Source organism: Dermochelys coriacea, chromosome 20, assembly GCF_009764565.3.
Source record: "Dermochelys coriacea isolate rDerCor1 chromosome 20, rDerCor1.pri.v4, whole genome shotgun sequence".
Classification (NCBI taxonomy): domain Eukaryota; kingdom Metazoa; phylum Chordata; order Testudines; family Dermochelyidae; genus Dermochelys; species Dermochelys coriacea.
In genome coordinates this window covers 1,115,883-1,170,539 of record NC_050087.2, presented here as the reverse complement: position 1 = coordinate 1,170,539, position 54,657 = coordinate 1,115,883, and the positions used below count along the sequence as shown (strand labels likewise).

The 54,657-nt window shown below is 56.5% G+C and overlaps 1 protein-coding gene across 4 annotated transcripts; it reads right to left on the bottom strand.

Moving 5' to 3' along the window:
• Positions 1-25,082: 25,082 nt before the first annotated feature.
• Positions 25,083-52,765, bottom strand: NR4A1 (nuclear receptor subfamily 4 group A member 1). Of its 4 annotated transcripts, none has more exons than XM_043506429.1 (8): positions 52,761-52,765; positions 40,540-40,622; positions 31,984-32,765; positions 30,530-30,659; positions 29,463-29,614; positions 27,908-28,110; positions 27,270-27,448; positions 25,083-26,329 (listed from the first exon to the last, which is right to left on the bottom strand). In XM_043506429.1, the coding sequence occupies exons 3-8, from the start codon at positions 32,761-32,763 to the stop codon at positions 26,073-26,075; spliced, it is 1,701 nt and encodes a 566-aa protein (XP_043362364.1). In that variant the 5' UTR covers positions 32,764-32,765; positions 40,540-40,622; positions 52,761-52,765; the 3' UTR covers positions 25,083-26,072. The 4 variants fall into 4 exon arrangements, with proteins under 4 accessions (XP_043362364.1, XP_038235117.1, XP_043362363.1 ...); XM_038379189.2 differs by lacking the exon at positions 52,761-52,765 and adding an exon at positions 50,159-50,172 and having other exon boundaries at positions 40,490-40,622; XM_043506428.1 differs by lacking the exon at positions 52,761-52,765 and adding an exon at positions 50,159-50,166.
• Positions 52,766-54,657: the final 1,892 nt, after the last annotated feature.

Genomic DNA, 54,657 nt, shown 5'->3' with positions numbered 1-54,657 from the left:
GTCCAGGACCTGGGGCTGTAGGAAGTACACCAAATATTGCCAGCATTAGCAACCCTGAACATTATTTATACAGGGCCTCAGGCAACCACCCACTCCAAGGAAATAAAGCACAAACTGTTTGAAAAAATACAGGGTAGCTTAATTTTTAGAGGGAGATGTTCTGTCTTTTGCTCTTTAAACAACGCCGTGAAGAAAGCCCACTGCCACAGTCAATCCCAAGCAACCAGGCTCACTAAACCTATCACACACAACCCACACACGCTGCTGCTCTTGGGCTTCAACAACACAGAGAGCACCCCTAGCAGACTTACACATAATTTAAAGGGGCACTATCCTATTCCTAAACACTACAGAAAAGGTTCTTACTTGCGGTGCAAACTCCTACATTTGCATCCAAACCAGGCTTTTACAAAGCTGCCCTTAGGAGGAGGAGGGACTCAAGTTTCTTTCTACCTGGGGCTGGATTGTGCAGGCCTCACTCAAGCAAGAGTCCTACTGAAACCAGTGGGAGCTTTGCCTGGGGTCAGGCCTTTGCTGAGTCCATTTTCTCTCCCCCGAGCACAGAGCAGGTCCAGAGGCGCTGTGCATCTAAGCTGGGACAGTCCTGGTTTCGTGTCAAGTATTCTCCCCGGTCCGCCTCAAACTGGGTGTCATCTCTCACTTGCTCTGTTGGGCAAATAGCACCGTCAAGAGCTTATGCTATTGCTGTCCTGCTGGGCTATTTATACATGGCCTGAATGGGCTATTCCTAGCGCTGAGCTCTGGGCTGCCCGTCAGTGAGGTCATTCCGACTGGAGCCCTCCCATCCTGCGGTGAAGCTCTGTCTCAGGGTGTCATCGAGGGAAGGGACGTCGTGGTTGGGGGAGGGCCCCCGATTCGCCCTTCCTCCCCTGCTACTGTGTCATTACATTGGAGTTACTTTTTAGTTTTAGTTTTTACACTGAGGAGGAAGGTTGAGCCCGTGGATAAACAGCAGCCTGCAAGTTGGAACTCCTGGGTTCTAGTCCCAGTTCTTGGAGTGGGGCCCATTTGTTAGCACAGAGAGAACTAGAGTCAGGAGACCCGCATTCTCTTTCTGCCTGGACCAGGGACTTGTAGGGCCTTCTGGAAAATCGTTTTGCCACTCTGTGTGCCTCAGTTTCCCCACAGGACCAGGAATAACTGGGTGGTATTTCTCAAGAGCGATAAGATCATTCAGTGGAAGGAGCCAGTGTCAAGGGGCGGTTGCTTGCAGAGTTATGTTCTTACAGCACAAGCATCTCCTGCAAGCTGCCGAGGGCGCTGTTGCAGAGAAGAAGAACTTGGCTGGAGTACATGTGAGCGAGCTTTGGACACAGCTCCCATGGGGTCAGAGAGCAGCCTGGGGCCCACAGGATGGGATGCCTGTAGGACCAGAGATGGGGCCCCCGCAAGGGCCATGTAGCCAGCTGTCCTTTCCAATGCGGCACAGTCCACACCAGGCGTTAGGGGACTCAGAGTCTGATTCTCGGTTGCCCTGCTGCGCCCCTTGGATTATTTACACTAGTGCAGGGTGGGTGTGAGCTGCTGCCACTTTGCACAGGCCTAGATAATGGCACATGATGCAGGGCAGTGGAAAAGGGGGCCTCAGTGTGCTGGGGACCTAGAGAGAGCCACGGGGTCTGGCTGTGGCCAGCATCAGGCTCTCTTTGCGTTCACTGTGGCTGAGCAGTTTCCTCCACCCCGAGCAGAGACACTGACAATGACCAGGCATCCGGCTCCTCCAGCCCCTGGCAGGCGCAAGAGCTCAACGCCAATGAGATCAGCAGGCGGCACTTAGACACTGGTGGGGGGGTTGTCCAATGGGGAGGCCGGGTGTGCGCTCATCTCGTAGCTGGGACAACCGTGCAGCTCTGCGGCCTGGTTCCCCCCCACCTCACCCAGCCACAGGCGTTCAGAGGGGGCCAGTGGCAGTGGCTGCCCAGGCCTGGAAGCTGGGCTGTTGGATTCTTTTCGTTAGAAATGCCGACGTTGGGCCTGCCAGGAGGGACTGAGAGCCCCAGGAAGAATGCTGGCCTCTATAAATAGCCCTGGGCTGAGGAGAGCCCGGGTTTAACAAGCGTGCCAGGGGATGGATTTCACTGGGGCGCTGCCAAGGCCAAAGGAATTCGGGTGCCATCACCGCAGGGAGCGCTGCCCCGGCTGGGAAGGGGACGGGCCCTGCGCTGGGCTGGAGGAGAGTCCAGGACAGGCCCCCCCCAGCGCAGAGCTGCCAGCGAGTGGGCCGAGGTGCCGGCTGCTATCCCCGAGGGAGGGCTTTGCTGGTGGCTCACTGAAGGCAGAGAACTGGACTCGCTCGCCCCCATCACCACCGGAGCAGCTTTAGTGCATTTACCCACCCATCTCCCTTGGGCAACTTTCCAGACCGCCCTATTTGCTATTTTTCCGCGACCCTCCCTGTCACGACAAAAATACTGAACAGTTTCACAGCCCCCCACCTTGCACGCCCCCATTACAAGTGGGTAGTGGGTTATTCCCCCTGAAGTGGATCAGTATTAGCCCCATTTCAGAGACAGGGATGCCGAGGCACATGGCGACTTTAAAAGAGTTGGCTAAGGTCACAGAATGAGACATTGTCAGAGCTGGGCCTGGAACGCAGATCCCCTGACGCCAGCTCCCTGGACATAGCCCATTACCGACATCCCAAGCTTCCTCTTTGTGTTACTGATTGGCACAGACCTGAGCACAACAGGCCCTGATCCTTGTCTAGCACCACCCAGTGCCAGAGCTCCCACCCTCCCTGGGCGGCCACCACTGGGGGGCGACAGTCGCACACGCTGGAGAAGGTCTGGCAGCTTTTTCACCTGTGGGCAAAAGCCCTGGAGGTCTCAGTTCACTTCCCACTTCTACAGTCCACTTCTACCACAGACTCCCTGTGTGCCCTGGGTTTGTAAAATGGGTCTGAGTCCTTTTCTCCAGCCCTGTGGCTAGCGAGCTCCGCAGGGCCCAGCAGCTCTCAGCATGGTCTGGGCAGCACCTTGCCCAGCGGGGCTCTGTCCGGGTGCATCGTTACCCTGTGCCAGTCCTGCTGTGGCCGCAATTCTGCAATGCACAGCCCTGATCCCAGGAGACGCAATACAGCTACCAAGCCACAGAGGACAGGCCCTGGCACCGTTCCCCAGCTCCCGGGGCTTTAAGGAGGCAGGAGGAAAACGTCTCTCATGCAGCATTGAGACGTTCGGCAGGTTGCAGCAGGGCTGGATAAGAGCGGCTCATATTTGCTTCTGAAAGCTTTTTCCAAAGGTACCAGCCCGGGCTACAGCTGTCCTGGCCTCACGCATGCCTGCCATAGCCTGGAGCCCTGGTCCCTGGGGCAGCAGTGATTGATTATAGTGTCAGGAGCACGGACCAAAATACCAAACTGCTGATTGCATCAGTTTAACATGACTTGCCTCTGTCCGGACACTTGAGGTGCAGCCAGTTCCTGGCTACCACTGACCCTGGGCTGCAAGCCAAGGGCCCAGCCCTGCCTCAATGGCCGTGAGCTGCAGGTGCAGAATCAGGCCCTTGGGAGCACAGGGTGAGTCACAAGCCAGGGCCGACTGGGGACAGCCCGTGGTGAATAGCCCATTGCAACGCAGAGCGTGGACGGAGGAAACACAATGCCAGTGCGCGCCGGTGTGCAGACGCATACATGGAGAGCTGGTATTTCAGATCACGTGGGGGTAACAAGGGCCAATTTCCCAGGCTCCCTCCCCTACAAATCGAATCCTGGAGAAACAGAGGGGCAAGGGCCAATAGCCCGCAGTGAGCAGCCGGCCTTGCAGAGTGCTGAGACCCCACGCCACGGCCTATACTGGGGCCCCAATGCTGTGACCCATTCAGTTCCCCTCTAGCCCAATTGGTACTTAAACCCCTGGACATCAGTGGGGCCGAATCTCTTTGCTGCCTTGGGGTTGGGGACTGGGGGCTGCACAGCCACTGGCCAGATGCTGCCAGGCTTGGACGTGAGGCCTTGCAAACGCGGCATGGTGATAGACACTGCCCTGCCCACCCTGCACCTTGCAGCCAGCAGCCCTGCAGCCGGGCCACAGTCCCCTGGCCCTGCCCAGCTCCTGCTGGAGGCAGGCCCCGGCCACTGATGCTAAAGGGCCCAGCCAGCTGGCGTGCAGGGCAGCGAGCTGGCGTGAGTGAGACACCAGCAAGGGCTGATCTGGCATGCAAACCCTGCTGATTTCAGAGGAGCCGCAGCAGCTCTCTCAGCCTGTCCAGGTGTCACGGAGTCCCCGGGCGATGCTCTGGAGCTGCTCCCTACGAAGCCAGTCAGGACTCTTGTGAGGTCTCCTCTCTGGGAGCAGCCTGTCTGCAGGACACACAGCTCCCCCAGCTTCCACCTTCCTGGGTCTGACCTTGGAGCATTCAGCATCCTCTGCCCCTCCGTGTGCTTCCCAAAGCGAGTCCGCCCAGGCGGGGTCCTGGGGAAGCCAGAGGGTCCTGCCCCCCAACTCCACAGTCAGACGTGACTCTCAGCCAGCCAGTAAAACAGAAGGTTTATTAGACGACAGGAACATGGTCTAACACAGAGCTTGTAGGTGCAGAGAACAGGACCCCTCAGCTGGGTCCATTTTGGGGGGCAGTGAGCCAGACAACCCCGTCTGCACTTTACTCCATGTCCCCAGCCAGCCCCAAACTGAAACTCTCTCCAGCCCCCCCCTCCTCTGGGCTTTGTCCCTTTCCCAGGCCAGGAGGTCACCTGATCTCTTTGTCTTCAACCCTTTAGGCTGTAGCTCACGAAATCTTATGCTCTAATAAATTTGTTAGTCTCTAAGGTGCCACAAGTCCTCCTTTTCTATTTGCGAATACAGACTAACATGGCTGCTACTCTGAAACCCTTTAGCTTTCACGGTGCAGGGGGGAAGGGCCCAGGCCATCAGCTGCCAGGAAACAGGGTGTCGGCCATTCTCTGTGTCCAGACCCCTGCCCACACCTGCCCTCTAGGGCTCTGCAACGATCATACACCCTTATCCCACCCCCTAGACACTTAAGAACTGCCTAGGGGAAACTGAGGCACCCCCACAATATTCAGAGAACACATTAAGAACAGTCCCGCTTCTTCACACCAGGGAAAAGCGGTGCTCACATTCAGATGTACAGGCAGAGTGTGCCAAGGGCTGAGCTGGGCAGTGAGGGGAGAGACGGGTCATGAACCCAGCCCCAGAGGCAGACAGCAGAGCTGAGGGTAAACAGCAGCTGCCGTGCAGGGACCATGGCAGGGATGACTGAGCAATGGGTTTTGCAAGAGCGGGGCAGATGCAGGAGATCAGGCTGCAGGTGAGAGCCTGCTCCCAGCTGCACTGGATTCAGTGCAGTTATTCCGGACAGACACACGGATTGCTCTGGGTATAGCTGAGATCAGAATCTGGCCCTGACCCTGTCGTGATCAGGGGTGACTCCGGATTCAGCCCCAGGGAGCTGAGATCAGAATCTGGCTCTGACACTGTCGCAGGAGTCAGGGACAGAAAGACAGACAGACAGACAGAGACACAGGATATGTGTGGGGACAGACACAGGGTATGTGGGGGGACAGACAGACATATGGACACAGGGTATGTGTGGGGAGTCGGGGACAGCCAGCCAGCCACAGGGTATGTGTGGGGACAGACAGACGGACACAGAGGCTAGACAGACAGACACTGGGACAGACAGACAGACACAGGGTATGTGTGGGGAGAGACAGACGGACATAGAGGCTAGACAGACAGACACTGGGACAGACAGACAGACAGACTCAGGGTATGTGTGGGGACAGACATGATTTTAGTTAAATGCAGAAAACTCGCCTAAGGAAGCTGGTTTTGGCCCCTGCGACCCCGCAGCCTCTCTTCACACCAGGCCGCTCTGGTCTATTTCAAACCTGGACCTGGCTCTCCTTGAGCAGCGTCTCGCCAGCATGGGGCTATTTTTACTGCACGGTGAGGTCAGCAAGATTCAGGCTCTGTCATTCCCCGGGGGGCCACCCGAGACCCAGCACCAGCGAGCTCCTGCAGGGCCGCTCTGGTACCCCTCAGCGAGCTGAGCGGCATGACCAGGCCAGGGCTGAGCCCCGGAACCTCTTTCAGTACAAATCGAGCGCTGGATAAGGTGGACTGTCTCCCTGCTCTAGGTCACTGCATGGGCTGCTCATGGGCTTCTATTGCAAGTGAGCAATTCACTACTGTAGGACTTATAGAAAGGTGAAAGAGGGTGGGGGTGTTGATTGGGTCACAGGCAAAAAGTGTCAGTTCCACATGTAGAGCCCATTTCGGAGGTAACAGTGCAATGAACTGGCAACCACTGTCTTCTGGATGGAGTTAGGCTACCCTGCTGTGTGTCATAAGGCCTATGCTGCTACCAGCACATAGGGATTCTCCTTCAGCTCGAGGCCTGTGCTTTTTTGGTGCAAGAGGATCCAAGCACCTCCTGATTTATGTGAGATTGAGCAAATCTCCATGCATAGCCCTGTATTGCCAGCCTTTTTGGCTCAGGGTGGGAGCAGGTCTTTTTTCCAGCACAGCATGTACGGGAAAAGGACACTCGTCCCCCTCTTATGCCCAGGAGCAGCAGGCTCCCTGGCTCCTCTCCCTCGCTCTGCCCTGCAGCTGCTTTATTTGTTAAAGTTGCGTTATACAAATTAATTTATAGCCAGGTCAAGGCTAAATATATCGGCAGCAGCAACCAGGGCATTGCTGAGTAGCCCTGCTTGGAATGTGCTGGCTCCGGGTCAGTGCCAGCCCCAGCCTGGTGCATGGCTGTTGGAGGGTAACTGAATTCACACTCTCTGGCCCCCTGCTCCGGCCTGTGGCTATTTAGCGCTTGTCCCTGAGATAGGCAAAGGAGGCAGGGCGTGAGCTCGCTGGAACGTCACCGCTTCCCCCGCGCCTTCTCCTGAGCACCCCTACGGTTCACTGGGGGCTCTGGCATCCATTAATTCCCACTTAGTCAGCACCAGTCGCCGCTGCCCTCAAACCCCATCGTGTCTCGGGGCATTTGCCCAGCACCCCCCAGCCAGCTGCGGGACTCCAGAGAGGTCTCCCTGCCTGGTAGACAGTATCACAGCAGCACCGAGAGCCTCCACCAGGAGCAGGGGCTCCTTGCTGTAGGTTCCCATGAATTATTGCTGGGCCCGGGGCACGAGGTGCTGGAAAGACTCAGAATGCAGGCACTCCTGGGTCCACAGGGCAGGAAGGGCTGACATCCCTAGTTTAAAGGAAGGGTAGAAATGCTGATTTCAGTGGGGATCGGTGCCTAAAAACCTTTAAAAGTCTGACCCTAAGTGTCCCGTCTGAGGTCAGCCAACTGCTCAGCATCAGGAACAGAATCCAGGTCTCCCGCACCTGCAGCCCTGCCCCGCCCCACCCCACTCCAGGCCTTTGGATGCTTGTTTCCTCTGTGGGCAGATCAGCTTGAGTCACTACCTCTGGGGAGGTGCAGAGCTGCCCCTCGCACAGGTCACAGCCCCATACCACAAAGCGCTCCCCTCCGGCTTTGGCAGCAATTCACACCCTTTGCCCAGGTGTGAGTGGCTGCACAAGGTGCAGGGCCCTGGCAGAGCAGCTCCCAGCAATCACCATGCAGCCCTAATTAGTGAGCGATAAGTGAGTGACAAGCAGCTCACCAAGGAAAGTGAGCAAGTGCAAATTAGGTTGGAAGAGGCTGGTCTGTGCAGCTCAGAGCATTTCAAGATGGCTGCAGAAATCCGAGCACCGCAGCTGTTGCAGACCTTGTGATGTAGAGAGGCTGGGACAGGATTTAGTGCCAATGGATTTAGCTCCACACATACCCCCGGGGGGAAGCAATTGTTAGTTACCAGGAAGCCTCTGGGAACTGGGTCGCGTGCGGATGCCGGGCAAAGGATCCCAAGGAAGCAGCATCCCCAGGGACCCAGATTGGGGCTTTTAACAAACCGTTTCTGTCGCCTTCCTACATAAAGCAAAGCCCTGGTTAGCGGATGGCAGTGGGCTGGAGGGGCCATGCACTGTACAAAGTGTACAAACACTCATTTGTTTAGACACCTAATCAGGACACCTGGGTTCCTGCCTCAGCTTGCAGCCGTGCCCAGTCCCTTCACTTCTGTGCCTCACCGTCTCTATCTGTAGGAAAGGGTTAATAACTGAGCCCCACCCCCTTCCAGGGGGAGCATGTGAAGGGTTAGTTACAGTGCTTGTGAAATGCTTTGAGATCCGTTGGTGAAATGCCCTCTAGACGTCTCCTTTGGGGGCAGCGGCTTCCCACAGCTGTCGGTTTGCCTGGAATTAGAAAGGGAAGAGCTGAGACTCTCCTGCTCTGTCATAGCCCAGGAAGTGCCAGTTCTGGTCATGCCCCAGCCAGGCCTGGGTGTTGATAAGGGCTCAAGGATAAGCACACAGCGGCTCTTTGAAGCACGCCCGGGAACACGAGCTGCTGGTACCTGGGGCTCGCTGGAAACAGGCAGGCAGAATTTCCATGTGCTCCTTTGCCTGAGAGCATCGCCAGCCCACCGGGCTTGGCTTCCTACCAACAGCAACAAGCCGTGGTAACAAAGCAGCAGCTCCGTGAGCTTCAGGAAGTGGCAGCCCCAGTTATTTGTTAGGAGGAGGGTAGCAATGGGGGCACCACCCAAAGAACCCCCCCCTCTGCACAGGCATGACAGACAAAGGGTGTTTCCTTACCCCAGGTGGGCCAATGGGGCACAGAGGGGAAATCTTAATGCCACTGAAGTCACTAGCGAGATTCCTTTGAAAGTTAGAGGACCAGGGCCAGGGCTCCCCCCCACAAGGTTTTCTAACACTCAGCATCTGCAAGGGGGCTAGGTCTGCGGAAGAGCCCGGCCCCCTGGCCTCCATTGTGGGGGCTGCATCCTTCACAACGCTTAGGCCCAGGTGACTTGCCCAAGGTCACCCAAGGAGCTTGTGATAGAACCAGGACTTGAACCCGCCGCCCACCCATCCTTCCTCTCCAGGTGTGTCTTTCTCTGCGGGGGAGTGGTGGATCTACCTGCTTGCTTGGCACGCATGAGGGGCATGTAAGTCACCACAGCAGATGGGAGCAACGGGAGGATTCCAGTTTGGTGGCATTTTTACACCCACTCCGTTCAGGTGCAAGGCCAGCTCCAAACAGCCTGTAACTGAGTCACTTAGCCAGCCTGGCATCACGTTATCCATGCCTCAGTTCCCCCTCGCACGTCAGCCGTCTCCCTCAGGCTAGCAGGGTAATTTGAGGCTTTGGCCCTCCGGCCCGCCCATCCCAGGGAACTTGAGCAGGCAGCCAGGGTCTGCTCCTGCCTCTCTGGGCCGCTTCCTACCTGTCTAGCCCCAGAGCCTGGCTGCCAACCTCCTCTTTCTGCTGCAAACTTCCTGGCTTTACAGTCACACCCTGCCCCCACCCCAGCTGGGCTCCATCAGGCCTGGCTTTCTCTCTCTCCCAGGTGCTGCCAGGTACCTTAGCTGGCCTCTCATGCCACATTAACCCCTTCAGGCCTGTGTGGGGGACCTCCACATAGCTACACATTTCCTTCCCTCACAACTGCTTGGTCTTGCCACACAGGTCCTCCCTCGACTCCCCAGCTCCAGCCCTGGGCCACTGACCCATGAGCACCCCCAGCCTCTCTGTTTCATGATCCCCAGGGCTGTTCCCTGCTATTGCCTGTCTCTCCCCCCCCCGCCCCGGCCCCCCAGAGAGCCCAACTTCAGAGAGCCCAGGTTCGATGCTGCCCACTGACAACACGTGCACGGGCCATTGTGTACAGAAGGATATTTAGTTACACCACACGTTATATGTGTTTTGCTGCAGGTGTAGATCTCTCTTTGCAGACACGTATGCAAAGAATGTGTGCATGCTAGAATGCAAGATGTGTAGAGTAGCTCCGCACTCCTATGTTGGCATGTGCATATTTCCATGCAGTTGCATGTACTGTAAGGCCTGTGGACAGGGCTGCATGGGCCAGCTAGCTGTGCGTGTAGAAAACAGAAGGCACAGGCTGTTCTTCACTGTTATTCTATCCCGCCCCTTCCAATCCCTTCTGTTCATCTTTGTTCCCAGCCCGTCTCTGGTTATTAGGAGCCAAGATTCTCCCCTCCCCACTGCAGGGCACGAAACCGAAGTGCTCAGCAGTCTGAGTTGCATTCATGTCAAAATAGCTTCTCCGAGTCGCGAGCCCGAAGGCCGAACAAGCAGGAGTTTGGAGCAAGGAGACGGGCGATGCCCTGGCCCCTCCTGCGAGCGTCGGGCTGCAGGCGACAGACTAGAAAATAACAGGGTTTGCTGCAGCAGCAAGGAACCTCCCTGCTACCCTGGGCCAGGTGGCGTGTGGCAGCCAGCGAGAACCACCTCAGGGGAGGTTTCTGCATTGGGCCCCAAGAACTCATGCTCCTGGGATGGCACCGGTGGCTGGTGATTTGTTGCTCCCCAGCCTTTCAGCGCACATGGCCCAGCACGAGCGCCACGCCCTAGCCCCACCTCGCAGATGCTGGGGAGCACAGCAGCAACGCATGTCCAGCCAGGGGAAGCAAGAGCAGATTCAAGCCCACAGTCCAGGCCAGGGCCCTGCACCAGGAGGAAGGCACCCTCTCCCCAGGGCAGAGAACATACCCAATGAGCCAGAGCAGCGAGGGGGTCAGCACGGGAGAACCGGCAGAAGCAATGCATGGCCAAGCGGAGGCTGGTCAGAATCCAGAGGAGGCACAAGGCAGATGGGGAACGGGACCGTTGAGGACCGAGGATGGATGCAGAGCAGGAAGCGGGGAACGCAGCCGCACAAGATGCGTTCGGGGTGCCAGTCCCAGAGACCCACATCCAGCAGCGACTGAGATGCAGCCACCCAGATGGAAGCTTGCCAAGGAACCGATGCTGCTGTGGAACGTAGGGCCAGACCCCAGCTGGCGTCAATCAGCCAGAGCTCCACTGGAGTCAATGGGGCCAGACTCCCAGCAGGTGCAAATCAGCCCTGCTGCAATGGCTACGCCATCTACACTCACTGAGCGTCTAGCCCGTCGAGTGCCCGAGGGGTACAGTGCCAGTTGCCCCGCAGACTGCGTCCGTCAGTCAGGGCTGTCCCTGTGTCAGGGGCTCCCTTCCCGCCGGGGTTCCAGCCCAGGGTTCTGCGCCTGCTTTCCCTGGGCTCTACCCCAGCTCTGACACCGAGCGAGGGGGCTAGTCCCCAGGGACTAACAGGGGGATGCTCTGCAGCCATAAAAACAGGGGAAAAGGCATGTCCCCGGGCAAGGCAGGTCTCCTCCCTTCTCTCTGGGCCTCAGTTCAAGCTCAGGTCAGATACTCCCTGCTGCAGCCAGATACTTCCCGCCAGAGGGCTCAGCTGATGAAGGGTGTGACAATGAGCAGGGCCTTACTGCAGTGAAGGCACCTGCGGAGTTTATTTATCACAGTAGCACCTTGGCGCCCCCGGCCAGGGCCACGGCCCCGTTGTGTTGGGTGCTTGTTCAGCCAAGCCAGGCCCCGCCCCATGGAGCTCACAATCCAGGTGTTAGACAACATGCCGGTGGAGGATGAGATGCTGCAACACAATTGCTTCAGGACCTGGTGCTCTGTGCCTCAGTTTCCCTCTTCAGGGTCTTTGACCTCCACTCTCGCCAGGCGCTCTGCCAGCATCAAAACGCCTCACCCCTTCCTTTCGGAGCGAGCAAGACATTGCTGTCACGAGTCCCCGGGCGATGCTCTGGAGCTGCTCCCTACGAAGCCAGTCAGGACTCTGGAGGAGTCTCCTCTCTGGGAGCAGCCTGTCTGCAGGACACACAGCTCACCCGGCTTCCCCCTTCCTGGTCAGACATCGGAGCATTCAGCATCCTCTGCCCCTCTGTGCGCTTCCCATAGTGAGTCCGCCCAGGCGGGGTCCTGGGGAAGCCAGAGGGTCCTGCACCCAAACTTTGCAGTTAGACATGACTCTCAGCCAGCCAGTAAAACAGAAGGTTTATTAGATGACAGGAACACGGTCTAAAGCAGAGCTTGTAGGTGCAGAGAACAGGACCCCTCAGCTGGGTCCTTTTTGGGGGGCAGTGAGCCAGACAACCACGTCTGCACTTCACTCCATGTCCCCAGCCAGCCCCAAACTGAAACTCTCTCCAGCCCCCCCTCTTCTGGGCTTTGTCCGTTTCCCGGGCCAGTAGGTCACCGGATTCCTTTGTTCTCCGACCCTTTAGCTCTCACCTTGCAGTGGGGAAGGGCCCAGGCCATCAGCTGCCAGGAAACAGGGTGTCGGCCATTCTCTGTGTCCAGACCCCTGCACACACCTGCCCTCTAGGGCTCTGCAACGATCATACACCCTTATCCCACCCCCTAGATACTTAAGAACTGCCATGGGGAAACTGAGGCACCCCCACAATATTCAGAGGAAACATTAAGAAGAGTTCTGCTTCGTCACATCTCTCCCCCCTTCGAGACCAAACAGAGCAGGGTCACTTTAGCTGGTGACCTGGGGAAGTTCGAAGCAACAACGTTCCCATGAATGCCCCAGCATCTCTCCCGTTCCTTGGTGGGAGTTACACCAGGCCCTTCCAGTTTTCATGCCCTCCCTTAGGTCGGGGGTGGTGTATAGCACTTGCATGCCGCATGTAAAGAATTTTTAATGAATCTGTAAACTCAGGAGTAGTACCGAATGATTGGAGAATTGCTAATATAGTTCCTATTTTTAAGAAAGGAAAAAAAAGTGATCCGGGTAACTACAGGCCAGTTAGTTTGACATCTGTAGTATGCAAGGTCCTGGAAAAAATTTTGAAGGAGAAATTAGTTAAGGACATTGAAGTCAATGGTAAATGGGACAAAATACAACATAGTTTTACAAAAGGTAAATCGTGCCAAACCAACCTGATCTCCTTTTTTGAAAAAGTAACAGATTTTTTAGATAAAGGAAATGCAGTGGATCTAATTTACCTAGATTTCAGTAAGGCATTTGATACCGTGCCACATGGGGAATTATTAGTTAAATTGGAGAAGATGGGGATCAATATGAACATCAAAAGGTGGATAAGGAATTGGTTAAAGGGGAGACTGCAACGGGTCCTACTGAAAGGCGAACTGTCAGGCTGGAGGGAGGTTACCAGTGGAGTTCCTCAGGGATCGGTTTTGGGACCAATCTTATTTAATCTTTTTATTACTGACCTTGGCACAAAAAGTGGGAGTGTGCTAATAAAGTTTGTAGATGATACAAAGCTGGGAGGTATTGCCAATTCGGAGAAGGATCAGGATATTATACAGGAGGATCTGGATGACCTTGTAAACTGGAGTAATAGTAATAGGATGAAATTTAATAGTGAGAAGTGTAAGGTTATGCATTTAGGGATTAATAACAAGAATTTTAGTTATAAGTTGGGGACGCATCAATTAGAAGTAACGGAAGAGGAGAAGGACCTTAGAGTATTGGTTGATCATAGGATGACTATGAGCTGCCAATGTGATATGGCTGTGAAAAAAGCTAATGCGGTTTTGGGATGCATCAGGAGAGGCATTTCCAGTAGGGATAAGGAGGTGTTAGTACCATTATACAAGGCACTGGTGAGACCTCACCTAGAATACTGTGTGCAGTTCTGGTCTCCCATGTTTAAAAAGGATGAATTCAAAGTGGAGCAGGTACAGAGAAGGGCTACTAGGATGATCCGAGGAATGGAAAACTTGTCTTATGAAAGGAGACTTAAGGAGCTTGGCTTGTTTAGCCTAACTAAAAGAAGGTTGAGGGGAGATATGATTGCTCTCTATAAATATATCAGAGGGATAAATACAGGAGAGGGAGAGGAATTATTTAAGCTCAGCACCAATGTGGACACAAGAACAAATGGGTATAAACTGGCCACCAGGAAGTTTAGACTTGAAATTAGACAAAGGTTTCTAACCATCAGAGGAGTGAAGTTTTGGAATAGCCTTCCAAGGGAAGCAGTGGGGGCAAAAGATCTATCTGGTTTTAAGATTCTACTCAATAAGTTTATGGAGGAGATGCTATGATGGGATAATGTGATTTTGGTAAGTAATTGATCTTTAAATATTCAGGGTAAATAGGACTAATCCCCTGAGATGGGATATTAGATGGATGGGATCTGAGTTACCCAGGAAAGAATTTTCTGTAGTATCTGGCTGGTGAATCTTGCCCATATGCTCAGGGTTTAGCTGATCGCCATATTTGGGGTTCGGGAAGGAATTTTCCTCCAGGGCAGATTGGAGAGGCCCTGGAGGTTTTTCGCCTTCCTCTGTACCATGGGGCATGGGTGACTTGAGGGAGGCTTCTCTGCTCCTTGAAGTCTTTAAACCATGATTTGAGGATTTCAATAGCTCAGACATAGGTGAGGTTTTTCGTAGAAGTAGGTGGGTGAGATTCTGTGGCCTGCGCTGTGCAGGAGGTCGGACTAAATGATCAGAATGGTCCCTTCTGACCTTAGTATCTATGAATCTATGTGGGAAGGTTTATGAGGCCCGTGCCCTTTTGCCACCCCAAAACCCCTGGGGGTCGAACTGGGATCGGGTCTTCTCCCAGCGCTCCAGTCTGGAGGGCTGCAATTCGGGCTCTCTTGGTTAAGAGCCCCCATCTTGACCTGGGCCACAGACTGTTCACTTACAGAACTAGCATGGAGACATCCCTTTCTCAACAACCTTGTCTCCCCAACAAGCTGGCCAAACACAGCCACTTGGTAATAGGACTGTTTAACTTTCTTAACAGCTTTCACTCCATCTGAGACCTTCTCAAAGCCATCCACACTGGATCTTCCAACAGGAAAGTCAGTGGCTTCATTCACAACAGAAAATTTCTGACTGTTAGGAACTGAAACTGTCTTGATTAATTTCAGAGTAGCAGCCGTGTTAGTCTGTATTCGCAAAAAGAAAAGGAGTACCCGTGGCACCTTAGAGACTAACAAATTTATTAGAGCATAAACTTTCGTGAGCTACAGCTCACTTCATCGGATGCATTAAATTTGTTAGTCTCTAAGGTGCCACGGGTACTCCTTTTCTTTTTGTCTTGATTAAATCACTTTCACACCCTTCAGTTGCAGTAAACTGCTTGCAAAGACTCCAGGAGGATTCCTTTCCCTAGGGGCTTTTCTATGCAACAATTCACCCCTCACAGAAATTCTGCCCTTACCCTCTTCACCTAGGGCTTGCTCTAGAGAAACACTTTCCTGAGCAACAACAGACTCTTTCTGGGTCTCACTTACATCCAGAATTACCTCTGGCCCATCAGGCGGATTCCTACACAATACCCTTTCAGGCAAACTCACAGACTTCCTAGATAAAAGGTTAGAAGCCTTCTCCTTCCCTTTGCCACACACAAATTCAGGAATCTTTTCCTTCTTGCTACAGGTTTCCACATCCTCAGTAGGTAACACAATCAAATAATCTTTCTGCTCTCCTTGTGCCCTGGCTAGGATCTCACCCTGATTAGACAGAGTTGCTACAGCCTTTCCCAGCCACACACTAGCAACAGGCAAAATACAAGCCCCAGAATTGTCTGGTCTCTGGGATTTTACATAGACACTAACTGGATGTGACCTAGTTACAGGGTCATTCTCCGTAGCAGACCCAAACTTAGGGCCATTCCCTTCCTGGGCTTTAGCTGAATCCAGAACCAACTCTGAGACAACTGCACTATTCTCCACCATCACCGGCTGAAAGGCCCCTTCTGTCTGCTCCACAGACAAAGAAGAGCCGGAGACACTTTCTCCTTTCCCAGACACACAGCTTGGGATCATTCCCCTGGTCCCAGCACACAGGGCTGTTTACAGACAACTGCTTGAGACCAGGGTAGCTCCCTCCACAGGCAAGTCAATACCCCCAACAGACACAGGCACGTTTCCTTCACTGTCCCAATTCTCCACCCAGCTAACAGGTAAGGTGCAGGGACACTCATCTTCCACTCTCCTGGCCTTCCCCAACTGCTGACTAGACAAAGCCATCAGCCCTCAAGGCTGCCTAGGCTCATCCAAACTTTCCTTACCAAGCACCTTGCCACTCCCGACAGATCCCCTGCCCTGCCTGTGTCTCCCCCCACTCAGCTGGGGTCTCAGCTCCCACTGTGCTCAGCGCTGCCCTTGCTGTCCCAGTGGGGGTAGGCAGCGAGCTCGCTGCTTTCCTCGCTGCATCAGAGCCAGCGTGAGCCCCCTCTCTGGTGTGCAAGGGGGCAGGGAGCATCTCTCTGTCCCACCCAGCTCCAGGGGGCTGGTTACAGGCAGGCAGGTAGCCTGAGCCTAGCAGCTCCTCCCCGCTGCCAGCCAGGTCATCTGCATTTTCACTGACCATTTCCCTCTCTGTCGATTGGTTCCCTGGATTCAAATTCAAACCCTTGGCAGGTTTCAGAGTAGCAGCCGTGTTAGTCTGTATTCGCAAAAAGAAAAGGAGTACTTGTGGCACCTTAGAGACTAACAAATTTATTAGAGCATAAGCTTTCGTGAGCTACAGCTCAGGAGCAGGGCCTGGATCCTGTCCCAAAGAGACACAGTCACCCCACAACAGGGTCTCGCAGCTGATATCCTTGAGAACCCCAAGGACCAGCCAGCCCCACCCCTTCTGGGTCTGCACAGGGATCTGGGCCATAGGCAGGGTGAGGGGCTTCATCCCTGGGACCCTCACCCAGCTCACACAGCCCCTCAGCATCTGAGGCTGCACCACCAGGGGCCTGACAACAGTTCTCTCTGTCCCAGGATCTCGCCACCCCAGGACTGTCTCCCCATTGACCATCACCTTCCACTCCCACTGGGGGTTCGAGGGGCCTGACCCCAGGAAACTCCACACAGACATATAGGTTGGGGTCAGGAGTGGGAGCCTGTCCACCTCCCCACCCATCTGGCTGACGGAGTCTATGGCCTTGGGACCCAGCAAGGGAACTAGACACCGGGGCTGTTCCGCAGGGTCCCCTGGTTCAAATCGCCAGCCTGCTCCAAGGCAGTGAGGGGGCATCCACATCTCCCCCTCCTTAACCAGGGGCAGCAATTTAGTATCGAGAGTCCCTGCGGAACTGGCACCCCGGGGTCTATCCCCGCTCACCCCGGGAGGTCCCCTCTGCCTCTCCACTCCACCATCGCCAGTTCATGCTCCTGCTGCTTCTGCAGCTCCTTCTCGGGCTCTCGCTGTCTCTCACAGTCCTCTTGCTCTCTGGGACTCAGCTCCAATCCCGTCCGTCTCCGATCCCCTGATGGGGAACCCGATCGTGAAGACCCCCATCTGGTAGGGGACAGGAGTCTTGGGGATGCCTGGTTACTACTCAAGATGCTCCCAGATCCTGCTATAGCCCTATTTGGGTCAGGAATCTGCTCCTTAGAGCTGTCATCCTCCTCCAGCTGCACGATTAACTGTGCTTTGGTGAACTTTCCAATGTGCAACCCTCTCTTTTTGCACAGGGTTACAATGTCCTTCTTAAGGAGATGGTGACAGGCCCTCACTCCACTCTTCCCAAGTTGTTGTGGACTCACAGGCCTGTGTGCTCTCAGCTCCCCACAGTTTCCAGGGAGAACCCCTCGTGTGCCAGCCCTTCTCGAGGTCACCACCTCTTTGCCAGGGTCGAGCTGCAGACTCCTTCGCCCGTGGGACTGCTCGCTGCAATCCCCAGGGGAACCCTGTTACTGCAAAAGTCCTTCTCTCTGCCAGGGCCAAGCCGCAGGCTCCTCCACCCTGAGACTGCTCCCCGCAGTCCCCGGGGGGACCCCATTACTGCACAGTCCTTCTCGCTGGTCACACACTCCCAGGGGTTAACCGCCCCCCGAAACCGCTCTTCTCTGAGCCTTCAGCACACCTGGTCCTCGTCAATCCCCCTTCGTTTTACTGCTCCCCAGTCACTTACTGCAGGAAGTGCCATCTGCACAGTGCAGTATATCCCACCACTGCCACCAGTTGTCATGGAGTCCCCGGGCGATGCTCTGGAACTGCTCCCCACAAAGCCAGTCAGGACTCTGGGGGAGTCTCCTCTCTGGGCGCAGACTGTCTGCAGGACACGCAGCTCACCCGGCTTCCCCCTTCCTGGTCAGACATCGGAGCATTCAGCATCCTCTGCCCCTCTGTGCGCTTCCCACAGCAAGTCCGCCCAGGTGGGGTCCTGGGGAAGCCAGACCCCAACTTCGCAGTCAGACGTGACTCTCAGCCAGCCAGTAAAACAGAGGTTTATTAGATGACAGGAACACGGTCTAAAGCAGAGCTTGTAGGTGCAGAGAACAGGACCCCTCAGCTGGGTCCATTTTGGGTGGGGCAGTGAGCCAGACAACCATGTCTGCACTTCACTTCATGTCCCCAGCCAGCCCCAAACTGACTCCCCCTCCAGCCCCCCCTCCTCTGGGCTTTGTCCTTATCCTGGGCCAGGAGGTCACCGGATTCCTTTGTTCTCCAACCCTTTAGCTCTCACCTTGCAGGGGGGAAGGGCCCAGGCCATCAGTTGCCAGGAGACAGAGTGTCAGCCATTTATGTACCCTGGCCCTTTGCTCTGCAACAATTACACCCCCTTATCCCACCACCTAGAGACTTAGGAAATGCCTAGGGGAAACTGAGGCACCCCTACTGTATTCAGAGGAAACATTAAGAATAATCCCACTTTGTCACAATTGGCAAACCCAGCTCTCGTCCAGCTACCTCCCGCTACGGCTCCATGCACCAGGGGCCTCCCACCTTTCTTGGAGCCCTAGAGGGAGAGCCCGGGCCTCCCTCTACTCTGGACTCCAGCCAGGGACCCTGGAGCAAGCGCCCTGCACCACTCCCGCCCATCTAGCATCCTTTCCCCCAGCCCCTCATCGGGCTTACAGCAGCTCCTCACCCCACCTGGCTCTACAGCAGGAGAGCATCCCCCCTACATGTCCTTCTGACCCTGAGCTCCTGCCCTAAGCAGCCTCCTTCTCTCTGCCTCAAAGCCCATCTGCTCCCAGGGCACGGGTGGGCTGAGCCCATGGCCCTTCATGGTCCAGCTGCCTTGCCGGGGGTCAGGGGATTGCACGCTGGGCTAGCGGAAGGTCGGAGAGCTCGCCTCACCTGACAGCCACTTCAGCATTGGCCCAGGGACAGTCAGAGCAGGAGGGAGCTCAGCAGGCCATAGGGCTAAGGCTGCGACCCTGTTTGCCATCAGGCGGAGCGGGGTCATGGTCTGCCCGCCGCGGGTGGGGGCACAGAGAGGCGCTGGGGCACGCAGCATGGAGCAGAACGCCCAGCTGGCGGGAGCGGGTCGTGGAACAGGCGCCAGCCCAGGAGGGGCCGCGGCCCAGATGCAATGGGAACTTTGACAGGCCGCAAAGCATCAGCAAGGGGGCTCTTGTGTTCCCGGTGAACAAGGTTTTCCAAAGCCCACGCAGTCAAGAACGCCCGGCATTCAGGCCTGGAAAACACACACTGGGATTCCACCGTGGTGGCGACGTCACATCCCCTTTGACTATTGTCGTTTGGGAAATGAACGGTCAATACAAAACAGACCCGCCATTGTCTCCAGGATGGCGAGAGGCCGGCTGTTTATCCCAGGCCATCTCAATGCTCCGGTTGTTTGGTGCGGGCCTTTGGCAGATTCATTAACATTTGTTCTATGGGCCAGTTATTCCCCTTGCAACATAAAGGGGTGGATGTGGGGCGGGGGGGCAGATGCTTTTGTACATCCCTGGGTGTTCTTACAGCTTGTGCAAGGGCAGAAGATGGAGGCCACTGGCAAATGGGGCTGGGAAGCATCCATCCAACATACCCTTCTTCTGCTTGGGCCTGCGAGAGGCCGGATCTGATCCGCACTGCAGTCAGTGACAGCCCATTCTATGGGCCTGGGTGGACATCTCCTCTGTGCTCCCCTCAAACATCTGCACAACTCACACCTCCTCCTTCAGTCTCTCCTCACGACTGTCCTCAGCCCAGAAGCCGGAAAAAACTTGCCAATGGTTAGGGGCCACCAGCCAACCGGGGATCACACGGCTGCAGGCTAGTGTGGAGGCCAGTTTGTCTCCTTGTTTCCGTGGACATTCCCATCTGTCTCTTTGCCTAAGCGGAAGATTGGAAGTGGGGCCTTTTTGTTCTGGGTTTGTACAGCACCTTGCACAATAGGGCCCTGGCCCAGGCCTGAGGCTCCCGGGTGCTATGATAAGAAATGGAAAGAGCAATAATTGACACACCACTTCAGTGCTACGCCAGCCAACGCCTTGGTCCTTCACACAGGGGTGATTGGAACGCTCTCTTAGCTCACAGGCACCCCTTCCCTCCCCTGAGTGCACTAACCAGGCCTAGAGAGAGCCCCACATGTCCCCGTCCCCTGCCCAGCCTGTTGTCAACACCTCGAGTGCACAGCCCAGAGGGCCTGCGGTTAGGCAGTGGGGCTGGCAGAGGGCCCTCGGGTCCATCCAGGGAGCAAGTGATCAGGGTCATTCCCTCCTCCAGTAGGAGATGGTCCTGGTCTGGAGCAGAGAGCAGTCCACAGAGCCCCAGCCCCTACAAATACTGGTCCTAGTGGCTCCCCTGGGAATGGGATGCTCCATTTTAGCCAGTCAGGATGCCAAGACTGTCCCCACAGGACCGATCTCAGCCGCCAGTGACAAAGAAACGCAGCGGGGAGGAGGGGGACATTAAGGATAAAAATCCCAGATGGAGAAAGATTCCACAAACTTGGAAAGGAGCCGTGCACCCTACGACAGATCCTGATGCAGCTGTCTCCCAGGGCATGCTTGGCTCCAAGATGCTAAAGATCACACTAATTAATTCCCTGGCATCTCTTGCTGCCCAGCATGCTCTGCTCCAGGTTAGAGGACAGCATTGCCAACTCTGGCCTTTCACTGTGCGCCTGGCAATATTGCCTGTTTTCCTTCAGGCCCCACTTCCCAGAGTCAGGGGATTAGGTGAGCGTCTGAGCTCTCATTCCTAAAGAGAGAAGGTTTCTCGCCTGCGTGGCTGCAAAGAAAATCTTGAAAATGTTATTCCTGGGGCTCAAAACCCAGCAGGGAAACGACCAGACCCCAAATGAATAGTTTTTAAGGGTTATGATTTTGGAACATGGGTTTGCGCTGCTGAGAGGAGTTCCCCTCACTGGTTTTTCCCGCGAGGCAGTGCTGCTGCTGCTGAGTGGTTCGATCCATGCTCTGGTAGCCAGGACTCCTGGATTCGACTCCTGGTTTTGCTGCATAACCTTAGGAAATTCACGTCATCTCTCTGTCCCAGATTGACTGCGGTAAAATCAGAGCAACCCCACTGAGTATGAAGGAGTCACTCCGGATTGACATTGGCATAACAGAGATCTGAATGTAACCCTCAGTGAGCTTATTCTTCTGCACAGTCCAGCAAATGGGGCACAGGCCTGGAAAGCAGGACTCCTGGGTTCCATCCCCAGCTCTGCCATGGACTTGCGATGTGACCATAGTGCCTTCCCATCTCTATGCGTCCATCTCTCCAGCTGTAGAATGGTGATAATCAGTCCCAGACCTCCTCTGTGCTAGGTGCTGTACATGATTTACTTGGTGTACCATGGTAGCACCTAGGAGACACTGGTGCTGTGCGCTGCACAAACACAGAACATGATAGTCCCTATTCCAAAGAGCTTCCAACAGGCCCCTTTGCAAAATGCTCTCAGAATGGTGCATAAAAACATGTTTCTAACAATCCCCCAGCCAGAGGAGTGCTGGGCCACTTTGGTGTCAGGGGCCAGATGCGGCTCCCAGGAAGCTGATGTAGAGCTGCAGGAACTCCCCTGCAGCCTGTGGAGTCACTCTGGCTTTACCCTGGCGTAGTCGAAGCAGGATTCGGCTTGTGCTTGAAGATCTCCACGGGAAAGGTGCAAAACGCCATTGCTCCATTTTGGAATTCTTTGTGCTGACCTGGCAGCAGCGACACCACCCCAATCCCCGCCTGTGGGGGGACCCTTCCCCCAGGAGGGCGGGGAGCAGACTTCTGGGCAGGCTAACCCTGGGACATTCTCCTAAGAGTTCAGCTTCCACCCCAGTGCAGTATGGACAGATTACGCGGGGGGCCGGGCGGGCACATCACATCTCCACTTTCATCATCGCCCTGACACAGCAGCTGCTTTACCCCCTCAGCTCAGGGACGGCCAGGGAGGCAGTTTGGCAGCATTTTGTCTCTATTCACAACTGCCTGGCTTTCACCCAGCAACCTCCATGAGTAGCTGCAATTTCAGCCTGGGAGGCCGAGGGAGTTACAACCAACCACCGCTCAGCGGGGAAATGGAGGCAGAGAGACTTGACCAAGGTCACAATGAAAAATCTATTGTAAAGCTAGAAATAGAACCAAGGGTCCTAGGTTGTTCCCAGCCCCCTGCTCTAACCCACTAGACCCCCTCCCAGAGCCAGGACTAGACTCCCGAGTGCTGACTCCTAGCCCCCTTGCTCTGTTACCAGCCATGCGCTTTTCCCAGCTCACAGATGAGAACCCAGGTGTCCTGACTGCGTAGGCACTTGCTCTTCCTGCTAAACCACTTCTAAAGCCAGCGCCCTGCTCACTTTCCTCTCTGCCTGCTTCCCTTGAACAGCTCTCTGGGCCCTGGATCAGCAGTGCCCCCTCTACCACGCTCCCTCACCCAGGGCTCCAGCATTGCTCACACGTGCTGGGCTGGGGGCGGCTGGTTTATTCCTCCCCCCCGCTCTGTTCTGCAGGAGCCTCAATGGAGTTACTGTCCATGGACCGTTTGGCCCAGTCCGAGTCAGCAGCCCGAGATTCAGATGGAAAATTCCGTGCCCACGAAGCTCCCCAGCCGGCCCCAAGCAGCGGGATGCCTCAGGCCGTGATCGCAGGCCTCACCGCATCAAAGGAGGCCATTATTCCCAGGCTCGCTGCCGTACCATGAGTGACATGATGCTGCCAGTCCAGCACTCTTCAGTCCGCAGGCTCCCAGACAGCTTTGTAAGGGGGTGGGGGGGAAGAAGGGAATCATGTGGCACCAGTGAGACATCACCTCTGGGGTGGGACATGGCCACTGTTTAACCATCCCACAGCAACACCCCAAGGGAACTGCTCACCCAGTGCTGAAATGCAGCCCTGTCTGGGGTGGAACATTCCAGCTGCTCAACAGCCACACAGCACATTGAGGGCAGAGAGCGGGTGGGAGGCCACATCGACAGTGTCAGAAACCCTCTCTGCATGACCCTAGACATGCCGTGGGAAGGTAACGCAGCCGCATGCACCAAGCCCCAGCTAAGCGCGCTAGAGGAGTCAAGGCTGGGCAGGGCTCTCCCCCATGGGGCACCCACGGGATGGTGCATTACACCCAGATTACAGCTCAAACGAGTGCAGCATGACCCATGCTGAGCCTGGCTGCTTTGACAGATACACCATGATGTCCCGCTTGTCAATTCTTCACCACGAATGAGGGGTGGAGGAGGGGCTGGGCTGATAGTCCCAGGGGGCTGCTCACTCTGGACCCGCAGCTTGAGCCCCGTGCCTTCATTTGGAGCTGGGGAGGGCTCTGCACTTCTGCAGCCCCGGCCCAGTGCTCTCTGTTGGGCACCCACAATTAATTTTGGGGGGGAACCTCTGCGCATCCTGCTCTGGGGGGGTAGGCCAAGGCAGCTGGACCGGTCTGTGCCCACAGCTGTTCGCTTGGCCGCGCCTGCTCCAGTTCCCCAGCTCCTCAGGCCACTCCAGGGACTGAGCCAGCCAGTTAGACCCACACATGCTCCCCGCTGCAGCCTGGCACTTAAACACCCGCCTTTGGGCAACCATTCAAAGGCCAACAGGAGCCTGAGTCCCTGCCAGAGGGGGAATCATTGCAGCTGGAGTGAGGAGTCAGGGGCGGGGAGAGATCTCGATTCCCAGTCTATTTCAGGGAGAACAAATCAACAGCAAGACAGGTGCCGAGCTGGCCACAGCCGCCTGGAGGATATTTGTTACCGTTCAAGGGCATCAGAGTTTCCATATGGGCTCAACGTGCAAATCCCACTGTCTAAGCTGTTCCTACGGCCCAGCTTGAGCTGAAATCAGAGCCCCTCGGCAGGGCAGGCGGTTGTTACAGACAGTGCAGGATTGCATGGGAACCTCAGCCCAAAAGCAGTGCTGAGCCGGGCCCCGCTGAGAGGCCTTGCACTGCTCCCAGTGCTGGTATATGCGGCTCTAGGTTACTTTTATTTTTGTTTCAGTGATTCATCTCCTGCTCTGGTGCCAGGCCACTGCCATTCAGCGCTGCGAATGCTGGTGCTGCTCACCAGAGGTGCACGTTCACTCGTGCGTCATGAGCCCAGGCAGGCAGATGGCATAGGAACCAGCTGATCTGCAGGCCAGGCTTGCCCTGGGTTTGGCAGCTCAGTAACACGCTGATGGGCCAGGAAGCCAGTTCAAACCCAAGCCAGGTCGCTAGTCATTGCTGTGGGTGGAATGAGTCACGAGGGTTCTCGGCCCAGCTAGCCCCACTGCCGGCCAGTCTTGGACCCAAAGGGCTGTGGGGACTAAACATCAAGCTGGCCCCAGCAGGGGAGGTTTGAGGCACATGGGCAGGGCTCTCCTGGGGCAGGACAGGCCCATGCTGGAGCAGTGCAGGGGAAGTCTGTCTCCAGGGCTCAATCCAGGCCCCCCCTGCATTTACACACCTGGGGGATGTGAAAGGAGTGACTGCGACTTCACCAGGCTGCCAGTCAGGGCAGCATGTGTCCCCACTTCATCAGCCCCACCCCAGCAGCCAATCGCCAATTGCCAGCAGCAGCCAGGATCTCAGACCTGGTCTAGGGTTGCCAGCTCCTGCCAAGAGCTCATCAGTGCCACCGGTACACCCAGCAGGAGACACTGTTCAGGTCAGGGCTGGACGTAAACCTTGGCTTGTCAGCCGCCAGAGCAGCTGGGACATCCTCCAGCCCATGGGAAGTTGTTTTAGAACACAAGCCAGATGCCACCAGTCCTGCTGTGTCCCCGAGAACAGGATCTGGGGACACTTCAAACTATCTGGGTCAGTGCCCAATGTCCATCCAGCGTCCCATCTCCGACAGCAACCGCAGGGAAAGGAGCGGGACACCCCCAGCTGGCAGACATGCAATCCATCTGCCCCCCTGCAAGGCCTCATCCCCCTCCCGAAGAGAGACCAGCTTCCACCCTGAAGCAGGAGGTTCTGCATCCCAACGTTTGGTCTCATGAATTCTGTTCGTACAGGGCCCAGTGCAATGGGGCCGCAGCCCCAAACCAGCCAGTGGCTCTGCGCAATCCCCACTGCCAGCCGGAGCAGTACGGCACAAGTGGGAGAGAGGTACGGCTACCCGGATGTTTTTTATTTCAATATATTAAATATATATTAATCAGAAAAAAGTCACATATGGTAAATCCCAAAAAAATACACAAATATAAATGTTGATTTTTTGTTTTACATACAAGTTTATATACAGGAAAAGTCCAAAATGGGAGAGGAAGCCCTCCCAGGCACAGAAAGCCACATGGTTGTCAGCGGATAGAACAAAATAGGCGTCTCCCTCCCAGCGCCCCTTCTCGTCTCTCGCTGCCTCTGCAGTTCTCGGCTGTATTTACAAGGTTTAAACTCCATCTATTTACAGCTTGTCTTTTTACAAAGAGACATGTCTGCAGCGGACAGGTGTAAAGCATCCCATGCGCCACGCCCGTGGCACGTGTCCATCGCTCCCTGGGCACCGCTGCAAAAGCACAAGTGAGGCAAGAAGCTGCTGGGAGGGTCTGGAAACGGCTTAGTTCCGGCAGCTGGGGACAGAGGAGCCCGCTCCTGGCACGATCCCTGCCTGGCTGCAGGATGCAGTAGGCAGGCAGGGCAGGGCACTTGGAACAAACCCACCCCAGCGCATGTCTCAGGACCAGCTCCTCCTACCCAGCGTGGTGAAGCGCCAGCCGTTGCAAGCGGTGAGTACGAGCCGGGGCTGGCTGAGGGCACAGGGATATTGGGCATCTGAGTGCATCACCCAAAAGGCACATCGGGGTCCTCCACAGAGAACTGCATCGCAATCCAAGGGTTTGGGGTAAACAAGACGGGACGCAGAGTCCAAGTGCGGGTCAGCCACCAGGAGGTGTGAAGGGTTCTGCCCACTTCCGAGGAGTCCCTGCGATCCCAGCTGGCAGTGGGGCTTGCCCCCCACCCGGTCTCTGGAAATACTCCGTTGATCGCCCCTCCCCCTCCACGCACAGGGGAGACGTGTCCATCAAAACTCCCCTTTTACAAAAAGTGAGCAAGCTCCCCGTGGCAGGGGCCTCACGGGTCCCGGGGGGCTGCACCCCCCTCAGAAGGGCAACGTGTCCATGAAGATTTTGTCCACGATGGGAGGTGGTGGCACCAGGTCCTCCAGCTTCAGGTAGAAGATGCGCTGCAGGCCCTGTGTGCAGAGGGTACGCAGCTCCGGCAGCTTGCCCAGCAGCTTGGACAGGCAGTTGGGGCGGGTCTGCTCGCTCGCAGTGGACGTCACGTGGTCCTTCAGGCAGCTGACGATTTGGTTCTGGAGATCCTCCACTTTCTTGGGATCCTTCAGCCCGTGGCGGTCTGGGAAGGAGGAGAGGAGCAGTCACTCCCAGCCCAGCCTAGATCCCAGCGCCCAGGTGCTGTGTGCACAGCTGGGCCATGGCAAAGCAGGCTCACACTCCTGCTACCTCCTCCTGAACTGCTCCCCAATCCCTGGTCTGTCTCATCCACCCCGAAGAGCAGACAATCTCTGCATTCTGCACCCTTTAACACAAAACCCTCTGAGCAGCAAGGCATTCTGGGAACTGTAGTTCTCAGCGGGTCCCTGGGAATTAGAGGCTATGGCAAGGCATGCTGGGAAAAGGGAAGGAGTATATACAGGCTCCAGGGCCCCAGTATGCCTTGCTGATTGAGCCGGGTTGTGGTCTGCTGGACGCCTGGTGTAAAGAGACAAGGAGATCCTGACGGAGCCTCAGCCCCCACCCCCCGCCTGCAGCCTCTGGGGCTGCTGGGATCCAAACAGGCCTAACTGTCCAGGCCTGCCTAGAGATTTGGGGTGCCCCACCCCAAGATCTTCCTGGGGCCTGGTTCTTGGAGGGGGGTGCTCAGCACATTCTGGAAATCAGGCCCCTCTAAGGAGTCTCATGCTGTGCCAAAATCAGGAGTCACTCCTGAAAGTTAATAATGGTCAGAGCGACTTCCTCCCCTGGAGGAGCAGAGTGGGGGATCGGAGAGCTGGAGGAAGCCAGTGGCTGGAGGAAACCAGCTCACGTAGGGTTCCTGAGCCTTCTCCCACAGCACAAACCTGCTGCTCTGCGGAGACCCTGGTCACAGCTTGCAGAAGGCTCTCCGAACGTTACCGCCCGCACCTGCGTGTGCAGTGCAATAACCCCCTGGCCCAATGCCACAGAGGGAGCTGGTGTCCGGGCCGGGATCAGACCCTCTGGCTCCCAGTCCAGTGGCCAGACCTGCCCATCCCTCCCCCAGCAGCCGCGTGGCAGGAAGGTGCAAATCGCCCCACCTGTGATGATGACGAGAGCCGCGAGGCAGGAGAAGGAGGGGACGTCGATGCTCATGCGGTGCAGGCTCTGGGAGAACTCGAGGATGGAGTCGATCCACTCCCCGAAGCCCCGCACACACTGCATGCGGTGAAGCACCACCCCGTTGCAAAAGATCAGCTTGCCTTCCTCTGGCTTCGACCTGCAAGAGATAGGGCAGAGCCACAAGTGGTCAGGAGAGAAGGGAGGGCAGGCCAGGGGCTCTGCTGGCAGCAGAGTGGGGCAGGGGCTAAGGGTGTGGGGTCAGAGCAGAAACCAGAGTTGTAACAGAGGGAGCATGAGCAGAAGGGAGCACCGGTGATGACAGCCAGGATCCTGGCCTGGTTAGCCAGGCACTCGGGGCCCTATGCTGCAGGTCTGACATTCATACACTCTGGCACCACAGGACAAATGGAGCTGGGCTGTCCGAGTGGAGGGATGACTGGAGCCACAGCCTCCTTTGAAACTCTAACGGCAGATGGTTTTGCCCAAAGTCCTGATCTCTGTGCCCTAGCCCACTGACCCCGGCTGCCACATCACCATCCCGTATCTCATCTTGGTGTCCAGCGGCCGCCTGGCTCTGGATGGGGCTGGGTGGGTTATGAAGCAGAGCAGGAGTTACCTGTAGGCCAGCCGGAGAATAAAGAGCTCCAGGAATGCAGATTCCAGGAGCAGGTCCTGATCCTCCTTGGGGAGCTCCTGGAACCCTTGGATCTTCTCAGCCCACTTGCGGATCACGTCCATGGAGCCGGTGAGCAGGTCGTAGAACTGCTGCACATCCACACAGTCCTCCTTCTCGAACTGGTAGGAGAGAGACTCCTGGAACTGCCGAGCACACGAGGAGGGGCGGGATTAGCGTCCCACAGGCCGGGCCTCGGTTTACGCACTACAAGTCCCATGAGAGTGGCCGGGGCTGCGTCTCTCAAAGCCATTGTGCGCTCTCCAGGTTAACGAATGAGCAGCAGAGAGACAGGAACCCGCACCCATCTGGGCCTGGGCGTTTTCTGCTGCCTAACACTGGCAACAGAACTCTTGGGTTCTCGTTTGGGCTGCAGGAAGGAGTCTGCCTAGTGGTTAAAGGGAGGAGGGGGCTGGGAGTCAGGACTCCTGGGTTCTCTGCTACTGGCTTACTCTGGGCAATTTGTTGCACTGCTGTGCCTCAGTTTCCCCCAAGTAAAATGGGGATAGCCCCTAACTTGCTGGGGCATTGAGAGGGTTAATTGTTTACTGTTTCTGAAGGTCACAGAGCTCCCTGGATGAAAGGAGCTGGATTGGTCCCTGAGCCTCCAGGCCAGGCAGCATTTCACTGCCGAGGTAGAACCCAAAGCTCCAGCTGCTGGATACATTCCACGATAGGCTCAGAAACAAGGTTGGTGGGATTCGGTTGTGCAGACAAATCCATCTGGGTGCAGAATGCAGGGCAGAGAACCCAGAAGTCCTGACTCTCAGCCCCCTTTAGCCACTAGACAACACAACTGCCCTAAAGAGAACCCAGGAGTCCTGCAGCCAGGACTTGGTGCTAGATACAGTGCATGCCTGGGGGAAGCTGACTGGGTCAGGTAAGCCTGAGCGTGTGGTCAGCACACACTGCCCTATGAGCACTGTGCACTTAGACAGCTGCTTTCCTCCGAGAGCCTGAGAGATCTCCCAAGCCACAGGAAGCCCTGTAATGAGGCAGGGCATGGCTGGCCCCCTGGGACAAGCCAGGCACAGACAGGAGGTAGCACAGCCTGGAACAGAACCTCTGAATCCTGCCTCTTGGTTCTCTGCTCCAACTCACTCCCCCTTCCTAGGGCTGGGGAATGAACCCAGGAGTCCTGCCTCTTAACTCTTTAACCACTGGATAACACTGCCTTCCCAGAGCTGGAGAGAGAACCTCGTGTGCCGCGCACAGTAGCCAGCAGACAATGCTGCCCCATTCGTACAGCACTGAGCGTGCGGCCTTTTGTAGATGGCAAGGGCTCCAGGATCCCTTCTCTAACTGCCCGCAGGCCCTAGGGCTACGCCCTCCCAAACTCCACTGAGCATGTGGGCTGCACACAGTTCCCTTCTTAGGCAGCGGCTGCCGCTCCTAGCATCTCAGCCAGGGCTGGGGGGTGGCAGGGAGCCAGCCCTCGGCAGCACCCTTGCTCCAGGAGCCCCAGGACCCTGAATCCCTGCCTGGGAGCAGCAGGTACCTTGGAATAGTCCAGCTTGGTGGCACTGGGTACGGAATCGATGTGTGCCCTGACGAGCGACGTGATGAGGCTGATGGGGGAAGTGCCCTGAGCCTGCTTGGGTTTGGACGGGAGCCGACCTCTGCGCCCCTTCAGGCTGTCCGTTCGGACCACTGGGGAGAGAGAAAAGGGGGCTGGACGTTACCATCTGAGTGCAGGGCTTGGCCCTTTGCAATGGACAGCCTGTCATGGCTCTAAGCAGCCCCCTGACCCCACAGATGAGTTGCCCCAGCACATCAAGCATTGGCAAAAGCAATGCTACCGAACTGCCACCGGACCAGAGCGAGCAGCATTCAGAGAAAATGGAACACTGCGGGGTGGGGGGAGGGAGAGACTCAGCGGGGTGGGGGCAGCTCCACATCCCATCCCAGGTTGGTTTGGGCTGCAAAAACACACAGGGAATGGCATGCACAAACAGATCCATGCACACGGCTGGGGATTGGCTGCAGGCGCACACAGGAGCTGGGGGCAGGGCTGGAGAAATCACAACATTTTGGCCCCAGAACGTTGGGAAATCTGGGGAGATTGGATGGTTCTGGGGATGCGTGCACCCACTTGGGTCCAAGTCTCGCAAGAACAGCTCTTGTGTTCCTTGCGAGATTCCAGCCACGTCTTCCCCCCACCCTATCCTGTTCTGGATCCAGCCTGGAACCACAGCCATGGAACGGCAAGCGAGCATTTGAGAGTGATGCTACATGGTGGGAGCTGCCAGAAAGCAGCAGCATGAGACTGGGCCTGGAGGAGTGCAAGTCAATACACCTGGGGACAAAGGAGCAGCCAGGTGTACTGGCAACGGGAACTGGGCAGCAGCAGAGCTGGCGCGGGGATAGCAGGGAGCGGTGCCGAAAGCAGGGTTCAGCTGCCAGGAACACACGGGACTTGTTATGGGGGCTGCTGGGCTGGACACAGCCAGATGCTGCGGTGCTCTCCGGCCTGCGCTGTTGGAGTCCCCGCCCCGGGATTTGCCCCAAGCCCTGGCCTAGCCAGGGCCAGCCTGGCAGGGGGACACCACGTGTCGAGCTCTGTACCTTCTTTGACCATGCCCACGGCGAGGCACTTCTGGAAACGACAGAACTGGCACCGGTTCCGCCGCCTCTTGTCCACAGGGCAGTCTTTGTTGGCCAGGCAGATGTACTTGGCGTTCTTCTGCACCGTGCGCTGCAGGGAGCAGGAGAAACAAGGGAGTGCATCAGCCTCCGGCGAAGCGGGAGCGCGAGATCCCGGGTGCCCAGGGCCGGGCCCGGATGGAACAAAAGCTCTTCTGTCCTCCTGGTATTTTTATAGCAGCATCCCCGCCCCACGGTGCCCAGTTTCACATCCGAGGGGCTGTGTTCCCAGGACACGAGAGGGGGAGGGGAACACGTCGCTCTCCCGGGGGGGTGCCTGGACAGCTAGCCGCACCTGCACGCTTCCATCTGCAGGCAGGGATCAGGGGAGACTCAACTGCCTGCTCTTGGGCTGAGTGGTCACCCCTCCAGGCCCCGATTCCCCTGTCCCGCCCCCAACCCCAGGACTCGGCGCCACCCTTCCTACACCAGACACGGCTTCTCCCCCCTCAGAGCCAGCGCTGCCCAACACAGGGGCTGCAGCTGCTCCCCAAAGGGGCCCGGGTCTCAGCACAACCCAAGGCCTCCCTGAGGCACCTGGTTCTGGGCCAGAGTCACTAGCTGCTTTGGAGACCCTGGGCCACGAGGCTCATCCCCCAGCCCCGCCCCCTATGCACATGGGTCCCGATTCAGCAAGCCACTCCACCCCCCACCCCCGCCAGCACGTGCTTAACGGGCTGAATCAGGGCCCACGGGCGGGAGGGGAAAGGTAGGGAAACCACCAGAGCCACCAAGATCTTCCCACGTGGCTGGTGGTTCTGGGCCTGCGCACAGAGGCCAGTGCTCTGCATAACGGGGGCCTTGGCGATGGCTCTCTGCACGACATGCTGCCGCCCCCCACCCCCCCACATAGATGCCGTGTTGAGGAGAGGTGCCAGAGTCTCATCTCCACTAGCTCCCGCACCTTGCCTGCAGCACCCAGGTCAGCCCCAGCTCCTGACCCTCTGAACTGCTGGCCTGGGGAGACAGGCTGTGTGTCATCCGTGCCCTGTGCCACCCAGGAGCCAGCCCACAGGCTCTGCCCAGCCCTTGCTCACCGGCGAGTGGGTCATTGCCCACAGCTGCACACACGCCAAGCCCGGTCAAGGGCGCACAGGGGCTTGACCCATGCTGAGTGGCCAAGAGGAGACCCACAGACGACTTCACTCAGCACATCCATCGGGGCTCCCTCAGGGACCCCACCCACATCCCAGAATCCCCAGCATTGTCTGCCAAGGATTCTGGGGCCAGACTGGGAGCAAGATCGGCCACGCGCTGCGGGTGAAGTGGGGAGGTTCTGGGCCTGCCTGCTGGCGAGAAAGGCCGTTGGCTCTGTGGGTTCCTAGACACTGCCCTGGGTCTCCCCCAGCCCCAAGTCCCCACCCCCAGCCCCGTACCTTGAAAAAGCCCTTGCAGCCCTCGCAGGTGCGGACGCCGTAATGCTGGCAGGAGGCGTTGTCTCCGCAAACGGCACAGCGCCCCTCGTTGGCACCGGGGCTACGCGTCTTGGCCGGCGACAGGGAGCCATCCATCAAGCCAGGGCTCTCCAGGTGTGGGGAGGTCTGGCCCAGGGACAGGCCAGAGAAGCCCACCGGGGAGCTCTGGGAGAGCGCGAAGACCTCGGCAGCTGGTGGCACCTTGAGGGGGCTCTGGGGGACCCCGGGGCTGGGAGCCGAGGGGCCGAAGAAGAAGGCTGGCTGAGTAGAGCTGCTTTTCGGCTGCTCCGCCCAGGGCCTCATGCCCTCAAAGTTCTGAGTGGGCGAGTAGGGCCCGAAGGAGCTCTCCCACGCTGGGACCTGTGGGGTCTGGAAGCCTGGGGTGGACGGGGACGGGATGGAGCAGGGGCTGCCATAATAGTCCGAGCCACTCGAAGACATGGTCTCATCCAGCTGGCTGCTGAAGGAGCCGGGGTAGCAGCCATACACCTGGAAGTCCTCGAGTTTGAAGGAGGCGGGTTGGCTGGAGGCTGGGATCTGGTACAAGAACGTATCGAACTCCCCACTGTAGTTATCCATGAAGGTGTTGAAGCTGGGCAGGGAGGTGGTGGCTGCGATCTCGGTGTTGACTAGGTCCATCGTGAACTTGCTGAGCTCTGGAGTCAGGAAGTCTGCCGGGTAGCGCTCACAGGGCCCTCCGCTCTGAGGCAAGGTCCCATGCTGCATTTGGATACAGGGCATCTCTGAGCAAGGGAGCAAAGGAAAAGGCAGAAGACTTAACAATGGGCTGGAATCGCACCCACTCACCAGGCCACAGCTCCCCATTCATTGTGCAGAGTGCTTGCGCGGGGCACCAGCTCAGATGAGCAGCATGTGCCATGCGGCAGATGGGATCTAGCCTTTCCCACAGGCTCCAGGGAAATGTCTTTGATCAGGGGGTAGAGCAATCCATGGATAAGGCACTGGACTAGGAACCAGGAGACCTGTCTTCTATTCCCAGCGGCTCTCAAGCTTTCCAGACTACTGTACCCCTATCAAGAGTCTGATTTGTCTTGCGTGCCCCCAATTTTCACCTCACTTAAAAACGACTTGCTTACAAAATCAGACATAAAAATATAGAAGTGTCACAGCCACACCGTTACTGAACAATTGTGACTCATTTTTACCATAGAATTATAAAATAAATCAATTGGAATATAAATACTGTACTTACGTTTCAGTGTACAGGATACAGAGCAGTATAAACAAGTCACTGTATCAGAGTAGCAGCCATGTTAGTCTGTATTCGCAAAAAGAAAAGGAGGACTTGTGGCACCTTAGAGACTAACAAATTTATTTGAGCATAAGCTTTCGTGAGCTACAGCTCACTTCATCGGATGATCTGACGAAGCGAGCTGTAGCTCACGAAAGCTTATGCTCAAATAAATTTGTTAGTCTTTAAGGTGCCACAAGTCCTCCTTTTCTTTTTGCGAAGTCACTGTATGAAACTGTAGTTTGTCCTGACTTCGCTAGGGCTTTTTATATAGCCTGTTGTAAAACTAGGCAAATACCTAGATGAGTTGATGTACCCCCTGGAAGACCTCTGCGTACCTCCAGGGTATGTTTCCCTGGTTGAGAACCACTGCCTTGGGCAAGTTATCTCCCCTCCCATGCCTGTTTACCCTGTGAGCTCTTTGGGGAAGGGCCTGTTCTCCAGCACCTACCCAGTCCCTCCTGTAATCTACATCATAACAGAGCAATAGGCCTAAAATCACAGGGGTGGCACTTTAGCAACACTTGCTGTACAATAACTAACTGCCCTGATCTCAAGAGGGGCTGAGCATAAAGGGAGCTGGCTGAGTCCCAGTGCAATTCTGGACTGGCCAGATCACAATGCGGAGAAAAATTCTATCCTCGATAGGCATGAGCTGGTCCCCCTGCCCTTCCCCCTGGGGGGCCCTAAGCCAAGGGCTGGCTGAACCACGGAGGCCGAGCTCCCCTCTGCTCCCCGAAGTTGGTGCCTTGGCCGAGCACAGCATGGGGCTTGCTGCTGCATGAACTCGGGAACTGCAGGTCCCGTGGGACAGCCATATGCACCAAAACCAGGCGCTTTGGGGTAAAAGCCCACCAAGGTAAATTTCACCAAGCTCAACCAAAATCCACCTGCTTGCTGACGTCTACATTGCTAGAAGCATCAGTCCAAGGTGGGGGCTTGATTCTGTCTCAGTGGTGTAAATCAGGACTAACTCCACCCACATCAATGGCGTTGCATGAGCCCCTGGGGGGGCTCCAGGAACCGAGGTGTAAGGGCAACCCCCACCTTGGCCCCAGCGATCCGACAAGTGAATGGGGACAGGAATTCACCGAAGGAAGCAGTGAGCCTGGTATGTGAGAAGGAATCAAGGACATGGCTGTTCTGACAAGCTTGTATCTCACACTGGCCTGTCATCAGCCAGCTCCTTCGCAGCCATGGAGCAGTGTAAATTAAGGCTGTCAACACTGCACTCAGGGTGTTTGGAACCGAGCTAAAGAACTGGCTAGTGTTGGAGACGGGTCTGAAGGCAAAGTCACATGGTGGAGCGGAGGCCTCGTGATCATCCGAGGAAAGGTCATTCTGAGCTGGCCTCATTGGGCAGAAAGGCAATCACCTGAAACGCTGTCCCCACAAACGGAGGGAATCATAGAGCTGCCAACAGGCCCTGGGCTGGCCCTGCCTCGCCACCCCAGGGGCTTGGTGGGGAAGGTTTGCTGGGCCAAAATGTTGGACTCCAAACCTCCTGGGTGGGAGTGTCAGGTGCAGAGTTTTGATCCTAATTCAAGAACCAAACATACAGCCCGGACCAGACTCCCGGATCACCCGGCTCCCGGTTAGGAAGCTAAGTTCCCCCCAGGCCCTATACACAGACTTGCCTGAGCTCTTTGGACACTCCTGCCTCCCAAACTCCATAACGGAGCGCATCTCTGCTGCATTCCCTCCCGCCGGCAGCCAGCAAAGGGAGCGTCTGACTTCCACTTGCACCAAATGAGGCCACTTCGGATGCCTCTCTGTGCCATGCTGACTTCAACAGGCCAAGCAGGGCTGAGCTGGCAGCTCTGTAAAATGTCAGGGCTGTGATCGGATGGCAGACGCAGAGCGGTGCCTCCCAGACACATAGCTCGCAGCAGATGAGCAGAGTCCTGGCAGCCCTGGCACAGCACAGACAGAGCAAGAGCCAGGCCCTGCCCCAAAGGCAGGCAAGACAGACAGAGAGGGGAAGGGACTTGCGCAGGGCCATGCCATAGGATACCCAGGCGTCCGGCACCCCAGCCCAGCAGATCCTGTGTCTGCACTCGTTCGAAAGCCCAGCAGGCCTGGCTGTAGGTGTGTGGCCATTCTGCCCTTCCTGCCAGCTGCCCCATTGCCACACCATGGCAAGGGCTCACTCAGGAGAGTCCCTGCAAACCTGATTTTCCAGGCCCATCCCAGAGCCCCCCAACTGACCTGCTCCCCTCACTGGGCAGAGTTTTGTGCCCGTCTCCGGGCACCTGAAGGAGCTGCTGGCCAGCAGAAGGACCAGCAGGCTGGCTCAGTGCATGCTGGGCTCAGGGCATGGTGCCCCACCAGGCTGGTTCCATGTTACCACCCTCTCCCTCCCAGGGTGACCAAAAGACACCTCTGTTGGCTTGGCATGCCCCCAGCCACAGCCCCTGCCCTGGTCTCCTGCTCCACAGGCTTGGTTGCCCTTTGCACTCTGCATGTGGCCCTTTCACACCCACAAGCAAGCTGCCATTTTCCAGGTGGGAAGAAAGGCTGAAAATTGCTGATGAGCACTTAGCGTTTTGCATCTGGACCCATGCAGCCCCCCCACCTCCCCAGGAGCCAGCTTGCTCTTAGTTCTCATACTGAATCTGCAGCGGGAGAGGTGGTGTTTGATAACTGGTGGCGCAAAACTAGTAACTGACCCGTGCCACTTTGCCAGTTTGCTTTGCTTTCTGACACATGCCGGCCTCCCTCTCTCAACCTGGGGAGTAGCAGGGCTGGAACAGCAGACAGGGCCATATAGAGGAGAGACGTAACCAGAGTCCCCGGTCAAGCTGAAAGCCAAGACAGAAGTAACCCTTGCAGCAAGATGATAATGTAATTCATATCGCAGACCTTTAAAGGTCATCTTCTGATGGGCCGAGAAGCAGTTCTTAATGGCCTGTAAAGGACGGCGGAATGTGGAGACATAAGAATTCCCAGCAGCGCTGACACGGTTGCACCATCAGAACAAGGTTACAATGTTCTTATGGGGCCAGCTGCTCCTTATTCAGGCAAAACTCCCATCGGCTTTGACAACAGACTTCAGGACTTAGCCCGGTTATTTAAAAAGATCGATCCACATACAGCTAACAGCATCAGCGGGCCACTGTCCTCAGCCACAAGTCATACAGAAAGCCAAACTCGCGTCCCACGTAGCTCAACAGAGATGGATTTGCTCCAGTTTAACGACATTCTCTGCTCAGTGGCCCAGGCTGGCATCCCCATAGCTGCAAGGAAGAGCTGGCCTGGCAGGTCAGGCTCCGACCTAGCGCTCTGGAGATCTAGGTTTATTTCCCACATCTCCCTTGGGACTCTCTGGTTCTGGTTTCCCCAGATGAAGAATTGGGATAATAATAAAACTTTATTCTGAGTAGAAGCTTTTTGGGGCAGGGAATCTCTCTTTCTATGTTTGTGCCGCACCCGGTCCAGTAGGCCCCAAACCTCAGCTAGGTTCTACAGCTGCTGGTGGAATACAAATAAATAATGAACACAAATGAAAAAAAAAGGGCTCATCGGGGACTTTTCCTGGCAAAGGGAGACACAGTCAATCATTTCACAAGGGACAAAGCAGTAAAATTGCCTCATTAGCCAAACAAAGTACTCGCACAATCTCCCGTCCCCACCGTGATGTGCAGCCCAGCTATTCTGGGTTCCTAACCAGAGGCTTGGCTCTCAGTAGTTAACAACTTGCTGGGATTTACAGTAGCCAAAGCCGGCCACAGATCCGCTCAGCCCATCCTTAATAGTGTCTCCAGAGAAGATCTGACGTTTTGAAGCGCAAAAGGCCAGGTCTTTGGCTCACGTACGTCACTCTGGCACCACAGAAGTCCCTGCAAGGTTGATTTACAGCAGCTGAGGATCTGGCCCTGGTGTCCGAGGGCAAAGAGCCCAGCTGCCCTCTCTCTTTGGTAGAAGAGCTGTGCCAGCTAAAAGCACAGGGAATACATGTGCGCAGGGTGCTCAAATCAGTAACAATGGACACCGACGTCTTTCCTCTAGTCCTAGTGTTCTGATCAGTATTTTCTACCATTATGGATGACAGACATTACATAGACACACTATGCACCCGGCCAGAGCAGTCACTACGCTGCGTAACAGACCCATTCAGAACTCATGAGCAGCAACAGAGCAAAAACTCAGGGCACCTGTGCTCCATACAGCCAAGCTCCAGCTGCCCGAGCCATCAGCTGTTTTCAGTATAGGGCTTATGACACACAGTTGGGTCATTCTAATTCTAACCAGCAGAGGGACCCCCCTGCTCACACACTATTTACTACCATCTACACCTGTTCCTCACCTCCGCTCTGCCATCGCAGTAGTCACATCAACAGAAAGAATTTCATTAGCTTATTGTTTCTATAGCAACCCAACAACACTAGACACCACTGAGCCTTTATGATGTTGGGGTTTTTTTAAATGCAAATTGCTTTGAGTTTAAATCACCACCACCAAGGACAAAATAACCTCAGCCCGCCCCGACCGAGCCTCCTCGCAAGGCTTGTCAATATTCTCTCTCCCCTTCATAGGGGGACCAGGCAGCAAGCATGAAAAATTGGGTCAGGTAGTGGGGGGCAATAGGCGCCTATGTAAGACAAAGCCCCCAGTATTGGGACTGTCCTTATATAATCAGGTCATCTGGTCACCCGACCCCTTCACAGCTTGTAGTTTAAAAATTTGCAAGGAAATGGTCAACAGGAACAGCTGATTTTCTGGACGATTAAAGCTTACTCTGGATTTCACAGGCGCTGCTTGGTTATTCAAATTTATTTTTCCTTCCTCATTTTAAAATTCTCCTTAGAGAGACTGATACACAGATTGTTTTAAAACAATATAAAAATCCCTTAGATGTGCCCCCTGCAGTCTGCCATATCGTACTTCAAAAATGACCATCCACTATGGACTTGTGCACTTGGTTGCACCGATGTACATGTACATATGAAGCAACACGACTGAAGTCGCTCTGGATTTCCAGCAGTGTAAATGAGAGCGGAATCGGTTCCCCTCTCTCAAACTACTCTACTAGGATTCTAATCTGTAGCCTGATCCAGGGAGGTGCTGCAAATAATGGCTCATGACCAGGCCTGTTAATTTTTGATACGAGTATCTATAAGGTGCTCCTTCCTGTGGTATCCAGAAACATGGATTACCCCCTGCGATCGGATACTGTTGCACGGGCGTGACAGCACCATGCTCACAGGTCTTTAACCAAAGCACAAGAGCGCCGCGCCTCCCCTCCCCCCGGGTGGCAATAAATTGGCTTTGCCAGCCTTTCAGCAAGTTAGAAATGAACGGAGCCTGGGTGGTGAATCTGGTTGCCAGGTGTCTGAAGGCAAAGCTGCGTCTGTTTCTTGGGTCCAGAAACTGCATTCCCCCGCAGCAGCAGGATCCAGGCTCAGCAACCATATAGAAGGGAGCAAGGTGGGGCCTTTCCTGATTCGCTCCCCTGCACCGTGCTGGTGCCAAGTTGTTTTGCAAGTCAAAATTCAGAGGGATTTTATTTTTATTTAAAAAAAAAAGAAAAGAAAAGAAAAAAAACCCCAAACAGCTGCTCTGTTCAGAGGCTAGGCCAGCCACGCAGCAGAAAGTCCACTCCAAGTTTGCCGTTCTATAGCAGCTCTGCTCACAGGTCAAAGGAGGGTCCCCATTTGCATCCAGAATCATCAACACAAAATATGTGCAAAACCAATTAACTGATCATTTGCTTAAAGCAAGGGGTTCTCAGACTTCATTACACCATGACCCCCTTCTGACAGCAAAAACTGCTACACAACCCCAGGAGACCAAGTACCAGGGGGCAGCTGTGTTAGTCTGTATTCACAAAAACAACGAGGAGTATGATGGCACCTTAAAGGTTAACAGATTTATTCGGGCAGGAGGGGAGACCTGAGCCCGCTTGAGCTCTGCTGCCCCTGGCAGAGGGGCCAGGGACAAAGCCGGAGCCCCACCTTTCTTGGTGGGGGGAGGGAGCAAAGCCAAAGCCTGTAACCTGAGTGCCCGCCCCCAGGCTGAAGCCCTTGGGCTTTGGCCCCAGGCAGCGGGGCTCAGACTGTCAGCCCTTGGCAACCCCATTAAAATGGGGTCCCGACCTAAAGTTCTGAGAACCGCTGAATTAAAGTACCCTCCTGGATGCCTTGCTAAAGGCAGGGGATTTCAGAGGTGTGTGTTTATGTTGCAGTGTCAAATGATAGTAGAAAGATTAGTTGCAACTTATTACATTTAAAACAGCCTGAAAAAAGTGTGGGGTTTGTCTTAACCTGGGAGCAGCAGCTTTGCTAAAACAATGCTAAAAGTGAGCCCCTCAGAGACTCAACTCCATTTAAAACCTTTTTGATTGGGCCAAGTCCACGATCCCTTGCAACACCCCCCTTTACACTTTAAGCACTGCACTTAAAACAGCAAAACAAGGAACTCGAGCGCCAGCCTGCCAAGGTGACTAGGGAAGGAGGACAGAGCTCTGGATGGAGGCAAGGTGGTAATTTGCAGAGGGGCTTTAGAGAGCCGGTGGAAAGCTCCCATTACTTTGCCATATGCCCACAGCAATCCTGCCCCACTGTCACTTCTCGCACAGGCCTGGCACACAGTCGTCCCTCAGTGTAACGCACAGTATCAAACCTGATCCGCCAACTCAAGGGCCCCCCCACCTCCCTCCAAATAAAAGGGACACAGCTGCTTTTAAAGAGCAAAGAGCCACAGCATAGACACTATCCCTGCAGCCGCCATGCCCCCAGCACAATGTCAGTCAAGACTAGAAAAATAAAACCACTGGAAACACACCCCGCTCACCTGCGAGCACTGCCCCACCTCCCAGGTCGGGTTCCTGCAACTTTACACTCCAAAAAAAACAATGCCAATGCAGCCTTTAAAGGTGCCCAGTTCAGTGGAAATGAACAAGCCCTGCCCCCCCCCGCACCTCTGGCCTCCATCCCACCTTGCACAGGAGAGAGCAACACCCCCTCGTGCAATATAACCCAGAGACCCCCCCCTTTCCACCGCCCATCCATACGCTGCCCCACTGCTCCCCACCTGCCAGGTGACCCCCCCCCAGTCCAGCCCCGCGGCTCCCCACCTGCCAGGTGACCCCCGCCCATTCCAGCGACGCCTGCCCCGCGGCTCCCCACCTGCCAGGTGACCCCCCCCCATTCCAGCGACGCCTGCCCCGCGGCTCCCCACCTGCCAGGTGACCCCCCTCCCAGCCCGCGCTCCCACCTGGTAGAACCACTCTCCGGAGCGCTCCGGGGGCCGCGTAATCCACCTACCCGGGGCAAGGGGACCTCTGCCCAGGTCCCGGGCGGCGAGCTGCACTGGAGGCGCCCGGCGGCCGGACGGGCTCGGAGCGGCACTGGGGCTCCCAGCCCTGCGCAGGGAGATCCTCTTAAGCCCTCTGTGACGCACGGCCCGGGGGCGGGGCCAGAGGAGGGGGGACCCTTTGACGCAAGGCCGGCTGCAGCCGTGGCCATACAAGGCGCGAAGGGGCGGCATTTTCCGGTCCCCGCAGGGCGGGGGGGAGGGGCGGGCTGGAATGTCTGGGCGGGTGACGCACACGGGGTTCCATTGACGCAGGCCTTAGAATTGTTTGATCTATAAATAGCCCGACGCTGCCCCTTGCTAAAAATAGACCCCCTGGGCAGGGAGGGGGAGGGGCGCGGAGCCAGGAATAGAAAGAGCCAAAGTGGGGGCAGCCAGGAGGAATAAAAACAGAAGGGGGGATGGAGGGGGCAGGAATTCACCGGTGGAAACATTTAAGTGGACGGGGGGGGGGGATTTAGTGTCAAAACAAAGGCAGTCCGGGGGCTAACTGTCACCAGGGGTGTATTTTTAAAAGCTACTTTGGGTTACGGTGACCAGACAGTAAGTGTAAAAAATAGGGACAGGGTGTGTGTGTGGGGGTGTAATAGGAGCCTATATAAGAAAAAGACCCCAAAATCGGGCTGTCCCTATAAAATCGGGGCATCTGGTCACCCTACTTTGGGCCAGGGCCTAATTTGTAAGGAAAGAGGGGCCCAGCCCAAGCAATTGTTTTACATTCATAACTGATGCAGCAGGGCCAGAGGTGCAGGGCTCAGCCCTGGCACAAATTAAATCCTGCTTTATGTTCTGTTGCTGGGGAGGGGGGGCCCTGCTTGTTGAGTGCCCTACAGAAAGGCAGGGAGGCGAGGGGATTCGAGAATTGCCTTGTTTGATTGCAAAATTACTTACACACACAGTTCTAGGGCTGCCTCCAGGTATACAAAACTGGCACTCTTAAGAACTGCCTTTATTTTTTTTAACCCTTATGTGGGGTGCTTCCTATACTTTGAATGAACATTTATTGCAAATATCACTCAATGTTTATGGTCCTGCAACCATTTCTGCAGAGGCTGAAAGTAAGCACGTGGCCATTAACTTCAAAAGGATTTACCCTTTCTTAAATTTAAGCCTGTGCATTAGTGCAGGACTGGGGCCTGAACGGGTTGATCTTTACATAGCAAGTTTTTAAGCTCACCCGGGGTTGTGCTCTCTCTCTCTCTCTCACACACACACACACACACAGAGTTTTACTGCCCCCTTCCATAAAACACACCCAGAATATTTTACAAAACTGGGATCTCTTTACACTTACTGCCCTCCGCCTTAAAAAAAAGTCACCTAGAACATTTTGCAAAACCGGGGTAATTTCCAGTTTCCCGCCCCTCTGAAATGCAACTGAGATATTCTGCCAACCTGGGCTCACTCCTCGTTGCTTTTGGCTCGCTAGTGCTGCCCATCACGGTACGGAGCGCGTCGGAGACGTTCTCCGAAGCGGGGCCCATCTTTTCTGTTAAATGTGCGGACGCTGCCTCGCCGGAGAGCGCCGGGTCGGGGCTCTGCAGGGGCTTCCCCCATGCAGGGTCCGTCATCTACAGCGGCGCTCGCTTTAGCCCGGCAGCAGGGCTGTCAGTACCCGCGCAGAGGGCAACTCCAGCGGCGGAGAATTCCCGGTTCCTTCCCTCCGGGCGAGGATTCCGCAGCCCCGGGCTCAGCGCCCGGCGTCGGAAAGCCCCGTGGAAACCCTGCGAGTTCACGCAAAGGCGGGAGCGGAACCAGGGCGGCGGGTTACGGAGGAGTCCGAAAAACTAGCTCAGCTTGGAGCACGTGGCCTCCCGCACCTCTCGCTTCCCAGGGGGAATGGGCGAGTCCTTCTCCCCCCCTCTCAAGTCCCCCAGGGACCACGGCCCCGGCTGCTCTGAGAGCCCAGCCCCCGAGACACCCCAGAGCCCCTCCTCTGCCATCGCGGGGAGGAGACTCCCCTCATACCAGGATCCTGTGCAGCCGTCTTCCGCAGGCAGCACGCTCCCTTCTGGGCTGGCCCCAGCCCTGGTGTCTCCACCCTCCTCGGGTTGTCCCCATGCCCTTTTCTCTACCCCCAGCCCCGGCTTTGTGGGGTAGGCAGGGCACCAGAGTCCACCCCTCCTGTGGGCTGTTCCCTCGCCTTGCCTCTAGCTTGCTTGGGTGGCAGCTCCCTTCCCACGCTAGGCAGACTAGACTCCTATGATGCTACTGGTGACAAATGGTTCCTGGCCATCGCCTTCTGCTGGATAAAGAAAAGGAGGACTTGTGGCACCTTAGAGACTAACCAATTTATTTGAGCATAAGCTTTCCTGAGCTACAGCTCACTTCAAATAAATTGGTTAGTCTCTAAGCTGCCACAAATCCTCCTTTTCTTTTTGCGAATACAGACTAACACGGTGGCTACTCTGAAACCTGTCATTCTGCTGGACAGAATCAGAACTGCTTCCGGGTTATCATTCACCCCACACTGCAAAGGGCTAAGGGGGATTCTCCCTCATGCTGCATGCAAGGGAGCTGGGCTTTCCAGAAAAGGAGGAGCCAAGTTCTGTGCAGGCTGCCATCCTGAAATGTCAAGAGGCTGGGGTGTGCAGCAAAGCAAAGGCCTTGGTGAAAGGGGAACAGATCCCAACTCCCTTTCCTGTAACCTGAGACGCACAACAAGGAGAAAATATTAATCCAATACGGTAGGGCTCTGGGAGCTTGGACATAAAAACAACTACGCCCCTGAGAGCAAAACCAAGAGCAGGGTTTGGTTTCCTCGGCCCCAGGGGTTAAATCCAGTGATGTGCCATTGAGAGCAGAAAGCAAACACAAAATTCAACAGAAAGACAGCGCAGCCTGGCTCTGGGGCCAGATGAGCCAGAGCAGTCACCCTCGGCTGCATGGCCCTGGTCCAAGTCACTGTTTCAGCCACCGGGGGGGTAATTGTTGGGAGAACCAGAACCCTAGCTCCTGGCCTGCTTTGGGGAGTCTGGATCTGGGTTCAGATAGCCCTGCTGGTGCAGAACCACTTCTTACTGTTACAGTCTTGTGTTCGAAGAGCGCCCAACGGCTGCAGTTAGCAGTGAGGCCTCTATTGTGCAAACACGGACACCCCCTTTAAAATTTAGCTCCAGATCCAAACCAGCTTTGCATGCGGAGGTCAGTCTCTACAGCCCAGTCAAAAGGTGCCATTATTCACTTTAACCACAGCAGCTACATTCCCAGAGTCCCCCAGGTCACAGGGGTCTGCATACTCAGACACTAACCAGCCTGATCCCGCTGGGTGAGCCTGTGATAAACCCACCCCTCAGGGACAGGCCTGGTTTCATTTTCACAGGAGTTTTGGGGCCCACAAGCCAAGAAATTTCAGGGGTCCAAAACCGTCTGCTCTTTTAGAGAATCCCAGCCCCCAGTCAGTTCTACACACAAACCTGTCCCCATTTATTAGAGGTGCATTTAAAAGTCAGTTTAGTTTAGTTAAACCGGTGCAAAGCCCAGTGTGGATGCTCTTATTTCGATTTAAACCCAGTTCATACTGGTAAACGTCAATGTAAGTTAAACCGACACAGGTAAAGCAACATAAGAGCATCCACATAGTGGTTTGCACCGGTTCAGCTACACTGGTTTGCAGCTTCAGTGTGTAGACAAGGCCAGGATGCAGAATCACTTCTAGGAGGAGGTTTTTCCAGGCATGCTTTGAATTACCAAATGCCCTCAGATCTCACTGCCCTTGCAGAAATCACACTGCACCATGCAGGATCAATCCCTCTAAAATCTACCCCCTTGGGGTCCCTCTTCTCTGCCCGAGCACCTCTCACTGTGTGGCCCATCCCCAGTTTGCTAAGGCAGCACCAGTCCAGCAGACAGAAAGGAGAATTTCACAGATTGGTAAATTAGCTGCTGGAAAGATTTATGCATTTTCCTATTGTTAAAATATTTTTAGCCTAAGCTCTGGATTTGTTTAAATGCTCACGTTTATAAAAGCAACTGCGTAAGGAGATGCGTTTTTATTACATGTTTGTGCTAAGTTCCTGGCTGGCCTCCCAGGGCGGCTGGGCTGGGGAATGTGTCTGTGGGCTGGATTGCTGGGTGATCCTTCCAGCAGTTCCAATCCACTGGCTCAGGAGGGCCCTACACTGGATAAATAAATCGTATTCTTGGTAAATAAGGAAAAGGCAAAATGAGGAACAGAGCGCAGGGTGGGGGGAAAATGGAGAAGCCTCTAATATACAAGCTGCTAAATATACATCCAGGGTTAGAGGTTGCATGGCTTTAAGTGTGGGTGGAATTTAACCCTTAGCAAGTAAATAGGTCACGGCGTTTATTTTGTCTGCCGAGGAACCGTGTGTGTCCAAGCCAGACGTTTCCACTGTGCTGCGGGGCTTCTGACAGAGATACCACTCTGAGCACTTGCTACGGAGGAGAGGAAGGGTGGAGCAGCGGTTAAGGCATTAACCTAGGACTCAGGAGACTGCTGTTCGGTTCCCACTTCTGCCACAGACTCTTGGGCAAATCACTGAGTCTCTATGACGCAGGAGAATGGAGGCGTAACAGAACGCAGCCACCGCTGGGGTGGATTGAGGGCAACAATTTAATACAGGAAAAATGCAACATGCAGGGAGGGATTTAAAGAGGCAGAATTTAATTAGAAAAGTTGGAATTTGGCCAGGACAGCAGCAGGGTTCATTCCCAGGAATACATAAGACCAGTCAGACTGGGTCAGACCAATGGTTGATCTAGCCCAGTATCCTGTGTCAGAGGGAATTAACAGGGCAATCAGCAAGTGATCCACCCAGTTATCCAGTCGCAGCTTCTGGCAGTCAGAGGGTTAGGGACACTCAAAGAAGGGGGCTCTGTCCCCGACCCCCTTGGCTAATAGCTGTCAATGGACCTATCCTCCAGGAACTTGATTTCCTCTTTGAACTCAGTGATACTTTTGACCTTTACAACATCCCCTGGCAATGAGTTCCACAGGCTTACTGTGCTTTATGTGAAGAAATACTTCCTTCTGTTAGTTTAAACCAGAGGAGTATTCATTTCGTTGGGTGACTCCTGGTTCTTGTGGCATGCAAAGGGGTAAATAACACTTCCCTAGTCACTTTCCCCACGTTATGCTTGATTTTATCGACCTTTATCACATCTCGCCTCAGTCGTCTCTTTTCTAAGATGACCTGCCCCTGTCTTTTTAACCTCGCCTCCTATGGAAGCTGTTCCAGACCCTTCTGCACTTTTCCGAATTCTATCTTTTTTGAGATGGGGGGCCCAGAATCTCTAATGATTGTCTGAATAGGACTTAGGGTAACTGAACTGAGCAACTCTCTTCGCCTCACCATTCCTCAGTTTTCCCTGTATCTAAAATGGGGTCATTACTTACCTGTTTCACGGGGGAGAAGATGGGATTTGAAGACTTACTAGCTAATCATAAGAGGCTTTGCAATTCTCAGATGACAGAAATCCACCACAGAAATGTGATGTATCCAAGTATCAGGCTCCAAAGAACCGAAGCTTGGTGAGTCTGACTGTCGGGGGATGTTCCCAAGAGGATGCTTTGCTTCACGATGTATGTGTCTGAAACCTGAGCACTAACATCTGGGTGGCTAACAGGGACTCTGAACTCTTCACTGTCAGGGCATCAGTTCAAAGGTGGCCTAGGATTTGAAGGCATGGTGGCCTGATGGCCGTCTGGTGCCTTCTGGCAAACGGGCTGGTCTCATGGAGTTAGATGGAGTCTAGTGACACAGGGAGGCGATGTTGTCAAACAATAAGCCGGGATCAGGTTCATGTCTTCAGAAATGGTCACTAATTTCAGGTGCCTTGAGACACCTTAAGGAGGTCTGGCACCCAAAAGTAACGGACTCTAAAATCTGTGCCACTAGCCCCCTGGCCCATTCTGCCACAGACTTGCCAGACGCCCTTGGGCAAGTTACTTCCCGGTGCCTTCGTCTCTCCACCTGTGGGGAACAGCTAACAACACCCACCCGATTAAAGCACTTGGCAACCCCTGGATGGAAAGGCGAGCACATTGGTGCCAAGTCCTGTCCCTACTGCCATGGACAGCTGGGGCACAGGAGTGGTCTTGCTGCTAAGAGATGCCAAGGACTATGGCGCAGGGAATCCAAACTCCCCTGGCTTCTGGAAATGCAGGAGAGGCCGATCGATGGCACAGAGGGATGGCCTCTGAGGTCAGGCCAGGAGGCTCCTGTCTCTGGGACCAGCAGCTGCACAGGGTGATGCACACGAGCTTTTTGCGATAACCTGTCCCCAGGGAAAGCTGCGTATCCAGGAAGCTCGTCTGCAGTACAGGAAGCATGGGGCAAAGAGAGGGGGCCAGTCCCAGCGGCTGCCTCTCTTACCCCTTTGGACCAGCACAAAAGTCTGAAGTGCCGTTTGCAGACTGTGGTTCCTGGAGTGAATGGGCCCATGCAGGCAGGGTGAACAGCTGCCGGCCTGGTTCCGATTCACCCACAGAAGCCACAGAGCAAGGAAGGCAAGCCAGCAGAGGGACACCGCCAACGGGCGTACCGTGACACCGCGTCAGATTTCCTGGCCCACTTTCACATGCTACCCAGCGTGTGCCAGGCAAGCAGCGGGTCAGGGAGTTCACTCACGTCGCTGCTTCTTCGAGCAAGCTGGGGAGTGTCAGTGCAGCAGCCAAGCGCACTTCCCGCCTGGTCAGGAATAATCTGTGAATGATGCATCGGGGGTCCCAGCGGGGTTTCCTCTGAGCAAGAGGGACCCTGGCTGGGGAAATGGAAACATTCGTGTCTGCTGGCAGCAGCCCCAGAGTTGCCCTGCCTCCACCAGAGAAACCAAGGGAAAGATGATCTTGAAAGTGTGTTCATTTCGCACCATCCTCACCATCGTGCAGATGAATGAGAGTAAGGGAGAGAGCTGATTGGCTGACCCGCAGGGGCTCTCGCACTGGCCCCAGGTTTGGGGAGCCCAGCTGCCAGAGGGTGCTGAGCTCCCATTGACTTCACCTGGAGCTGCGGGTGCTCAGTACCTCTGAGAATCAGGCCTATGGAGTCCAAAGCTGGGCAGCGCCCGTTAGCACCTTCAGAAGACGGAGGCCCTGCCTGGCTGCATGTGGGTATGGAACTCCCGTTCCCCGAGACAGCTAAAGCCTCCCAGCTTCTCCCCCTCCCAGGTCAGTTCCCTTGGGCGCGGCTCCCTCCACTTGTCTCCTTAGCCTGCCGCCAAGCCAGCACCTCACCTGCGGGCTGCACACTCTGCAGGGGAGCAGCAGGTTCTGGCTCTCCACTCCTCAGAGTCCCCAGCAGGAGCGGGTGGGGAGCCCACCGTGCACCTGAGTAGCCTTTCGGTCCAGTTCCCAATCACTAGGTGCATCACGCTAGCCTCGAGAGGCCGCTGCGGGAGACCTGGGCCTGGTGGGGCCAGACGCTGCACTACACAACACACCAAACGGTCCCTGCCCCTAGGCGCTCACAGGTCAGGTCGATACACACCATCACCACCCTGGTTTACAGCTGGGGGTCTGCGAGATGAAGGGGTTTGCCCAAGGAAGTGGGGAGCAGGGCCAGGAGCTGAACCTAGCACAGCACGAGCACTGGACTCTCAGAGCCTCTCTCAGGCATGACCCGAGGCTGCTTGTGTGGGAGCTTTGCGTGCTGGGTCTCCTGCCCCTGCTGCAGAACGGCACCTTGAACAGCCGCGACCACTTACAGGACAGCGAGAACCCAGTACTAACACCCGTCATGGGCACAGGAAGAGGAAGATTTCAGCCAGCTTGGAGCTAAATCATTGCTGGGGGGGGGGGGTGTCTCTCAAGGCTGGCAGCAGAAGATACAAGCCAGCCTGAATTCCCCATATTGCAGGTGGGCCTGGGACAAGTTGGCTGCTGGGTTTATTCTTAACCGGTTTAGAAGCTTCTCTCTCTCTTTTGGTCAGCGGTTTGTGCTCCCTGGGATGGCCAAATGCAGCAGGATGGGCTGGGTGGATGCCTGGCAAGCGAGGCAGCTGCCCCTGCCGGTCTCCCGTCTCTGCAACATCACTGCTGTCATGCACAGACCCCAGAGACCCACATCTTGGGAACCCCCCTCCCCCCAGTGTCTTCAACAAGCTGGAGACTGCAGCTGGCCGACAGTGCCCTCAGCCCAGCCAAGTGGGTCTGCAGGACCTGGACTCTGGATTCTATCTCCAGCTCTAGGAGGGGAGCGGGGTCCAGTGGTTAGAGCAAGAAGCCTGCAAGCCAGGCATGCCTTCACCCCAAGCCCATCGTTCTGCTTCACATTCTCCCCCATTTCACAGGTGGTGAAACTGAGGCAGGGAGCAGCAACATGGCTCCCCCAGAGTGAAGGGTTTCACCAGCAGAACCCAGAACAGAACCAGCTCCCTGCCTGAACCACTGGCTCCAGCCCCTCTGCAAGGTATCTGCCCTCCCCTCCCCAGCCTTGTGCATCTGCACCGCAGGTGCCAGAGGCACCTGTGGTGGCTGCTCCGATTGCCAAGAACCAGGACACACAAGAGCCCTGTCCACTGCAGCTACAGCAGGCAAGGAGCGAACCCAGCAACAAGCCGGGCTTGATACCCGCAGGTCATGCACCAGCTAAGCGGGCAGGGTGTCATGGCTCAGGGGGCCTCTGTCCCCCTGGAGAAGCCCCCGGGACACACATGGTGCAGGCGAAGGTGCAGCGAGGGCAGTGGAGGGCCACCTGGCGCGCTGCCATCCTGGGTGTGGCGAGGAAGCCAGGCTCAGCAGCACAGCTGGTTCCAATCACCAGGGGCTTGGCCCGGAAGTGGCTGGGAGCGGGAGCTTGGCAGAGGCATGGATGGGGCCCACGGGGCGTTGTCCGGCAGCCGCACACCGACATGGGGAGTCCTCCCCGGCACTGGACGTCAGCGCTCTGGTGGTGCATGCTCGCGTCAGCCGGCGGCTGGCCTTACAAGAACTTGCCAACTACCATATATAGGCACAACGGTTCGGGGGGGGGGGGGGACTGTGTGCTCTGTGCTGGCTCAGGACATGGTGGTGGGCAGGGTCTTTGGTGGGATCCAAAAGTGACAACCCTCCCCCACACACACCTGGGAAGTCTCATGCTCCACTGTAATCAGACTGCAGAGAGAAGAGATTAACAGCTCCCCCTAGAATGCAGCATTTCCATTCCCTTCCCCCCCACAGAACTAGGGATAGAACCCAGGAGTCCGAGCCCCCCCCCCACGGCTATCCCCTCCCAGAACTAGGGATAGAACCCAGGAGTCCGAGCCCCCCCCCCCCCCCACGGCTATCCCCTCCCAGAACTAGGGATAGAACCCAGGAGTCCGAGCCCCCCCCCCCCCGGCTATCCCCTCCCAGAACTAGGGATAGAACCCAGGAGTCCGAGCCCCCGGTCACCCCTGCCGCTCTAACCACTAGGCCCCACTCATTTGCATTCTGTACTACAGGAGTCCAGGAGCTGGCAGGCACAAAGCTCTTGAAAAACCAAGTCACTATTCAGGCAGGGGGCAACCTCCCCCCTTTGTGGGATCCGCCCATGGCAGGGAGGGTCCCCAGAGCGCGCTGCACCCCAGTTTGACCAGAGAGACTTTGCCTGCAAAGGGCCGCAGTCTCTCTCTGTGGCAGAACACAGGGCACACGTCTGGCCTGCGCGAGGGTACCTTGGAAGGGGCACACCACCCAGATCCCCGATGCCAGGATCTGTTCCCTGGGCAGCGCCCAGACTGACCCAGGAAGCCTGCGTAGGACGTCGCTTTGGCGGGTCCATCCGGGGGCGCTGGAGCAGATTTGAGCAGGGGCAGGGCTGAGAGCCACGGACCCAAACTGCAAAGCCCAGGGCCACTGCTGCACCCCCAGCCCCACAGCGCTGATCCCCTCCAGACGCTGCCGTGTACTGAACTCCAAAGCCACCATCCCCTCCCCTGCGCTCCCAGGGGAGGAGAGGCTGCTGCTGTCGCATGGCAGAGAAGGGTCACGGGATTCCCGGCTCGGGCTGAGCTGCTCTCCACTGGCAAGGCACCCCCACCCAACCCCTCACTTCCAGTGCCCCACTGCAGGGTGGGAGGTGAAGCGCTGGTGCCCCTCCTTAGCCCTGCCCCTCTGCTCCCCATAGCCATGGCTCTGCCGCGTAACCCCCTCGCACGCGCAGCGCTAGAGATGGGGTGGAGAGAATGGGGAGCTGCCACCTCCCCTGCCCCTCCCTAGGGACAAGCACAGTGGGCAGGCAGCAGCTACTGGGACCTTCGGCTGTTCCTCCCCTGCCCTGAAGTCTCATGGGGGGTGGATCTGGCTTCTGCTCAGAGCCGTGGGTCTTCCCGGACACTGACACCAATGCAGCCGGCTGGAGCCCGCTTCTCTCTCCTTGGCGCTCAGCTCTGCCTAGCGAGACCCCGCGCACAGGATGCGGCCAGGCCCCCCGTGCAGGCGGGAGGGGAGCGCGGAGCCGGCGCCTTCGGCTGCAAGTGATGGTACCGGCACAGCACTGCTGAGAAGCATCTGACAGGCTGTGGTGGGCAAGGCGAATACACCCAGCCACGGAGCCAGCAGCCGCACACAGTAGGGACGGGCCAAAGGGTGCCCGGGAGCAATGCTCTGAAAACACACAGCTGCTTGTCTAACAGCCTAGCGACCGACAGCTCCCGCCTCTGGGACCCAAGGGCCCGATCCTGCCGCCCTGTAATGGTGGATACCAGCCTGCACCAACGACACCGCTGACATTCGGGGCTGGGAGTCAGGTCCCAGCCTGGCTGGACCCGACAGGATCGGAACACGTTGGCAGGGCTGCAAATGCGTCCCCGCAACTGCTACGGCCCCCGGGGGTCTGAGCAGACTGTGGCCCGGTTCAAGGCCTCTGCTCAGCCCAGCTCCTGCAGGGCAGAACTGTCAGAGGAGTGACCGACCGGCTCCCCCCGTGCCTGTGTAGATGCTCCAAGCCCCTTGTCCTAAACCCACTCGCCGCTGAGGCTCCAACAGCGGAGCTAACTAATTCCTGCAGCCCCCACTGGGCAGTGAGCGTTCCCCCCACTGCACAGACTGGGGCAAGGACAGGCAGTGACTTGGCCAAGGCTAGGCAGTGAGACAACAGCAGAGGTGGCAAGAGAACCCTGGGGTCCCAGTGCTGGGCTCCCCGTGAACTCAACCACCAGCCAATACGCAGCAGGGCTGCTCCGTGAGGGATGATCCGAACCCAGGCCCCTCCCATGTAAGGCCTGCCAGAGGCCAGCTTTTCGTGCAGGGCAGTTGTGGGTTTCCTAGCCGCCCTGGTAGGAAGCCCATGGACCGCTCATGTTACAATGCTAATGACAACACATATCTCCTGTGCCTTGGGTCAAGCTTCCCCATTTCACTGATGGGAAACAGGTACAAAGAAGTCAAGTAACTTGCTCAGGATCATGCAGCCAGTCAGCGGCCGGGCCCAGGGATAGAACCCAGGAGTCCTGACTCCCAGCTCCCTCCAATGCAATTGCTAGACGCTTACTGGGTGGTCGCTGGCCTGCTGATCTGGCTGGGAGGCAGGTGAGACATGGCTCATGCCAGGTGTACCTGGGCCAGCACTTTGTAAACCCCCCCATTTTCTTTTTGCTTCACGTGGAACAATCCCAGGGCCTGGTGTAGCTGCTGGAACCCAGCTGAGCTGGCCAGCAGTACAGTTCGTCTACGCCAGCAGTTCTCCCCCCGCGGGCCGCCTCTGACCTAGTCAGCGCACAGCTGCAGCCCAGGTGACATCCTCTGGGCCATACAGGCAGCATATAGATTGTGTAGATGCAGCCCATGTAACACAGACAGCTGCATATGCGGCCCACAAAGGTACAGGGGTTAAGAACCACTGGTCCAGGGCTGGTCTACACTGAGGCTTTTTACACTGATACAGCTGCACTGGTGCAAGCCCCGAGGAGTGCAACGTGCTGCACCGGTGTGAAAAGGGGCTTGGAAACCAGCCCTCAGCCCCTGTGCTGGGGTTTGGTGCTTTGTAAATCACTGCCCCTGTTGCCTCCTGCCGGTGCACAGAAGGTCCGTATGAGGATGTGTATCCTGTTTCATGCCTTGTAACACTGGCTGGGCTTGCCACGTACTAATCTGCCTGGCTGGCAGTGAGCAGCAGCCGTGAAATCCAGGGTCTCTGCCCTCATAATGCAGGTACATTTCTGGCACTCAGAGCCTAATCAGGTGTGGAGAGGCCCAAGGGGCCTGGGGGAGTCCACAACTCCCCTTTTAGCCTGAGATGGCTGGCACGAGGACACGTCCAGGGCAACGTGTGCATCGGGCCGGGTGCCAGCCCTGTTACACTGCCACTTGCATAAGCAGCCAAGCTGCCTTGTACAGGCATCCCATTACAAGCATAGGATGCCCAGCAGAGAGCACCCACCTACCCACTCAGGGGGACAGGTTGCAGCCACACTGGTTCAGGAGTGACTTCCTGAAATGGCTCAGGGCCACTGTCCAACTTGCCCTGGCCTCACTCTCCCGGGCACAGCTGGGGGGACTGTTAAACCAGAGGCTGGTGATGCCACGTCCCCCTGCACTGCTCCTCAGCGCCGATTTGCTTCTCTTTGGGGCCCACCAGCGGGGAGACAGGTAAGTGGCTGGGACGAGAGCACAGCAGGTGCTGAGACGGTCACAGTCTAGGGCGCGGTATGGGCGCTGCCTGTTCGGGGTGTGCCAGGTGTCCTGCCACTTGCGTCAGCATGAAGGGTTGGCCTGGATCTCAGGGGTCCAGAGGGAGAAATCCCTGATGCTGGATAGAGCGGGGAGTTTCCTTGGGTGATTTGGGTGCAGGGCTGGCAGCGATGGCTGCATTAGAAATGCCCCACAGTTCACTGCCCCCCCCCCACGGGCTGACAGGGGAGTTTAGTCTCTAGCTTGCGAACTCCTTGGCCTCATTGCTCAGCCAGCAAGGTGGGAGCGGGTGGGCAGTCAATGCCAACCATGCCAACTCTGCTGGGGGCTCCCTAGGCTGAGACCCATCAAGCTCATTCCATGCAGCAGTGTGACAACCCATAATCAGTGACCCAAGGACAGGGGGCTCCGTAGCCCATTCCCTGCCTCCCCCCGCCCCCACCGCGAGCTGAATCTTTGCACAGGAAATAAAGTAAAATACAAAAGCAAATGCACTGAAAAAAAAATCTGGGGGCACAAAGCTCAGTCCAGAAGGGGGCCAGGAAAGGGGGAAGAGACCTCCGCCCCAAGACAGCAGGTCCCATAGGTATAGGCTGGGGGGGGGGTGAGGAGGAAGAAGAGGATGAGACTTTCTGCCCCTCCCTCCCAAAAAGTATCTACACAGGGTGACAATTGAGTGTGGGGGGGGGAAACTGATTCATCTGAAGTGTGACAATGGGGAGACAGAGATCCACGCCCCCCAATACAGAGCACAGACCCAGGTAACTCCAGCTTCCCTGCCAGCCTGCAGATTGGGGGGGGAGGGGGCACAGACCCAGCACAGTTTATGTCCCTGCTGTACAGACTTGGGGCTCAGAGCGGGAGGGGCGCACATGCGCACACCACGACCCCACCCACACAAGGGGGCGCACGAAGGGGGCAGACACATGGGGGGGCGTGCCTACTCACACCAGGGGTGCACGGGGGCGCGCGCACACACCGGGGGGGACACACCCTTGCAGGGGGGGCGCGCAGTCACACCTCGGGGCTCCCCTGCCCCCGGCGGTCACCTGCTCACTCGCACGCCTCCGCCAGCTCCCTGCTTCTCCACCGCCTCCTGCCGGGGCGGGGCCCGCGAGCCCCCGGCCCCCCTGCCCAGCGCGGGGGGCCCCCAGCCGCCGCCGCCGCGCAGCTCGGCTCGCGAGCGGGGGCCCGTGACGTCAGCCCGGGCTCAGCTGACGTCGCTGGAATCCCCGAGCCCGCCGCGCTAAAAATAGACGCGGAGCCCGAAATAACCCCGGCGCCGCCAGCGTTTCCCCGCCAGGGGAGGCGGGGCCCGGCCGGGGGCAGCCCGGGGGTGGAGGCCCCCCAGCCCCCTCCCTGCACGTGACTGGCCTGATCCTGGGGGAACCCGCAGCCCCCCTCCCTGCACGTGGCTGGCCTGACCTGGGGAGCCCCCCAGCCCCCCTCCCTGCACGTGACTGGCCTGATCCTGGGGGAACCCGCAGCCCCCCTCCCTGCACGTGGCTGGCCT

Coding starts and splice junctions, on each gene's coding strand:
- NR4A1 (XM_043506429.1), bottom strand. CDS start 32,763: ATGCCCTGTATCCAAATGCAGCATGGGACCTTGCCTCAGAGCGGAGGG. Junction 29,615..30,529: donor CGTGGGCATGGTCAAAGAAG/GTACAGAGCTCG, acceptor CTCTCTCCCCAG/TGGTCCGAACGGACAGCCTG. Junction 27,449..27,907: donor ATTCTCCGGCTGGCCTACAG/GTAACTCCTGCT, acceptor TATCTCTTGCAG/GTCGAAGCCAGAGGAAGGCA.